We start from the raw sequence: 72,089 nt of genomic DNA on the forward strand, positions 1-72,089 counted from the left end.
AGATAGATAGTTAACACTCAGATAGTTAACACTCAGATAGATAGTTAACACTCAGATAAATAGTTAACACTCAGATAGATAGTTAACACCCAGATAGATAGTTAACACTCAGATAAATAGTTAACACTCAGATAGATAGTTAACACTCAGATAGATAGTTAACACTCAGATAGATAGTTAACACTCAGATAAATAGTTAACACTCAGATAGATAGTTAACACCCAGATAGATAGTTAACACTCAGATAAATAGTTAACACTCAGATAGATAGTTAACACTCAGATAGATAGTTAACACTCAGATAGATAGTTAACACCCACATAGATAGTTAACACTCAGATAGATAGTTAACACTCAGATAGATAGGTAACATTCAGACAGATAGTTAAGTCAGATAGATAGTTAACACTCAGACAGATAGTTAACACTCAGATAGATAGTTAACACTCAGATAAATAGTTAACACTCATATAGATAGTTAACACTCAGATAGTTAACACTCACATAGATAGTTAACACTCAGATGGATAGTTAACACTCAGATAGATAGTTAACACTCAGAAAGATAGTTAACACTCAGATTGATAGTTAACATTCAGATAGATAGTTAACACTCAGATAGATAGTTAACACTCAGATAGTTAACACTCACATAGATAGTTAACACTCAGATGGATAGTTAACACTCAGATAGATAGTTAACACTCAGATAGATAGTTAACACTCAGATAGTTAACACTCAGATAGATAGTTAACACTCAGATAGATAGTTAACACTCAGATAGATAGTTAACACTCCGATAGATAGTTAACACTCAGGTAGATAGTTAACACTCACATAGATAGTTAACACTCAGATGGATAGTTAACACTCAGATAGATAGTTAACACTCAGATAGATAGTTAACACTCAGATGGATAGTTAACATTCAGATAGATAGTTAACACTCAGATAGATAGTTAACACTCAGATAGATAGTTAACACTCAGATAGATAGTTAACACTCACATAGATAGTTAACACTCAGAAGGATAGTTAACACTCAGATAGTTAACATTCAGACAGATAGTTAACTCAGATAGATAGTTAACACTCAGACAGATAGTTAACACTCAGATGGATAGTTAACACTCAGATAGATAGTTAACACTCAATGGATAGTTAACACTCAGATAGATAGTTAACACTCAGATAGTTAACACTCAGACAGATAGTTAACACTCAGATAGATAGTTAACACTCAGATAGATAGTTAACACTCAGATAGATAGTTAACACTCAGATAGTTAACACTCAGATAGATAGTTAACACTCAGATAGATAGTTAACACTCAGACAGATAGTTAACACTCAGATAGATAGTTAACACTCAGATAGTTAACACTCAGATAGATAGTTAACACTCCGATAGATAGTTAACACTCAGACAGATAGTTAACACTCAGACAGATAGTTAACACTCAGATAGATAGTTAACACTCAGACAGATAGTTAACACTCAGATAGTTAACATTCAGACAGATAGTTAAGTAAGATAGATAGTTAACACTCAGACAGATAGTTAACACTCAGATAGATAGTTAACACTCAGAAAGATAGTTAACACTCAGATGGATAGTTAACATTCAGATAGTTAACACTCAGATAGTTAACACTCAGACAGATAGTTAACACTCAGATAGATAGTTATCACTCAGATATATAGTTAACACTCAGATAGATAGTTAACACTCAGATAGATAGTTAACACTCAGATAGTTAACACTCAGATAGATAGTTAACACTCAGATAGATAGTTAACACTCAGATAGTTAACACTCAGATAGATAGTTAACACTCAGATAAATAGTTAACACTCAGATAGATAGTTAACACTCAGATAGATAGTTAACACTCAGATAGATAGTTAACACTCAGATAGATAGTTAACACTCAGATAGATAGTTAACACCCAGATAGATAGTTAACACTCAGATAAATAGTTAACACTCAGATAGATAGTTAACACTCAGATAGATAGTTAACACTCAGATAGATAGTTAACACCCACATAGATAGTTAACACTCAGATAGATAGTTAACACTCAGATAGATAGGTAACATTCAGACAGATAGTTAAGTCAGATAGATAGTTAACACTCAGACAGATAGTTAACACTCAGATAGATAGTTAACACTCAGATAGATAGTTAACACTCATATAGATAGTTAACACTCAGATAGTTAACACTCACATAGATAGTTAACACTCAGATGGATAGTTAACACTCAGATAGATAGTTAACACTCAGATAGATAGTTAACACTCAGATAGATAGTTAACATTCAGACAGATAGTTAACACTCAGATAGATAGTTAACACTCAGATAGTTAACACTCACTAGATAGTTAACACTCAGATAGATAGTTAACACTCAGATAGATAGTTAACACTCAGATAGATAGTTAACACTCAGATAGTTAACACTCAGATAGATAGTTAACACTCAGATAGATAGTTAACACTCAGATAGATAGTTAACACTCAGATAGATAGTTAACACTCAGATAGATAGTTAACACTCAGATAGATAGTTAACACTCAGATAGATAGTTAACACTCAGATAGATAGTTAACACTCAGATAGATAGTTAACACTCAGATAGATAGTTAACACTCAGATAGATAGTTAACACTCAGATAGATAGTTAACACTCAGATAGTTAACACTCAGACAGATAGTAAACACTCAGATAGATAGTTAACACTCAGATAGTTAACACTCAGATAGTTAACACTCAGATAGATAGTTAACACTCAGATAGATAGTTAACACTCAGATAGTTAACACTCAGATAGATAGTTAACACTCAGATAGATAGTTAACACTCAGATAGTTAACACTCAGATAGTTAACACTCACATAGATAGTTAACACTCAGATAGATAGTTAACACTCACATAGATAGTTAACACTCAGATGGATAGTTAACACTCAGATAGATAGTTAACACTCAGATAGTTAACAGTCAGATAGATAGTTAACACTCAGATAGTTAACATTCAGACAGATAGTTAACACTCAGATAGATAGTTAACACTCAGATAGTTAACACTCAGATAGATAGTTAACACTCAGATAGATAGTTAACACTCAGATAGATAGTTAACACTCAGTAGATAGTTAACACTCAGTAGATAGTTAACACTCAGATAGATAGTTAACACTCAGATAGATAGTTAACACTCAGATAGATAGTTAACACTCAGATAGTTAACACTCAGATAGATAGTTAACACTCAGATAGATAGTTAACACTCAGATAGATAGTTAACACTCAGATAGTTAACACTCAGATAGATAGTTAACACTCAGATAGATAGTTAACACTCAGATAGATAGTTAACACCCAGATAGATAGTTAACACTCAGATAGAATAGTTAACACTCAGATAGATAGTTAACACTCAGATAGATAGTTAACACTCAGATAGATAGTTAACACTCAGATAGATAGTTAACACTCAGATAAATAGTTAACACTCAGATAGATAGTTAACACCCAGATAGATAGTTAACACCCACATAGATAGTTAACACTCAGATAGATAGTTAACACTCAGATAGATAGGTAACATTCAGACAGATAGTTAAGTCAGATAGATAGTTAACACTCAGACAGATAGTTAACACTCAGATAGATAGTTAACACTCAGATAAATAGTTAACACTCATATAGATAGTTAACACTCAGATAGTTAACACTCACATAGATAGTTAACACTCAGATGGATAGTTAACACTCAGATAGATAGTTAACACTCAGATAGATAGTTAACACTCAGATAGTTAACACTCAGATAGATAGTTAACACTCAGATAGTTAACACTCAGATAGATAGTTAACACTCAGATAGATAGTTAACACTCAGATAGATAGTTAACACTCAGATAGATAGTTAACACTCAGATAGATAGTTAACACTCAGATAGATAGTTAACACTCAGATAGATAGTTAACACTCAGATAGATAGTTAACACTCAGATAGATAGTTAACACTCAGATAGATAGTTAACACTCAGATAGTTAACACTCAGATAGATAGTTAACACTCAGATAGATAGTTAACACTCAGATAGATAGTTAACACTCAGATAGATAGTTAACACTCAGATAAATAGTTAACACTCAGATAGATAGTTAACACCCAGATAGATAGTTAAAACTCAGATAAATAGTTAACACTCAGATAGATAGTTAACACTCAGATAGATAGTTAACACTCAGATAGATAGTTAACACTCAGATAAATAGTTAACACTCAGATAGATAGTTAACACCCAGATAGATAGTTAACACTCAGATAAATAGTTAACACTCAGATAGATAGTTAACACTCAGATAGATAGTTAACACTCAGATAGATAGTTAACACTCAGATAGATAGTTAACACTCAGATAGTTAACACTCAGATAGATAGTTAACACTCAGATAGTTAACACTCAGATAGATAGTTAACACTCAGATAGATAGTTAACACTCAGATAGATAGTTAACACTCAGATAGATAGTTAACACCCAGATAGATAGTTAACACTCAGATAGATAGTTAACACTCAGATAGATAGTTAACACTCAGATAGATAGTTAACACTCAGATAGATAGTTAACACTCAGATAGATAGTTAACACTCAGATAGATAGTTAACACTCAGATAGATAGTTAACACTCAGATAGATAGTTAACACTCAGATAGATAGTTAACACTCAGATAGATAGTTAACACTCAGATAGATAGTTAACACTCAGATAGATAGTTAACACTCAGATAGATAGTTAACACTCACATAGATAGTTAACACTCAGATAGATAGTTAACACTCAGATAGTTAACACTCACATAGATAGTTAACACTCGGATAGTTAACACTCACATAGATAGGTTACACTCAGATAGATAGTTAACACTCAGATAGATAGTTAACACTCAGATAGATAGTTAACACTCAGATAGATAGTTAACACTGAGATAGATAGTTAACACTCAGATAGTTAAAACTCAGATAGATAGTTAACACTCAGATAGATAGTTAACACTCAGATAGTTAACACTCAGATAGATAGTTAACACTCAGATAGATAGTTAACACTCAGATAGTTAACACTCAGATAGATAGTTAACACTCAGATAGTTAACACTCAGATAGATAGTTAACACTCAGATAGTTAACACTCACATAGATAGTTAACACTCAGATGGATAGTTAACACTCAGATAGATAGTTAACACTCAGATAGTTAACACTCAGATAGATAGTTAACACTCAGATAGTTAACATTCAGACAGATAGTTAAGTCAGAAAGATAGTTAACACTCAGATGGATAGTTAACATTCAGATAGTTAACACTCAGATAGTTAACACTCAGACAGATAGTTAACACTCAGATAGATAGTTAACACTCAGATATATAGTTAACACTCAGATAGATAGTTAACACTCAGATAGATAGTTAACACTCAGATAGTTAACACTCAGATAGATAGTTAACACTCAGATAGATAGTTAACACTCAGATAGATAGTTAACACTCAGATTGTTAACACTCAGATAGATAGTTAACACTCAGATAAATAGTTAACACTCAGATAGATAGTTAACACTCAGATAGATAGTTAACACTCAGATAGATAGTTAACACTCAGATAAATAGTTAACACTCAGATAGATAGTTAACACCCAGATAGATAGTTAACACTCAGATAAATAGTTAACACTCAGATAGATAGTTAACACTCAGATAGATAGTTAACACTCAGATAGATAGTTAACACCCACATAGATAGTTAACACTCAGATAGATAGTTAACACTCAGATAGATAGGTAACATTCAGACAGATAGTTAAGTCAGATAGATAGTTAACACTCAGATAGATAGTTAACACTCAGATAGATAGTTAACACCCACATAGATAGTTAACACTCAGATAGATAGTTAACATTCAGACAGATAGTTAAGTCAGATAGATAGTTAACACTCAGACAGATAGTTAACACTCAGATAGATAGTTAACACTCAGATAAATAGTTAACACTCATATAGATAGTTAACACTCAGATAGTTAACACTCACATAGATAGTTAACACTCAGATGGATAGTTAACACTCAGATAGATAGTTAACACTCAGAAAGATAGTTAACACTCAGATGGATAGTTAACATTCAGATAAATAGTTAACACTCAGATAGATAGTTAACACTCACATAGATAGTTAACACTCATATGGATAGTTAACACTCAGATAGATAGTTAACACTCAGATAGATAGTTAAGACTCAGATAGTTAACACTCAGATAGATAGTTAACACTCAGATAAATAGTTAACACTCAGATAGATAGTTAACACCCAGATAGATAGTTAACACTCAGATAAATAGTTAACACTCAGATAGATAGTTAACACTCAGATAGATAGTTAACACTCAGCTAGATAGTTAACACTCAGCTAGATAGTTAACACTCAGATAAATAGTTAACACTCAGATAGATAGTTAACACCCAGATAGATAGTTAACACTCAGATAGATAGTTAACACTCAGATAGATAGTTAACACTCAGATAGATAGTTAACACTCAGATAGATAGTTAACACCCGCATAGATAGTTAACACTCAGATAGATAGTTAACACTCACATAGATAGGTAACATTCAGACAGATAGTTAAGTCAGATAGATAGTTAACACTCAGACAGATAGTTAACACTCAGATAGATAGTTAACACTCAGATAAATAGTTAACAGTCATATAGATAGTTAACACTCAGATAGTTAACACTCACATAGATAGTTAACACTCAGATGGATAGTTAACACTCAGATAGATAGTTAACACTCAGAAAGATAGTTAACACTCAGAAAGATAGTTAACACTCAGATGGATAGTTAACATTCAGATAGATAGTTAACACTCAGATAGATAGTTAACACTCAGATAGTTAAAACTCGTAGATAGTTAACACTCAGATAGATAGTTAACACTCAGATAGATAGTTAACACTCAGATAGTTAACACTCAGATAGATAGTTAACACTCAGATAGATAGTTAACACTCAGATAGATAGTTAACACTCAGATAGATAGTTAACACTCAGATAGTTAACACTCAGATAGATAGTTAACACTCAGATAGTTAACACTCACATAGATAGTTAACACTCAGATAGATAGTTAACACTCACATAGATAGTTAACACTCAGATGGATAGTTAACACTCAGATAGATAGTTAACACTCAGATAGTTAACACTCAGATAGATAGTTAACACTCAGATAGTTAACATTCAGACAGATAGTTAAGTCAGATAGATAGTTAACACTCAGATAGATAGTTAACACTCAGATAGATAGTTAACACTCAGATAGTTAAGACTCAGATAGATAGTTAACACTCAGATAGTTAACACTCAGACAGATAGTTAACACTCAGATAGATAGTTAACACTCAGATAGTTAACACTCAGATAGATAGTTAACACTCCGATAGATAGTTAACACTCAGACAGATAGTTAACACTCAGATAGATAGTTAACACTCAGATAGATAGTTAACACTCAGACAGATAGTTAACACTCAGATAGTTAACATTCAGACAGATAGTTAAGTAAGATAGATAGTTAACACTCAGACAGATAGTTAACACTCAGATAGATAGTTAACACTCAGAAAGATAGTTAACACTCAGATGGATAGTTAACACTCAGATAGTTAACACTCAGACAGATAGTTAACACTCAGATAGATAGTTAACACTCAGATAGATAGTTAACACTCAGATATATAGTTAACACTCAGATAGATAGTTAACACTCAGATAGATAGTTAACACTCAGATAGTTAACACTCAGATAGATAGTTAACACTCAGATAGATAGTTAACACTCAGATAGTTAACACTCAGATAGATAGTTAACACTCAGATAAATAGTTAACACTCAGATAGATAGTTAACACCCAGATAGATAGTTAACACTCAGATAAATAGTTAACACTCAGATAGATAGTTAACACTCAGATAGATAGTTAACACCCAGATAGATAGTTAACACTCAGATAAATAGTTAACACTCAGATAGATAGTTAACACTCAGATAGATAGTTAACACTCAGATAGATAGTTAACACCCACATAGATAGTTAACACTCAGATAGATAGTTAACACTCAGATAGATCGTTAACACTCAGATAGTTAACACTCACATAGATAGTTAACACTCAGATGGATAGTTAACACTCAGATAGATAGTTAACACTCAGATAGATAGTTAACACTCAGATAGTTAACACTCAGATAGATAGTTAACACTCAGATAGATAGTTAACACTCAGATAGATAGTTAACACTCCGATAGATAGTTAACACTCAGGTAGATAGTTAACACTCACATAGATAGTTAACACTCAGATGGATAGTTAACACTCAGATAGATAGTTAACACTCAGAAAGATAGTTAACACTCAGATGGATAGTTAACATTCAGATAGATAGTTAACACTCAGATAGATAGTTAACACTCAGATAGATAGTTAACACTCAGATAGTTAACACTCAGACAGATAGTAAACACTCAGATAGATAGTTAACACTCAGATAGTTAACACTCAGATAGATAGTTAACACTCAGATAGATAGTTAACACTCAGATAGTTAACACTCAGATAGATAGTTAACACTCAGATAGATAGTTAACACTCGTAGATAGTTAACACTCAGAGATAGTTAACACTCAGATAGATAGTTAACACTCAGATAGATAGTTAACACTCAGATAGATAGTTAACACTCAGATGGATAGTTAACACTCAGATAGATAGTTAACACTCAGATAGTTAACAGTCAGATAGATAGTTAACACTCAGATAGTTAACATTCAGACAGATAGTTAACACTCAGATAGATAGTTAACACTCAGATAGTTAACACTCAGATAGATAGTTAACACTCAGATAGATAGTTAACACTCAGATAGATAGTTAACACTCAGATAGTTAACACTCAGATAGATAGTTAACACTCAGATAGATAGTTAACACTCAGATAGATAGTTAACACTCAGATAGTTAACACTCAGATAGATAGTTAACACTCAGATAAATAGTTAACACTCAGATAGATAGTTAACACCCAGATAGATAGTTAACACTCAGATAAATAGTTAACACTCAGATAGATAGTTAACACTCAGATAGATAGTTAACACTCAGATAGATAGTTAACACTCAGATAAATAGTTAACACTCAGATAGATAGTTAACACCCAGATAGATAGTTAACACCCACATAGATAGTTAACACTCAGATAGATAGTTAACACTCAGATAGATAGGTAACATTCAGACAGATAGTTAAGTCAGATAGATAGTTAACACTCAGACAGATAGTTAACACTCAGATAGATAGTTAACACTCAGATAAATAGTTAACACTCATATAGATAGTTAACACTCAGATAGTTAACACTCACATAGATAGTTAACACTCAGATGGATAGTTAACACTCAGATAGATAGTTAACACTCAGAAAAATAGTTAACACTCAGATTGATAGTTAACATTCAGATAGATAGTTAACACTAAGATAGATAGTTAACACTCAGATAGTTAACACTCACATAGATAGTTAACACTCAGATGGATAGTTAACACTCAGATAGATAGTTAACACTCAGATAGATAGTTAACACTCAGATAGTTAACACTCAGATAGATAGTTAACACTCAGATAGATAGTTAACACTCAGATAGTTAACACTCAGATAGATAGTTAACACCCACATAGATAGTTAACACTCAGATAGTTAACACTCACATAGATAGTTAACACTCGGATAGTTAACACTCACATAGATAGGTTACACTCAGATAGATAGTTAACACTCAGATAGATAGTTAACACTCAGATAGATAGTTAACACTCAGATAGATAGTTAACACTCCGATAGATAGTTAACACTCAGGTAGATAGTTAACACTCACATAGATAGTTAACACTCAGATGGATAGTTAACACTCAGATAGATAGTTAACACTCAGAAAGATAGTTAACACTCAGATGGATAGTTAACATTCAGATAGATAGTTAACACTCAGATAGATAGTTAACACTCAGATAGTTAACACTCAGATAGTTAACACTCAGACAGATAGTTAACACTCAGATAGATAGTTAACACTCAGATAGTTAACACTCAGATAGTTAACACTCAGATAGATAGTTAACACTCAGATAGATAGTTAACACTCAGATAGTTAACACTCAGATAGATAGTTAACACTCAGATAGATAGTTAACACTCAGATAGTTAACACTCAGATAGTTAACACTCAGATAGATAGTTAACACTCAGATAGATAGTTAACACTCAGACAGATAGTTAACACTCAGATAGTTAACATTCAGACAGATAGTTAAGTCAGATAGATAGTTAACACTCAGACAGATAGTTAACACTCAGATAGATAGTTAACACTCAGATAGATAGTTAACACTCAGATAGTTAACACTCAGATAGATAGTTAACACTCAGACAGATAGTTAACACTCAGATAGATAGTTAACACTCAGATAGATAGTTAACACTCAGACAGATAGTTAACACAGACACATAGTTAAGTCAGATAGATAGTTAACATAGTAAAGTCAGATGGATAGTTAACACTCAGATAGATAGTTAACAAAAGGAAGAGCCCGTCCACGCCCTTAGTACATTGAACAAACTCTCTCTCCTGATACAGACTACCTGCCAGATAACACATGTACAACATTTGACATTGTATAAGAGGACATAGTGCTGCACGGCCACACACACACAATGGGAATTTGTGTGAGAGGTCATGAACTCCTGCCATAAACAGGTGTCACTGTGTGTGTGTGTGTGTGTGTGTGTGTGTGTGTGTGTGTGTGTGTGTGTGTGTGTGTGTGTGTGTGTGTGTGTGTGTGTGTGTGCGTGCGTGCGTGCGTGCGTGCGTGCGTGCGTGTGTGTGTGTGTGTTATTATGTTCCAAAATCAAGTTGATAAAGACTTTATTTCTAGAGTTACCGTAGCTCTGGTCCAGGGCGTTAGGTCTTGTACGCGTGTAGTGGAGAAACAGCCTTTACGTCTTGTTACGAAACCCCAAATGGGATTATTCATTTTCTCATTTTACGACCAGCCAGACGTGGGTGCGTGTGCCCCTCCGGTCATAAACAGACAATCATACTGGCGTTCCAAGTGGCCTACGTCGGTCCTGGTCAAAAGTAAAGCCCTGGGGAATAGGGCGCCATTTGGGACGTAGATTTTTATCCGTCCACTGATCAACATGCTGTTCTCCCGTTACATAGACTTTTCTTCTTATCGAACTCAATTCATTTCAATTCAAAAGGGCTTTATTGGCATGGGAAACATGTTTGAAATTGCCAAAGCAAGTGACATAGACAATAAATTAGAAGGAAATGAACAGTAAACATCACATTCACAAAAGTTTTAAAATAATATAGATATATTTCAAATGGTATATTATTGGCTGTGTACGGTGTTGTAAGGATGTGCAAATAGTTGAAGTATGAAAGTGAAAATAAATAAACATAAATATGGGTTGTATTTACAATGGTGTTTGTTCTTCACTGGTTGCCCTTTTCTTGTGGCAACAGGTCACACATATTGCTGCTGTGACGGCACACTGTGGTATTTCACCCAGTAGATATGGGAGTTTATCAAATTTGGGTTTGTTTTAAAATTCTTTGTTGATCTGTGTAATCTGAGGGAAATATATGTCTCTAATATGGTCATACATTTGGCAGGAGGTTAGGAAGTGCAGCTCAGTTTCCACCTCATTTTGTGGGCAGTGTTGCACATAGCCTGCCTTCTCTTGAGAGCCCGTTCTGCCTTCGAAGCCTTTCTCAATAGCAAGGCTATGATCACTGAGTCTGTACATAGTCAAAGATTTCCTTAAGTTTGGGTCAGTCACAGTGGTCAGGTATTCTGCCACTGTGTAATCTCTGTTTAGGGCCAAATAGCATTCTAGTTTGCTCTGTTTATTTGTTGATTCTTTCCAATGTGTCAAGTAATTATCTTTTTGTTTTCTCATGATTTGGTTGGGTCTAACTGTGTTGCTGTCCTGGGTTCTCTGTGGGGTCTGTTTGTGTTTGTGAACAGAGCCCCAGGACCAGCTTGCTTAGGAGACTCTTCTCCAGGTTCATCTCTCTGTAGGTGAAGGATTTGTTACGTAAGGTTTGAGAATCGCTTCCCTTATTGTGGTTGTAGAATTTAACAGGTATTTTCTGCATTTTGATAATTAGCGTGAATCTTCCTAATTCTGCTCTGCGTGCATTATTTTGTGTTTTACGTTGTAAACTCTCTCACAGCACGGCAGGGCTGTAAAACTATAAATCTGCTGAAGACACGCCAACACATTCATTTATATAGCTCTCAAACTTGGTTACACAACACAGCTTTAGTTAGAGCTTACAAGAAAAAGGCATTTCGCTGTACTTTGTGCACGTGACATTAAAACCTGACATTTGAAACAATCCACAACACATTCCACTGCAAGGAGAATTAGGATTACATTGGTCGACACGGTAGTTTAGCGTTCAACTCTCCGTTTCCAGTCGCAGGGTAAGTGACACAAATGTGTTGCCTGTAATACTTGATAGACAAATTTTTGACGACTGACTGTTTATTTTAATTTTCTTTAACGATAATTAATGAATGTGAATAGATGTTACAGTTGTTTAACTTTCAGATGGGAACGTTAGAGAGCAATAGGCAATGTTTACATTATATCACTTTACTGTTGCAGAAAGAAACCAGCCAAATGCACCCGTCATAATTATTCCCACAGGCTACCTCGCTGTCTCATTTCAAACAGACATGTCCTCTATAATTATTCCCACAGGCTACCTCGCTGTCTCATTTCAAACAGACATGTCCTCTATAATTATTCCCACAGGCTACCTCGCTGTCTAATTTCTGACAGACATGTCCCTGTTACCACAGGCTACCTCGCTGTCTCATTTCAGACAGACATGTCCTCTATAATTATTCCCACAGGCTACCTCGCTGTCCCATTTCTAACAGACATATCCCTGTTACCACAGGCTACCTCGCTGTCTAATTTCTGACAGACATGTCTCTGTTACCACAGGCTACCTCGCTGTCTCATTTCTGACAGACATATCCCTGTTACCACAGGCTACCTCGCTGTCTCATTTCAAACAGACATGTCCCTGTTACCACAGGCTACCTCGCTGTCTCATTTCTGACAGACATATCCCTGTTACCACAGGCTACCTCGCTGTCTAATTTCTGACAGACATGTCCCTGTTACCACAGGCTACCTCGCTGTCTCATTTCTGACAGACATGTCCCTGTTACCACAGGCTACCTCGCTGTCTAATTTCTGACAGACATGTCCCTGTTACCACAGGCTACCTCGCTGTCTAATTTCTGACAGACATGTCCCTGTTACCACAGGCTACCTCGCTGTCTAATTTCTGACAGACATGTCCCTGTTACCACAGGCTACCTCGCTGTCTCATTTCTGACAGACATGTCCCTGTTACCACAGGCTACCTCGCTGTCTAATTTCTGACAGACATGTCCCTGTTACCACAGGCTACCTCGCTGTCTCATTTCTGACAGACATGTCCCTGTTACCACAGGCTACCTCGCTGTCTCATTTCTGACAGACATGTCCCTGTTACCACAGGCTACCTCGCTGTCTCATTTCAGACAGACATGTCCTCTATAATTATTCCCACAGGCTACCTCGCTGTCCCATTTCTAACAGACATATCCCTGTTACCACAGGCTACCTCGCTGTCTCATTTCTGACAGACATGTCCCTGTTACCACAGGCTACCTCGCTGTCTCATTTCTGACAGACATGTCCTCTATAATTATTCCCACAGGCTACCTCGCTGTCTCATTTCAAACAGACATGTCCTCTATAATTATTCCCACAGGCTACCTCGCTGTCCCATTTCAAACAGACATGTCCTCTATAATTATTCCCACAGGCTACCTCGCTGTCTCATTTCTAACAGACATGTCCTCTATAATTATTCCCACAGGCTACCTCGCTGTCTCATTTCTAACAGACATGTCCTCTATAATTATTCCCACAGGCTACCTCGCTGTCTCATTTCTGACAGGACCTTCAGAATGTCAAAGAAGTACAACAGCCACATCCTGGTGATGGAGGACAGAGGAACTAACGGGTCTCCTGAGTCTACCGGTACCACCGAGTCCCTTCAAGGTTCAACCGTTAGTTTCCATAACATCCACTATAAAGTGACGCAGAGGAGCGGCTGTCTGTGTATGAAGAGGAAGACCACCACCAAAGACATTCTCGTAGATCTGAAGTAAGTCGACTCGACGCTGTTGTTGAGATTTAATCAGGCCTTGTCACGCCCTGACCAGTAAAAGGGGTTATTTATTATTGTAGTTTGGTCAGGGCGTGGCAGGGGGTGTTTTGTTTTGTGTGTTTCGGGGTTTTTGGGTAATGTTCTACGTTGTCTATTTCTATGTTTGAATGTCTATTTAGTCTATTTCTATGTTCAGGTTTAGTTTGGCCTTCAATTGGAAGCAATTGGAGGCCATATTTAAGTAGGGGGTTTTTGTCACTGTGTTTGTGGGTAGTTGTTTTTCGCATAGTCCTTGTGTCCTTACGGAACTGTTGGTTTACGTCTATTTATTTTGTTTAAAGTGTTCACTTATATAAATAAAAGAAGGTGAGCATGATACCCGCTGCGCCTTGGTCCACTTTTTACAACGCACCTGACAGAACTACCCACCAAACGAAGACCAAGCAGTGGTGGGTAGTTCTGTCAGGTGCGTGAACACTTAACAAAAATAACAAACAACGACGAAAAACAGTCCTGTAAGGCTACACAGCTATACATAGAACATTACCCAAAAACCCAAGACACATAAATCAAACACACCCCTGCCACGTCCTGACCATACTATAATAACAAAATGACCCTTTACAGGACGTGACAGGCCCATACAGATGTCGGATCTTAATACGACCCATTGCGTCGCAGGTTAGAAAATAATCCCGACAGAAGGATTAAAATGGGATTTGTTTATATTTAGAATCCGCCACCGGGGGGCAGCTGGAAGCGGTGTTTGTAGTGACAGACAGCGGGTCCAATGTGTTTCAGTTGAAGTAACCTATGTAGACGGATAAATGGACAATACCTATAAGTGGTAGATGTATGTTTGTTATGGAAAATCTTCTCTTTTTTGTTGTTGTTGGATCAATTGTTTTATTATATGTTGAAGGCAAACAATAATCAGAATAAATTCACAATAGGTTTAGTGCCTGTGTGGCCCAGCGGTTACAGCCGTTTTATCCCGCATATACCAGAGTCGGCTCAAATCTGACCGACTTCTGCCCCTCTGAATTTTTGGACGAACTAGCAGTTACTCTCTGTGGGCTGTACTCTTACTCAAGTAATTTCTGAAGGAAGTAACTTATTACTCTGTTACATTTTACCAAATCACTTCAATTACAGTCGGATGAAAACCTCAACTCCAAAGGTGTGTTATTTAAAAAAAAAAAAATGTATGACATGAATCGATACTATTGGTTTCCCTTTATTCTGCGTTCAAGACAACTGGGAACTCAAACAAAAAAAACACGCTCCGATTGTGAAAAATTGTTTTGAACTGTCTTCTATTGAACCTTGTTTGGGTAGGTATTTGCCTGTCAAAAAGATACACATCAAATAACACTAATTGATGCATAAAATAATTTCACATGTCAAATAAGCTTTTTAACCAATCAGGACCTGAATATTAAGGTTGAATATTTTCCGGTAGGGTAACACGGTATTTCCCACCAAAACAGGAAGTGCTATTCAAAAGCATATAAAGCATATTAATGGGCCTATATCTGGATTTGATTAGAGCTTTGATCAAAAAAATTCAAGCCTGATGAGCCCAACATTAAAGACAGTTAATGAGCCATACATTAAAGACATTTAATGAGCCATACATTAAAGACATTTAATGAGCCATACATTAAAGACATTTAATGAGCCATACATTAAAGACATTTAATGAGCCATACATTAAAGACATTTAATGAGCCATACATTAAAGACATTTAATGAGCCATACATTAAAGACATATAATGAGCCATACATTAAAGACATTTAATGAGCCATACATTAAAGACATTTAATGAGCCATACATTAAAGACATTTAATGAGCCATACATTAAAGACATTTAATGAGCCATACATTAAAGACATTTAATGAGCCATACATTAAAGACATTTAATGAGCCATACATTAAAGACATTTAATGAGCCCTACATTAAAGACATTTAATGAGCCATACATTTAAGACATTTAATGAGCCATACATTAAAGACATTTAATGAGCCATACATTAAAGACATTTAATGAGCCATACATTAAAGACATTTAATGAGCCATACATTAAAGACATTTAATGAGCCGTACATTAAAGACATATAATGAGCCATACATTTAAAAACATATAATGAGCCATACATTAAAGACATATAATGAGCCAAAGCCCAAAGAAGCTGAAATGTTTGTATCGTTATCAAATACATACAGTATATGATGAAGGCTACTGCACATTACTCACGACAGGAAAACATTAAATCCCATAGATATAGCTAGCTATATGCTCTCTTGGGTAAATCAATGAAACTAGCTCCAGTAGGCTAATCTTTTTGAGTGTGAACTATAGTACTGTACTGTATTGTATTATACTGTATTATGTGGACTGGAATTTACGCACCTCGTTCAAACCAGGAAGCTGGGAGAGAACATGTGATGCTGATACAGGATGTTTGGCTTACAAAGTTACAAGTATAGGCTAGTATAGGCTAGTATAGGCAAATTTGATTTTAATTTTGAAATATAATAGGGCCCGATTTGTATAATTAGTAGGCTGACGCAAATATACCTTTCATAATATTTCCCCTAATGTTATTAGCCTACCTCCTCTTTCTCTCTCTATTGTTGCTTCATTCCTTCCTCGCTTTCAACAGTTAAATGAAATACATTTTGTTGTCCAGATCTAACGACATCCTTGAATAATCTAGGACTTGAATTAGATGCAGAAGACTTTCACTTCTCTTCACAAAGATTGACTGGTTATGGGTCTGAATAAATAACTACTATTATCAGGTATGAAGGTAAGACCCAGATGCAGACAAGTTGAATTAACAATGGTTTAATAATCCAACAGGGGCAATAGACAGGTCAAGGCAGGCAGGGGTCAGTAAAGGCAGGCTCCGGGTCAGGGAAGGCAGAGAGGTCAGGCAGGTGGGCTCAGAGTCAGGACAGGAAAGGGTCAAAACCAGGAGGGTGAGAAAAAGAGAGACTGAGAAAAAAGGAAAAAAAAGCTGGTTGACCTGGCAACAGACAAACAGAGAACACAGGTATAAATACACAGGGGAAGATGGGCGACACCTGGAGGGTTGTGGAAACAATCACAAAGACAGGTGAAGCAGATCAGGGTGTAACAGCTATAACCTACCTTCATCACACGCTCACTCTTCTTTCAAACTACCCGTGAGTTCTACTGCTGCTGTATTTAACATTCAGCAAACAAGAGCTTGCATCCCTCTTCGAATAGTCTATCGGTATAAGGACTGAAAAAAAATATTTAAAAAAAGTCCAGCAAGCTATTCTAGTCTAGCTATTCCTGCATGGGACTCCAAGAGCTAAGGAGCGTTGTTTAAGGAGAGAGACCAGCGGAGCACAGGTGCCTGCATAATGCGCATGAGACGGAGGCTATAAATTAGAAGCTTATTATGCATAACCCATCATTAATTATCTCCATATAAGGTTTTTTATTTATTTATTTCACCTTTATTTAACCAGGTAGGCAAGTTGAGAACAAGTTCTCATTTACAATTGCGACCTGGCCAAGATAAAGCAAAGCAGTCCGACAACATACAAAAACACAGAGTTACACATGGAGTAAAACAACATACAATCAATGATGCAGTAGAAAAAAAATTAAAATAAAAATAAGATTATATACAATGTGAGCAAATGATGTGAGATAAGGGAGGTAAAGGCAAAAAAATGCCATGGTGGCAAAGTAAATAAAGTATAGCAAGAAAAACACTGGAATGGTAGATTTGTAGTTTGAAGAAAGTTCAGAGATAAAATAGAAATAATATGGTGCAAAGGAGCAAAATAAATCAAATAAATAAATACAGTAGGGGAAGAGGTAGTAGTTTGGGCTAAATTATAGATGGGCTATGTACAGGTGCAGTGATCTGTGAGCTGCTCTGACAGCTGGTGCTTAAAGCTAGTGAGGGAGATAAGTGTTTCCAGTTTCAGAGATTTTTGTAGTTCGTTCCAGTCATTGGCAGCAGAGAACTGGAAGGAGAGACGACCAAAGGAGGAGTTGGCTTTAGGGGTGACCAGAGAGATATACCTGCTGGAGCGCGTGCTACAGGTGGGTGCTGCTATGGTGACCAGTGAGCGGAGATAAGGGGGGACTTTACCTAGCAGGGTCTTGTAGATGACCTGGAGCCAATGTCTTTGGCGACGATTATGAAGCGAAGGCCAGCCAACGAGAGCGTACAGGTCGCAGTGGTGGGTAGTATATGGGGCTTTGGTGACAAAACGGATGGCACTGGGATAGACTGCATCCAGCTTGTTGAGTAGGGTATTGGAAGCTATTTTGTAAATGACATCGCCGAAGTCGAGGATTGGTAGGATGGTCAGTTTTACGAGGGTATGTTTGGCAGCATGAGTGAAGGATGCTTTGTTGCGAAATAGGAAGCCAATTCGAGATTTCACTTTGGATTGGAGATGATTGATGTGAGTCTGGAAGGAGAGTTTACAGTCTAACCAGACACCTAGGTATTTGTAGTTGTCCACAAATTCTAAGTTAGAACCGTCCAGAGAAGTGATGCTGGACAGGCGGGCAGGTGCAGGCAGCGATCGGTTGAAGAGCATGCATTTAGTTTTACTTGTGTTTAGGAGCAGTTGGAGACCACGGAAGGAGAGTTGAATGGCATTGAAGCTCGTCTGGAGGGTTGTTAACACAGTGTCCAAAGAAGGGCCAGAAGTGTACAGAATGGTGTCGTCTGCGTAGAGGTGGATCAGAGTTAATACTGCATTGAATGTATTACCTGCAATAGGTAGGCTGGAACATCTATATACTGTATATATAGCAATCTTGAACAGGTTTATCTATTTTGGATGCAATTTGAATGGAATTGATGGAGAGAGAGACTGCTTGCACGTACTCTGACTAAAAGCAAACTATATTTGAGTGATAGGCTGTTTTAAAACTCTGTAGCTACAATAAAAAAAATATATATATATATATAAATATATATATATACCTTACAATAGAAAATACGGTGACCCCCGAAAGCCAGATGGAGATGTATAAATTAGACACGCATATTTGGTCCTTTACTGTAGCATTGTCACGTTCGTCATAAGGATGGGACCAAGGCGCAGTGGGAATGTGTATACTCATCTTCTTTTATTATGAAGAAAAACCAAAATACACACTTAATACAAAACAACGACGAGAAACAGTCCTGTAAGGAACACAGCTTACACACGGAACAACTACCCACAAAAACCCATGGAAAAACACCCCTACTAAATAGGACCTTCAATTAGAGGCAACGCGGAACAGCTGCCTCCAATTGAAGGTCAACCCAATAAACTAAACATATCATTTAACAGGTCCATTTCACCATCATGCTGTTGATATAAATAATGCATAATAATTTCCTCACAGTTATTTATCCTGGGAAAGGGGAGTGGTTTTGAGCGGGAAATCTTGGTAACCAGGTTCCCGCCATTCAACTCTACTAAATATGACTCACGTAATAATTTAACACCTTAATTTTTTATATAGTTATTACACATTGATTACACTATCACTACTATTTCATATGTCATAGCGATTCACCAATATGTATGTTGTGATGCTGGAAAAGTTGTCTCGCTCACATGCCACTGTCGATTTCAATAGGCTGGCTGGCTGACTAGCTAATACTTAGTCACATGGAGTCCTAAATAGTTTCTAAGAATATTGAATATTGATTGAAGTTTCTGGTCATTGTTTTTAGGCAGGTTGTATTGGTGCTAGCTAGTTACCAAGCTAGAGCTAGCTAGCAACCCCAGAAGTTTCTATAAAAACATCTGTATCAAAAATATTTGATATTTGAGTGTCTGTCATACTGCAAACCCGAAGTCAATGTACATAGTAGAGAGATAGCCGACCTCCAAAATTCAAACTGTCATCAATGTTGCCAGAATGCTTCATTATTATTATTAGTATGTATTTTGACTAGCTAGGATGAATCAGGTGCCACTGCTTGGGAAGTTGGGACGTAGCTAGCTGGCAAGCAGAAGCAGTAGGATCACCATTGGTTCTCCCCTGCCTCTGGGGACGTTTGCATGTCAGGGAGAATGTTGGACCTCCTGGCTAACATTTTTGATACTACTCTTTTGATCCTGATCTTATTTCAAATACTCACATAGACGTTTTCCCATTCGATAGAACAAATAATGGCTTATTACCAACGCGGTATTGTAAAAATATTGTGGCCATGTGTGCTTGTTTGCAGACAGTGCTACTGACCGTAGTGGTGGCACTTGACTTTTCTAAAATGTTATTTTATTTAACTAGGCACATCAGCTAAGAACAGATTCTTATTTACAATGACGGCCTAGGAACAGTGGCAGAAACGACAGTTTTTTTTACCTTGTCATCTCAGGGATTTGATCTAGCAACCTTTCGGTTACTGGCCCAACGCTCTAACCACTAGGACACCTGCCACCCCAAATGGGTACCTGCCGCACGTGCAAATTCAGCACACACAACATTCTAAAATATAATTTTGTTATTTGACCCTTCAAATTAAAAGCTTATTTGACGCGTCAAATAGTGTTATTTGACGTGCATCTTTTTTGACACAAACGTTGTTCCATAGTCTTCCAACTTGGAATTCCATTTTTCTAGAGTTCCGACTTTCCAGCATGAAGATCACGACATCAATGTTTGACCTTGTTTATTTTCTCCAAGTTCCCATTTGTCTTGAAAGCAGCATTACGTCTGTATGAATGTTTCACGACCCCTTGACCAATGAAAATGTGTTAAAAAATCTTAAGTCCACTGGCTCTCAAAGTTGTCCGTCAAAATCCCGTGTCTCCACCATGTGTCTTGAAGTGAAGTGCATGTCTTCACTCCTGAAGATATTTTTGTTATTAGGTTCTTAGACAGACACGATCAGAGGTAAGTTACACTTTAATTACCTTCTGCATTTGTAATATTATATATTTCTGGAGTAAGTTAAGGATTTCTAAGATATAATTCTGCTGATGAAATTGTGTTTTGAGGGCAGGTGCAAATCAAATGGCTAGGTTGCTAACTAGCTAGCTTTCGCTAACCCAGAATCTGACAGACAAAGTTTAATCTCCTGTTTTTAGCTCTCCATGATGATCTCTCTTTTCATTGGCATAAAGACTGAACAGGTTAATCAGATGTGTGTGGCAACAATAGCTAACTAGATATCACATTAGGTTGCAACTAGATAGTTGTCTAAGCTAGCTCGTTGCCGTGTCAACCATGTAGCTAGCTAATGTTAGCTAGATCAAAGGGTCAGTCCACCACAGCATCCTCCCACGCATTGCTCTCTTTTACTCAGTGTGTGTGTGTGTGTGTGTGTGTGTGTGTGTGTGTGTGTGTGTGTGTGTGTGTGTGTGTGTGTGTGTGTGTGTGTGTGTGTGTGTGTGTGTGTGTGTGTGTGTGTCTAAATGTCACTCTGTTTTAATGACGGACCTCTGGCAGTCTCTATGGGGGTGCCACAGGGCTCAATTCTCGGGCCGACTCTTTTCTCTGTATACATCAATGATGTCGCTCTTGCTGCTTGTGATTCTCTGATCCACCTCCACGCAGACGACACCATTCTGTATACATCTGGCCCTTCTTTGGACACTGTTAAACCTCCAAACGAGCTTCAACGCCATACAACACTCCTTCCGTGGCCTCCAACTGCTTTTAAATGCTCGTAAAACTAAGTGCATGCTTTTCATCTGATTGCTGCCCGCACCCTCCCGCCCAACTAGCATCACTACTCTGGACGGTTCTGACCTAAAATATGTAGACAACTACAAATACCTAGGTGTCTGGTTAGACTGTAAACTCTCCTTCCAGACTCACATTAAGTATCACAAATCCAAAAATGAAATCTAGAATCGGCTTCCTATTTCGCAACAAAGCTTCCTTCACTCATGCCGCCAAACATACCCTTGTAAAACTGACTATCCTAAAGATCCTTGACTTCGGCGATATCATTTACAAAATAGTCCCCAACAGTCTACTCAGCAAACTGGATGTAGTCTATCACAGTGCCATTCGTTTTGTCAGCAAAGCCCCATATACTACCCACCACTGCAACCTGTATGCTCTCGTTGGCTGGCCCTCACTACATATCCGCCAAACTCACTGGCTCCAGGTCATCTATAAGTCTTTGCTAGGTAAAGCCCTGCCTTATCTCAGCTCACTGGTCACCATAGCAACACCCACCCGTAGCACACGCTCCAGCAGGTATATTTCACTGGTCATCCCCAAAGCAAACACTTCCTTTGGCCACCTTTCCTTCCAGTTCTCTGCTGCCAATGACCTCTCTAACTTTAAGCATCAGCTGTCAGAGCAGCTTACCAATCACTGTACCTGTACACAGTCAATCTGTAAATAGCCCACCCAACTACCTCATCCCCATATTATTACTTACCCTCTTGCTCTTTTGCACCCCAGTATCTCTACTTGCACATCATCATCTGCACATCTATCACTCTAGTATTAATGCTAAATTGTATTTATTTTAGCCTCTATAGCCTATTTATTGCCTTACCTCCTTACTCTTCTACATTTGCACACACCGTACATAGATTTTTCTATTTTTTATTTTCTATTGTGTTATTGACTGTACATTTGTTCAAGTGTAACTCTGTGTTGTTGTTTTTGTGTCGCGCTGCTTTGCTTTATTCTTGGCCAGGTCTCAGTTGTAACTGAGAACTTGTTCTCAACTGGCCTACCTGGTTAAATAAAGGTGAAATATATATATGTATTTTTAAATCATACAGTCAGTGTATCATCTCAGTAAGCTTTTTGTATCAAATCTCTCTGTTTCTATGTGTCTTTTTAATTACAGTTTGTAATGGGCACAACCGAGGTGGAGGAGAATGAGACAGCCAAGAAAAGACCCTTCCAAGTGGAAAGGTTCAGAAGAGGATGAGGATGTAAGGGGAAATCCAGTCTCGTCTAGAAGGGATACAGCATTTGTCAAACATTTACTTTTCGTAGCAGGTTAGGAGGAGTTGGTTAAGGTTAGGAAAAGGGTTAGGGTTAGGGTTAGCTAAAATACAGGGTTAGGGTTAGCTAAAATACAGGGTTAGCTAAAATACAGGGTTAGTGTTAGCTAAAATACAGGGTTAGCTCAAATACAGGGTTAGGGTTAGCTAAAATACAGGGTTAGGGTTAGCTAAAATACAGGGTTAGGGTTAGCTAAAATACAGGGTTAGGGTTAGCTAAAATACAGGGTTAGGGTTAGCTAAAATACAGGGTTAGGGTTAGCTAAAATACAGGGTTAGGGTTAACTAAAATTTAGGGTTAGCTAAAATACAGGGTTACGGTTAGCTAAAATACATGGCTAGGGTTAGCTAAAATTTAGGGTTAGCTAAAATACAAAAAAAATCTACTTTCGATGCCAATTTAACAAAAGCTGCATCCCTTCTAGACATGACCGATAAATCCTTCCTCGGCAGGAAAAAGATGATTGAGTTGGCTATGGCAATTGATATCTGCACTGTTTGACTATTTATTACTTACATGATTCTTACCTGAATAACCTACCTTGATATTTAATTCCATGCTGAAATCTGTCTGATTTGCATACTAGTAACATGATTGATAGTGAAATGTAGATATTGATAGTTGTTTGACTGATCCACTTACCTGATCGTTCTCGATATTTCAGTGTGAGTGAAAAATAAAACCTTACACTTGGTGTAAATATTTTTGGTACATATTCACCATCACATGTACTGAAAATGATATTGTGAAATAAAATGTCATTAATGCCATTGAAATTGTAAAATTATTCCAATTTCACAAGTACCAGGTAACCTAGTGGTTAGAGCAGATAGCTTAGTGATTAGAGCGTTGGGCCTGTAACCAAAAGGTTGCTAGATCGAACCCCTGAGCTGACCAGGTAAAAATCTGTCGTTCTTCCCCTGAACAAAGCAGTTAACCCACTGTTCCCTGGTAGGCCGTCATTATAAATAAGAATTTGTTCTTAACTGACTTGCCTAGTTAAATGAAGGTAAAAAATTAAATACCTTTTAATGAAATTGAGCACATTGATACCGTAATTAAAACTGTACAGTCTACGGACTTTATTTGATGTCAGTCTTCGCTGTAGACTTCCTGTCCTGGAGGACGTCAGGAAGATGGCGCTGGCGGGCTTTAATAAATAATAAATTCATGTCAAATCAATAGCGAATGTGCATAAAGATAGCGGCCCCCCCCCATGTACTTACCATAAATGCCTCGTTTGCTAAGTTCGCCGTATTGTACATTGCTCTTCATTACTCTTTGTATCGGCATTAGCGCAGAATACATGATCCAAAATGTAGCTCCAAGACGGAAGCAATTTGAAACAACGGAAAAAGTAGATTGTGCTGATGTAATGGCACATTGAACCATGTGGCGCACCGTAGTTTAAGAACTCTGTGGGTAGTGCTAAAACCATGATGTACATTTCTGAATTCCTCCATCTTTATGCACCTTTGTCATTAAGTTGTTGTCCTTTTTTGTTTTCTGTCACAGTTTACCACAAGGTGTAAAAAAATTACCAAACTACATTTGTAACTAGTACTTACTGTGGTTAGTTTTCTGACCGGATACAATTTTATTCTTACTTGAGTAGTTTCTAGAGAGGGCTACTTTTACTTTTGTTTGACTAAATTACAATCTAACTAACAATACTTTCACTTAAGTACAACTTTTCAGAACTCTATGTCACGTTTGTGTGTAGAGAAGGACCAAGGCGCGGCGTGAGTATCGTTCCACATCTTTATTAATATGTGAAACTTAACCAAAATACAAAACAATAAAGAATAAACAAAACGTGACTGAAGCGATGCTACATGCACTAACTCAAAATAATATCCCACAAACACAGGTGGGAAAAACAACTACTTAAATATGATCCCCAATTAGAGACAACGATGACCTCTAATTGGGAATCATACAAAAACCCCAACATAGAAAAAAGAAACTAGAACCCAACATAGAAAAAAGAAACTAGATAACCCCCCCCCCCAGTCACGCCCTGACCTACTCTAACATAGAAAATAAGAGCTTTCTATGGTCAGGACGTGACACTCTACCCACCTCTGCAAATTATGTATAGCCTAACTATTGTATAAAACGAGCATCCATACTGGAGGAAAGTTTATCGTTCTACGGTAGGCCTGTCAATCAATGAGAAATAAAGTAGATTTTGATTGCATATGGCCTCGACACCACTGGTTATTTCAAATCAAATCAAATTTAATGGTCACATGCACGTGGTTAGCAGATGTTATTGCGAGTGTAGGGAAATGCTTGTGCTTCTAGCTCCGACAGTGCAGCAATATCTACCAAGTAATCTAACAATTATAACAAGTTATTTAACAATTAGCTCCTACTCTGGATTACTGACCCCTGCCTGCCTTGACCTGTCGTTTGCCTGCCCCTGTTGTTACAATAAACTTTATTACTTCACACAGTCTGCACTTGGGTCTTACCTTGATACCTGATAATCTCAGTTGCTGGAGAGGAAGGAAACCGCTCAGGGATTTCACCATGAGGCCAACGGTGACTTTAAAACAGTTACAGAGTTTAATAGCTTTGATTGAAGAAAACTGAGGATGGATCAACAACATTGTAGTTACTCCACAATACTAACCTAAAGGACAGAGTGAAAAGAATGAAGCCTGTACAGAATAAAAAATATTCCAAAACATGCCTCCTGTTTGCAATAAGGAAGTAAAGTAATACGGCAAAAAAATGTGGTAAAGAAATTAACTTTATGTCCTGAATACGAAGCGCCATGTTTGGGGCAAATCCAACACAACACATTACTGAGTACCACTCTCCATATTTTTAGGTTACGTTCAGTATGCTGCTCCTTTTCTGTATTATCTAACCGTCAGTATCCTCAGTCATCAGGCAGTATTGGTTTAGGTTACGTTCAGTATGCTGCTCCAGTTTTGTAATTTTTTTCAGGTTTATTATTAGTAAACTGACCTTCTGCTCCTGCATCCTGACTCCCTGTCATCAGATTAACAACCAATTTGACAAATCTTGAAGAATTTTTTAAAAATAATAATGGGCAAATGTTGCACAATTCAGGTGTGGAAAGCTCTTAGAGACTTACCCAGAATGACTCACAGCTCTTAGAGACTTACCCAGAATGACTCACAGCTCTTAGAGACTTACCCAGAATGACTCACAGCTCTTAGAGACTTACCCAGAAAGACTCCCAGCTCTTAGAGACTTACCCAGAATGACTCACAGCTCTTAGAGACTTACCCAGAATGACTCACAGCTCTTAGAGACTTACCCAGAATGACTCACAGTTGTTAATCACTGCCGAAGGTGCTTTTACCAAGCATTGACTTATGGGGTGTGAATACTTATGTAAATGTGACATTTCTGTATTTAATTTTCAATACGTTTGCAAACATTTCTAAAAACATTTGTCATTATGGGGTATTGTGTGTAGATGGGTGAGAAAACAAATCAATATAATCCATTTTGAATTCAGGCTGTAACACCACAAAATGTGGAATAAGTCAAGGGTCATTCAGGGTGTAACACCACAAAATGTGGAATAAGTCAAGGGGCGTTCAGGCTGTAACACCACAAAATGTAGAATAAGTCAAGGGGCATTCAGGCTGTAACACCACAAAATGTAGAATAAGTCAAGGGGCATTCAGGCTGTAACACCACAAAATGTGGAATAAGTCAAGGGGGCATTCAGGCTGTAACACCACAAAATGTAGAATAAGTCAAGGGGCGTTCAGGCTGTAACACCACAAAATGTGGAATAAGTCAAGGGGCATTCAGGCTGTAACACCACAAAATGTAGAATAAGTCAAGGGGCATTCAGGCTGTAACACCACAAAATGTGGAATAAGTCAAGGGGCATTCAGGCTGTAACACCACAAAATGTAGAATAAGTCAAGGGGCGTTCAGGCTGTAACACCACAAAATGTGGAATAAGTCAAGGGGCATTCAGGCTGTAACACCACAAAATGTGGAATAAGTCAAGGGGCATTCAGGCTGTAACACCACAAAATGTGGAATAAGTCAAGGGGCATTCAGGCTGTAACACCACAAAATGTAGAATAAGTCAAGGGGCATTCAGGCTGTAACACCACAAAATGTAGAATACGTCAAGGGGCATTCAGGCTGTAACACCACAAAATGTAGAATAAGTCAAGGGGCATTCAGGCTGTAACACCACAAAATGTGGAATAAGTCAAGGGGCATTCAGGGTGTAACACCACAAAATGTAGAATAAGTCAAGGGTCATTCAGGGTGTAACACCACAAAATGTGGAATAAGTCAAGGGTCATTCAAGGTGTAACACCACAAAATGTGGAATAAGTCAAGGGTCATTCAGGGTGTAACACCACAAAATGTGGAATAAGTCAAGGGTCATTCAGGGTGTAACACCACAAAATGTGGAATAAGTCAAGGGTCATTCAGGGTGTAACACCACAAAATGTGGAATAAGTCAAGGGTCATTCAGGGTGTAACACCACAAAATGTGGAATAAGTCAAGGGTCATTCAGGGTGTAACACCACAAAATGTGGAATAAGTCAAGGGGCATTCAGGCTGTAACACCACAAAATGTGGAATAAGTCAAGGGGCGTTCAGGCTGTAACACCGCAAAATGTGGAATAAGTCAAGGGGCATTCAGGCTGTAACACCACAAAATGTGGAATAAGTCAAGGGGCATTCAGGCTGTAACACCGCAAAATGTGGAATAAGTCAAGGGGCATTCAGGCTGTAACACCACAAAATGTGGAATAAGTCAAGGGGCATTCAGGCTGTAACACCGCAAAATGTGGAATAAGTCAAGGGGCATTCAGGCTGTAACACCACAAAATGTGGAATAAGTCAAGGGGCGTTCAGGCTGTAACACAACAACATGTAGAATAAGTCAAGGGGCGTTCAGCTTGTAACAACATGTGGAATAAGTCAAGGGGCATTCAGGCTGTAACACCACAAAATGTGGAATAAGTCAAGGGGCGTTCAGGCTGTAACACAACAACATGTAGAATAAGTCAAGGGGCATTCAGGGTGTAACACCACAAAATGTGGAATAAGTCAAGGGTCATTCAGCTTGTAACAACATGTAGAATAAGTCAAGGGGCGTTCAGCTTGTAACAACATGTGGAATAAGTCAAGGGGCGTTCAGGCTGTAACAACATGTGGAATAGATCATAAGTTGACTTTGGACTCAGATCTAGTAGGTACATTTGTATGGTCCAGATCAGGGGTGGGTCCTTTTGAAGGCCCTCGGATCAATAAGAAAAAAGAAAATCAGTTCCTAAGTAGAATAGTAGAACACACTAGGTGCAATTTCCAAATGTGGTTGTGCATCAGCAGCATTTCTCTTGTTATGTCAGTCACTGACAGTCACTCAATTAGCCCATATCAGCTACATGTTTTAAGATTGGTTAATTAACCAATCTGCCAGCTATCTAAACTGGTAGGAATCATGGTGTAATTATGTTAATTAGTCTATATGCCAGCTATCTAAACTGGTAGGAATCATGGTGTAATTATGTTAATTAGTCTAGCAAGCTATCTAAACTAGTAGGAATCATGGTGTAATTATGTTAATTAGTCTACCTGCCAGCTATCTAAACTGGTAGGAATCATGGTGTAATTATGTTAATTAGTCTAGCCAGCTATCTAAACTGGTAGGAATCATGGTGTAATTATGTTAATTAGTCTAGCCAGCTATCTAAACTGGTAGGAATCATGGTCTAATTATGTTAATTAGTCTATCTGCCAGCTATCTAAACTAGTAGGAATCATGGTGTAATTATGTTAATTAGTCTTTCTGCCAGCTATCTAAACTGGTAGGAATCATGGTGTAATTATGTTAATTAGTCTAGCCAGCTATCTAAACTGGTAGGAATCATGGTGTAATTATGTTAATTAGTCTAGCCAGCTATCTAAACTGGTAGGAATCATGGTCTAATTATGTTAATTAGTCTATCTGCCAGCTATCTAAACTAGTAGGAATCATGGTGTAATTATGTTAATTAGTCTATCTGCCAGCTATCTAAACTAGTAGGAATCATGGTGTAATTATGTTAATTAGTCTTTCTGCCAGCTATCTAAACTGGTAGGAATCATGGTGTAATTATGTTAATTAGTCTAGCCAGCTATCTAAACTGGTAGGAATCATGGTCTAATTATGTTAATTAGTCTATCTGCCAGCTATCTAAACTAGTAGGAATCATGGTGTAATTATGTTAATTAGTCTATCTGCCAGCTATCTAAACTGGTAGGAATCATGGTGTAATTATGTTAATGAGTCTATCTGCCAGCTATCTAAACTGGTAGGAATCATGGTGTAATTATGTTAATTAGTCTAGCCAGCTATCGAAACTGGTAGGAATCATGGTGTAATTATGTTAATTAGTCTAGCTGCCAGCTATCTAAACTGGTAGGAATTATGGTCTAATTATGTTAATTAGTCTAGCAAGCTATCTAAACTGGTAGGAATCATGGTCTAATTATGTTAATTAGTCTAGCCAGCAATCTAAACTGGTAGGAATCATGGTGTAATTATGTTAATTAGTCTAGCCAGCTATCTAAACTGGTAGGAATCATGGTGTAATTATGTTAATTAGTCTATCTGCCAGCTATCTAAACTTAGTGATCATGGTTGAACTACCAGCACGGGGTCCCCCGTTGATTTTGTTAGTCACTCTTACTCATATCATATTAAAAACTGCAGACGGTTCTCTCCGCCCTATGACAAAATGTGTAGAATTACATGAAATTAGTTATGAAATTGCTCAATCTTATCTCGCCCCATGGCAAAATGTGTAGAATTTCATGAAATGAAATCTAAAACGTAAATAATTGATCTCCGCAGTCAAGAGCGAGCGAGGGGGGGCACATTTTTTTCTCTCACACGTGGGTACGCAGGCCTGCCTCTTATGATGACATCAGAATTTTTTGTCGCCCCACCCTCCATCAATGTTGCCCCTCCCTGCAATTACATTACTTCATAGATCCAAAACTGGTGGAGAAATGCCGTGTAGTATAAATGCTGACGGTTGATCTATGCATTCTATTTCTATGTATCAGAGTCCAATGATACAGTAGGCTAAACAGAGATCACAGTAGCCTTTATGCTGTAGCCTTTACAGAGGAAACATACCAGTCTACTATAGACTATAGCCTTTACAGAGGAAACATACCAGTCTACTATAGACTATAGCCTTTACAGAGGAAACATACCAGTCTACTATAGACTATAGCCTTTACAGAGGAAACATACCAGTCTACTATAGACTATAGCCTTTACAGAGGAAACATACCAGTCTACTATAGACTATAGCCTTTACAGAGGAAACCATACCAGTCTACTATAGACTATAGCCTTTACAGAGGAAACCATACCAGTCTACTATAGACTATAGCCTTTACAGAAGAACCATACCAGTCTACTATAGACTATAGCCTTTACAGAGGAAACCATACCAGTCTACTATAGACTATAGCCTTTACAGAGGAAACCATACCAGTCTACTATAGACTATAGCCTTTACAGAGGAAACATACCAGTCTACTATAGACTATAGCATTTACAGAGGAAACATACCAGTCTACTATAGACTATAGCCTTTACAGAGGAAACCATACCAGTCTACTATAGACTATAGCCTTTACAGAGGAAACCATACCAGTCTACTATAGACTATAGCCTTTACAGAGGAAACATACCAGTCTACTATAGACTATAGCCTTTACAGAGGAAACCATATCAATCTGAGAGAATGCTTTCTTATCCTATTATAATGATCCTATTATAATGGGGAGACTAGAATTCTATGGTTGAATTCTAAATGAACTGGAAGTGGCTTATAGAATTCTATGGTTGAATTCTAAATGAACTGGAAGTGGCTTATAGAATTCTATGGTTGAATTCTAAATGAACTGGAAGTGGCTCTAGATAAGAGCGTCTGTTAAATGACTCAACGTGTGTGTTGTGCTACTGTGTGTGTGAAGCGAATTCACCTGGGGAGGAAGGGGGATGTACATGATTGTCACGTCCTGACCAGTATAAGGGGTTATTTGTTATTGTAGTTTGGTCAGGACGTGGCAGAGGGTATTTGGTTTATGTGGTTTGGGGTGGTGATTTATTTAGTAGGGTGTTGGTTTAGTTAGTTCCGGGGTTTTTGGGGGTTATGTTCTAGGTTTGTATTTCTATGTGGTCTCTAGTCTTTTGTATTTCTATGTCTAGTTTATTGGGGTTGGACTCTCAATTGGAGGCAGGTGTTTTCTAGTTGCCTCTGATTGAGAGTCCTATATATGGGTATGTGTTTGGTTAAGTGTTTGTGGGAGATTGTTTCTTGTTTTGCCTGTGTGAGCCTGACAAGACTGTTTGGTTGTTCGTGAGTTCTTCATTTTTGTTATTTTGGTGTTGTCTTTATTTAAAAATAAATACAAGATGAGCATCCACATTCCTGCTGCGTTTTGGTCCTCTATTCCCGACGACACCCGTTACAATGATAACATGAAAGACCACTCAGATCAAACACATGACTCTAAACTTTACCTTTTGTATCAGAGGAAGGAAGCAGGTTCAGGAGACCAGCAGGAGGAGACACACACACACACACAGACACACACACACACACACACACACACACACACACACACACACACACACACACACACACACACACACACACACACACACACACACACACACACACACACACACACACACACACACACACACACACACACACACACACACACACACACACACACACACACACACACACACACACACACACACACACACACACACACACACACACACACACACACACACACACTACCCTAAATAATATTAAACCCAGATATTTCCTAAATAATACCTATTGAATCAGAGGAAGGAAAGGGACTGGTTCTGAGGCTCAGCAGGAGAACACACACACACACACACACACACACACACACACTTAAACACATAAACACACTTAAACACAAACAACACACACGTACACACGCACACGCACACACACACACACACACACACACACACACTGGGACTGGGGTCATGTGTCAGTACATGGACCCTGCTTTCATAAGTCCATTGTCTAACATAGGGAAACGATGACTCTCAACATGTAACAACAAACATTCTCCCATGGCTTCAACTACACTGAACAGAATATAAAGGCAACATGTAAAAGTGTTTGTTTCCGTGAGCTGAAATGAAATATCCCCAACATTTTCCATACACACAACAAACCAAAAAATATTTCTCAAAATGTTTATGCAAAAAAATATGTTCTACATCCCTGTTAGTGACCAATTCTCCTTTGCCAAGATTATCCATCCACCTGACAGGTGTGGGATATCAAGAAGCTGATTAAACAGCATGGTCATTACACAGGTGCACCTTGTGCTGGGGGACAATAAAAGGCCACTCTAAAATGTGCAGTTTTGTCACACAACACAATGCCACAAGTTTTGAGGGAGTGTGCAATTGGCATGCTGACTGCAGGAATGTTCACCTGAGCTTTTGCCAGAGAATTTAATGCTAATTTCTCTACCATAAGCCACCTCCAACATTGTTTTAGAGAATTTGGCAGTGCATCCAACCGGCCTCACAACCGCAGACCACGTGTATGGCGTCGTGTGGGCAAGCGGTTTGCTTATGTCAACGTTGTGAACAGAGTGCCCCATAGTGACGGTAGGGTTATGGTATGGGCAGGCATAAGCTACAGACAATGTACACAATTGCATTTTATCGATGGCAATTTAAATGTACAAAAATACTGTGACGAGATCCTGAGGCCCATTGTGAGGCTAATTTATTTTAAAGGTTATCTGTGACCAACAGATGAATATCTGTATTCCCAGTCATGTAAAATCCATAGACTAGGACCTAATGAATTTATTTCAAATTTTACTGATTTGTTCAAATGAAATGTAGCGCAGTATAATATGTGTTCAGTATGCCTACTATCTATGGATTCAATCCCATCAGCTGTGGATGCACCTTACCTTGACATTTTAAAGGTAAATTCTGATTGAGTTGACATGTTTACTGGAAATGCGGTCTCTGCGAACATGAAATCATTGCCTTTAAAAGGTGTAACTAACAGTTAGTAAATGTACACTAGGTTTACTAACAGTTAGTAAATATACACTAGATTTACTAACAGTTACTAAATATACACTAGATTTACTAACAGTTACTAAATATACACTAGATTTACTAACAGTTACTAAATATACACTAGATTTACTAACAGTTACTAAATATACACTAGATTTACTAACAGTTACTAAATATACACTAGATTTACTAACAGTTACTAAATATACACTAGTTTAGTAACAGTTACTAAATGCAGAGAAGAATGGGAGAAACTCCCCAAATACAGGTGTGCCAAGCTTGTAGCGTCATACCCAAGAAGACTCAAGGCCGAAATCGCTGCTAAATGTACATCAACAAAGTACTGAGTAAAGGGTCTGAATACTTATGTAAATGTGATATTTCGGGGGGGTTTCAAAAAATGTGCAAACATTTCCAAAAAACAGTTTTTTTTGTGCTGTCATTATGGGGTATTGTATGTAGATTTCAGAATAAGACTGTAACGTAAAACAAAATGTGGAAAAAGTGAATTGGTCTGAATTCTTTCCAAATGCACTGTAATATCCAGGAACCTAGACTTAAGCTCATCAGAAATTCCACATTGTGTCTGAAAGATCATTCAACAACACCTGTGAGAATGAAGAGGTGTGTTCTCTTTAGTATTTATATAAATAATACCCTCTCCCCTCTCTCTCCCCTCTCTCTCCCCTTTCTCTTTCTCCACCCTTTCTCTTTCTCTCCCCCTCTCTCTCTCTCCTCTCTCCCCTCTCTCTCCTCTCTCTCAATCTCCACCCTTTCTCTCTCTCCCCCTCTCTTCCCCCTCTCTCTCCTCTCTCCCCTCTCTCTCTCTCCCCTCTCTCTCCCCTTTCTCTTTCTCCACCCTTTCTCTTTCTCTCCCCTCTTTCTTCCCTCTCTGTCCCCTTTCCATCGCTCTCCCCTCTCTGTCCCCTCTCTTCCCTCTCTTCCCTCTCTGCCCTTTCTCCCCTCTCTCTCACCTCTCTCTCCCCTCTCTCTCCCCTTTCTCTTTCCCCACCCTTTCTCTTTCTCTCCCCTCTTTCTTCCCTCTCTCTCCCCTTTCCATCACTCTCCTCTCTTTCCTCTCTCTCACCTCTCTCCCCCCTCTCTCACCTCTCTCCCCCCTCTCTCCCCTCTCTCCCCTCTCTCTTCCTCCTCTCTCTCCTTTCTCTTCCCTCTCTCTCTTTGTCTCCTCTCTCCCCTTTCTCTTTATCTCCCCGCTATCTGTTAAAATGCGTAATATTTATATGTATGCAGATGATCCTGGTATGTATGCCGTTGCCCCAACTGTAGACCGGGTGATGTTAGAGCTGCAATCTGACTTTGTTACCTTATAAAAAGCCCTGGTTTGTTTTAAACTGCTACTTAATATGGGCAAGACTACATTTATGTTGTTCTCGAAATTCTTGCAATAATGTTTCAGATGGCCTACATTATTAGTTAATTTAATGGTTCTCTCATCAATTGGGTTCCTGCCTATAAATATCTGGGCGTTTGGATTGTCAAGGATTTAATGTTTAAATAACGTACTGATGAGCTAGTTAAAAAGCTAAGATTTAAAGTGGGCTTTTTTTTATTTTATTCGAAATAGAACTTGCCTCTCCCTAAACAGCAGGAAGCAGATTGTACAGTCAACTTTCCTGACAGTTCTTGACTGCTCACACCATATAGCAGAATTCAGCTGCCACTACTCTTAAACCATTGGATGCTGTTTACCATAGTAGGGCCCTTCACTTTATCACAGGTGACAGTTTGAATACTCATCACTACATCCTGTATTAAAGGTTGGCTGGTCCTCAGTTTGAATACTCATCACTACATCCTGTATTAAAGGTTGGCTGGTCCTCAGTTTAATACTCATCACTACATCCTGTATTAAAGGTTGGCTGGTCCTCAGTTTAATACTCATCACTGCATCCTGTATTAAAGGTTGGCCGGTCCTCAGTTTAATACTCATCACTACATCCTGTATTAAAGGTTGGCTGGTCCTCAGTTTGAATACTCATCACTGCATCCTGTATTAAAGGTTGGCTGGTCCTCAGTTTAATACTCATCACTACATCCTGTATTAAAGGTTGGCCGGTCCTCAGTTTAATACTCATCACTACATCCTGTATTAAAGGTTGGCTGGTCCTCAGTTTAATACTCATCACTACATCCTGTATTAAAGGTTGGCTGGTCCTCATTAAAGTCCCCTAGATCACTTCCCTATTCTCTTTTTGTTTAGAGAGCTCTACTACACAAGCTTCTGATTTACCTGACTATGTTGTTGAACTATAAAAACATCAGTTACCACCACATTCACAGAGTTGGTTAAATCTTGAGGTTCCTTGGGTCTGCGCCAAATTAGGTAAATCCGCTTTTGGTTTTAACGCGCCTCACTGCTGGAACACTTTGCAGAACTCATTACGATTGGATGTTCTGGTGCTGCTCAGGCAGCTTAATGTGTTAATTAAGGATCTAGTAGCTGAGGAATGTTTTTCTGTTTTTCTGTTGTGTTTTGTATTGATTCATGTTTTATCTTACATTGTAATTGGTGTTGAATTGCTGTCATCAGGGCACCTGTCAGAAAGAGATCCTGGTCTCAATGGGTTTTAAACTGCATAAATAGAGAATGAAACAGAATAAGAAATTCCCTATGTAGTGCACTACTTTGACCAGGGCCCATTGGCATTATATCCCCTATGTAGTGCACTACTTTGACCAGGGCCCATTGGCATTATACTCCCTATATAGTGCACTACTTTAGGTGTTGTACTGTAGGTGTTATATTGTAGGTGTTATATTGTGGGTGTTATATTGTAGGTATTATATTGTAGGTGTTATATTGTGGGTGTTATATTGTAGGTGTTATACTGTAGGTGTTATATTGTAGGTGTTATATTGTAGGTGTTGTACTGTAAGTGTTATACTGTGGCTTCACAGCATTTTTAGATTGGAAGAAAATGGTGGAAAATATGCAGCTGGGGGCCTGACGAGAGAGCGGATATCAACACATTGCTTTAACTAATTATGACAAATCTTAAGAAATGTGATAAAGTACTGACTTTTCAACTAAGTTACATTACTTCGGATGACAATTAGTCTTACAAACCGCAGAGCATATCATTACAACAGTTGCTTGTATGTTCCATTTTTACCTTTATTTATCTGGGCAAGTCTTAAGAACAAATTCTTATTTTCAAGGATGGTCTAGGAACAGTGGGTTAACTGCCTTGTTCAGGGGCAGAACGACAGATTTGTACCTTGTCAGCTCAGGGATTCAAACTTGCAACCTTTCAGTTACTAGTCCAATGCTCTAACCACTAGGCTACGCTGCCGCCCCCATTAACTTTAGTTGGCTACTAATACTTTGAACTTGCCAGTATGTTACCTATATTCTATCTAACTTACTACCCAATGTTTATTGACTTCCTTCTTAGCTTAGCTAAGTGTTGACGTAGTCTTAACTTAGCTAAGTGTTGTAGTCGTTGTGCGTTCTCAACGGACATGGTTAGTGAAGTCGTAAGATGTCAAGCTAGTCATTTGTTATGCTAACAAGCTATCATGAAGTCGTAAAATGTCTAGCTAGTCATTTGTTATGCTAACAAGCTAGCATGATGTCGTAAGATGTCTAGCTAGTCATTTGTTATGCTAACAAGCTAGCAAAAAGTTGCATGGCAACTGCATCAACTTCCGGCAGACAGGTGAAGCTCAACTGAATGGATACCGTTCGTTTACAGTATACTCAAATAAATTAATAGTATATAGTATGTAGTATATACTCATTAAGTACGTAGTGTATAGTATGTCAGTGTGGGTATTGGAACACAAGTTTGTGTGAGAGGTGAACATCACCTGATATACCTCATTATACACTCCCTACCTACAGCAACATCACCTGATATACCTCATTGTATACTCCCTACCTACAACATCACCTGATATACCTCATTATATACTCCCTACCTACAGCATCACCTGATATACCCCATTATATACTCCCTACCTACAGCAACATCACCTGATATACCCCATTATATACTCCCTACCTACAACATCACCTGATATACCTCATTATATACTCCCTACCTACAGCAACATCACCTGATATACCCCATTATATACTTCCTACCTACAACAACATCACCTGATATTCCCCATTATATACTCCCTACCTACAGCATCACCTGATATACCTCATTATATACTCCCTACCTACAACAACATCACCTGATATACCCCATTATACACTCCCTACCTACAGCAACACCACCTGATATACCTCATTATATACTCCCTACCTTCAACATCACCTGATATACCCCATTATATACTCCCTACCTACATCAACACCACCTGATATACCTCATTATACACTCCCTACCTACAGCAACATCACCTGATATACCCCATTATATACTCCCTACCTACAACATCACCTGATATACCACATTATATACTCCCTACCTACAGCAATATCACCTGATATACCTCATTATATCTCCCAACCTACAACATCACCTGATATACCCCATTATATACTCCCTACCTACATCAACACCACCTGATATACCTCATTATACACTCCCTACCTACAGCAACATCACCTGATATACCCCATTATATACTCCCTACCTACAGCAACACCACCTGATATACCTCATTATACACTCCCTACCTACAGCAACATCACCTGATATACCCCATTATATACTCCCAACCTAGAACATCACCTGATATACCCCATTATATACTCCCAACCTACAACAACACCTGATATACCTCATTATATACTCCCTACCTACAGCAACATCACCTGATTTACCCCCATTATATACTCCCTACCTACAGCAACATCACCTGATATACCTCATTATATACTCCCTACCTACAGCAACATCACCTGATTTACCCCCATTATATACTCCCTACCTACAACAACATCACCTGAAATAACTCATTATATACTCCCTACCTACAGCAACATCCCCTGATTTACCCCCATTATATACTCCCTACCTACAACAACATCACCTGATATATCCCATTATATACTCCCTACCTACAGCATCACCTGATGTACCTCATTATATACTCCCTACCTACAGCAACATCACCTGATATACCCCATTATACACTCCCTACCTACAACAACACCTGATATACCCCATTATACACTCCCTACCTACAACATCACCTGATATACCCCATTATATACTCCCAACCTACAGCAACATCACCTGATATACCTCATTATATACTCCCTACCTACATTAACAATACCTGATATACCTCATTATATACTCCCTACCTACAACAACATCACCTGATATACCCCATTATATACTCCCTACCTACAACATCACCTGATATACCCCATTATATACTCCCTACCTACAGAAACATCACAACAATACCTGATATACCTCATTATTGCTATGAAATAATATATTACTTAGTTTTTATTGGATGACTTTGTCACGTCCTGACCAGTGAAAAGGCTCATTTTGCCATAGTAGAATGGTCAGGGCGTGGCAGGGGGCGTGGCAGGGGGCGTGGCAGGGGGCGTGGCAGGGGGTTGTTTTGTGTGTTTTGGGGTTAGTTGGTTTCTAGGGGAATTTGTTCTAGTTTTCATTTTCTATGTTTCGTTTTCTATGTTTTGGCCGAGTATGGTTTCCAATCAGAGGCAGGTGTCTTTCGTTGTCTCTGATTGGAAGCCATACTTAGGCAGCCTGTTTTCCTTTGGGTTTTGTGGGTGGTTGTTTTCCGTATAGTCTGTGTACCTTACGGAACTGTTCCCTGTCGTTTGTTTTTTCTTGTGATAGTGTTACTCATTAAAAAGTAAAGAATGAGCACTCAACACGCTGCGCCTTGGTCTTATCCTTTCGACGCTTGTGACAGACTTTGTTATTTTTAATTCCTTAAAGTCATCGGTCAGCCAGACCTTCTAACGTTATGTGTTGCCATACTGTCTGTAGTCATTCTGTTCAGCTGCCCAGTCTAATTATGCTGCAGAGCTGTCTGTAGTACTCACCCTGTAGCCCTCTCTCTTGTTGTTATATGGTATATCTGGTCTGTGTGTATCTAACATAACAGGGTTAAAGTGGATCCCTCTCTCTTGTTGTTATATGGTATATCTGGTCTGTGTGTATCTAACATAACAGGGTTAAAGTGGATCCCTCTATCTTGTTGTTATATGGTATATCTGGTCTGTGTGTATCTAACATAACAGGGTTAAAGTGGATCCCTCTCTCTTGTTGTTATATGGTATATCTGGTCTGTGTGTATCTAACATAACAGGGTTAAAGTGGATCCCTCTCTCTTGTTGTTATATGGTATATCTGGTCTGTGTGTATCTAACATAACAGGGTTAAAGTGGATCCATCCAGAGATCTGTATATAATGACAAGATGCTCATGTCTCCCCCCCTAACAGTGGGAGCCCAAAATCAGCCCATAGAAACGCATTGGGCTGATTTTGGACAGATTTTGGAGAGAGTGAAACCTCTCAATTTGCATCTTCCTCTCTGATCTATCTGAGCCCCCCCCAAAATGTACGCAATGGATTATGGTCATTGTAGTTCATTAACACGTTTCGGCGGCAGTTAATCACTCGGCACTAGAAAGCATATCCAACAGAACAACCTAGTGATGCTTATGTCATGTTATAGATGTGTTATAAACACTTATGTCGCTAGAGATAAACCATTAAAAATATTATTTGAGAGCAAACATAAAATGTACATATATTTTATTATAATCGAATTATTATCATATAGAGGTTTGAAAAAAAAAAAAAAACTGTTTTACCAACTGCCAACCGTAGTCTTGGAGAGCATCTGCTGAGGCATCCGATTGGTTGTCCAGCTCAGCACTAACAGATGTTGGTTTCCTGTCTCTTCAGCGGTCTGATGAAACCAGGGCTGAACGCTATCATGGGGGCCACAGGAAGCGGGAAGTCATCGTAAGTGACATTTCAGCTGATTCAGACAAAACCTTGTGATTCTCATTGAACTTTGTGAACTAACATTATGATGAATGGTTGTGATGTGGTTGTTTAAAAAAAGTTTGTATTATAGTTGTGTAAAGGTTGGGGTCGTGTTGTATTATAGTTGTGTAAAGGTTGGGGTCGTGTTGTATTATAGTTGTGTAAAGGTTGGGGTTGTATTATAGTTGTGTAATGGTTGGGGTTGTGTAAAGGTTGTATTGTATTATAGTTGTGTAAAGGTTGGTGTTGTATTATAGTTGTGTAAAGGTTGGGGTTGTATTATAGTTGTGTAAAGGTTGGGGTTGTGTTGTATTATAGTTGTGTAAAGGTTGGGGTTGTGTAAAGGTTGTGGTTGTGTTGTATTATGGTTGTGTAAAGGTTGGGGTTGTATTATAGTTGTGTAATGGTTGGGGTTGTGTTGTATTATAGTTGTGTAAAGGTTGGGGTTGTATTATAGTTGTGTAATGGTTGGGGTTGTGTAAAGGTTGTGGTTGTGTTGTATTATGGTTGTGTAAAGGTTGTGGTTGTATTATAGTTGTGTAAAGGTTGTGGTTGGGGTTGTATTATAGTTGTGTAAAGGTTGGGGTTGTATTATAGTTGTGTAAAGGTTGGGGTTGTATTATAGTTGTGTAAAGGTTGGGGTTGTATTATAGTTGTGTAAAGGTTGGTGTTGTATTATAGTTGTGTAAAGGTTGGGGTTGTATTATAGTTGTGTAAAGGTTGTGTTTGTGTTGTGTGAAGGTTTCTGGATGTGCTGGCAGCCAGGAAGGACCCAGCAGGTCTAGCAGGAGAGGTTTTGATAGACGGAGCTCCTCAACCTCCCAACTTCAAATGTCTCTCAGGATATGTGGTCCAGGTAGGGACCCACTCACACACAGATACACACACACACACACACACACACACACACACACACACACACACACACACACACACACACTGACACACACACACACACACCAGTGACCAGACTATAGTTACGAGTGTCTGGTCTTCTCTCTCTCTCTCTCCCTCTCTCTCTCCCCCCACCCTCTCTCTCTCGCTCTTTCTTTCTCTCTCTCTCTCTCCCTCTCTCTCTCTCTCTCGCTCTCTCCCTCTCTCTCTCCCCCCTCCCTCTCTCTCTTGCTCTTTCTTTCTCTCTCTCTCTCCCTCCCTCTCTCTCTCGCTCTTTCCCCCCCACCAACCGTCAGGATGATGTGGTGATGGGGACTCTGACTGTGAGGGAGAACTTCCGTTTCTCTGCAGCGTTGCGTCTCCCGTCCTCCGTCAGCCAGAAGGAGAAAGAGGACAAAGTCAACAGACTCATCAAAGAACTGGGCCTCACTAAAGTAGCAGACTCACGGGTCAGTGTTCACGGGTGTATGTGGGGGGATGGAGGGGAGAGGACAGAGAGTATGTGTGTGTGTGTGTGTGTGTGTGTGTGTGTGTGTGTGTGTGTGTGTGTGTGTGTGTGTGTGTGTGTGTGTGTGTGTGTGTGTGTGTGTGTGTGTGTGTGTGTGTGTGTGTGTGTGTGTGTGTGTGTGTGACTATGAATGTGTGTATTCTGTCTCCAGGTTGGTACCCAGTTGATCAGGGGTATATCAGGAGGGGAAAGGAAGAGGACAAACATCGGTATGGAACTGATCATCGACCCTCCTGTTCTCTTTCTGGATGAACCCACCACCGGCCTGGACGCTAGCACAGCTAACTCTGTACTACTACTGCTCAAGAGGTAGGACCTGGGTATTGTAGTTCTAATATTGTAGGGTTAGTCTGGGTATTGTAGGTCTAATATTGTAGGGTTAGTCTGGGTATTGTAGTTCTCTTTCTGGATGAACCCACCACCGGCCTGGACGCTAACACAGCTAACTCTGTACTACTACTGCTCAAGAGGTATTGTAGTCTGGATATTGTAGTGCTAATACTGTGGGGTTAGTCTGGGTATTGTAGTGCTAATACTGTGGGGTTAGTCTGGGTATTATAGTTCTAATACTGTGGGGTTAGTCTGGGTATTATAGTTCTAATACTGTGGGGTTAGTCTGGGTATTATAGTTCTAATACTGTGGGTTTATTCTGGGTATTATAGTTCTAATACTGTGGGGTTAGTCTGGGTATTATAGTTCTAATACTGTGGGGTTAGTCTGGGTATTATAGTTCTAATACTGTGGGGTTAGTCTGGGTATTATAGTTCTAATACTGTGGGGTTAGTCTGGGTATTATAGTGCAAGTCTGGGTGGGTGTTGTAGTCTGGGTATTGTAGTCTGGGTGGGTATTGTAGCCTGGGTGGGTGTTGTAGTCTGGGTGTTGTAGTCTGGGTGTTGTAGTCTGGGTGTTGTAGTCTGGGTGTTGTAGTCTGGGTGTTGTAGTCTGGGTATTGTAGTCTGAGTGTGTGTTGTAGTCTGGGTATTGTAGTCTGATTGTGTGTTGTAGTCTGGGTATTGTAGTCTGGGTGGGTGTTGTAGTCTGGGTATTGTAGTCTGGGTACTGTAGTCTGGGTATTGTAGTCTGGGTGGGTGTTGTAGTCTGGCTACTGTAGTCTGGGTACTGTAGTCTGGATGGGTATTGTAGTCTGGGTATTGTAGTCTCGGTATTGTAGTCTGGGTACTGTAGTCTGGGTGGGTGTTGTAGTCTGGGTACTGTAGTCTGGGTACTGTAGTCTGGGTACTGTAGTCTGGGTATTGTAGTCTGGGTATTGTAGTCTGGGTACTGTGGTCTGGGTATTGTAGTCTGGGTACTGTAGTCTGGGTATTGTAGTCTGGCTGGGTACTGTAATCTGGGTACTGTAGTCTGGGTACTGTAGTCTGGGTGGGTGTTGTAGTCTGGGTACTGTAATCTGGGTACTGTAGTCTGGGTACTGTAGTCTGGGTACTGTAGTCTGGGTGTTGTAGTCTGGCTACTGTAGTCTGGGTATTGTAGTCTGGTTATTGTAGTCTGGATGGGTATTGTAGTCTGGGTATTGTAGTCTGGGTACTGTAGTCTGGGTGGGTGTTGTAGTCTGGGTACTGTAATCTGGGTACTGTAGTCTGGGTACTGTAGTCTGGGTACTGTAGTCTGGGTGTTGTAGTCTGGCTACTGTAGTCTGGGTGTTGTAGTCTGGTTATTGTAGTCTGGATGGGTATTGTAGTCTGGGTATTGTAGTCTGGGTACTGTAGTCTGGGTGTTGTAGTCTGGCTACTGTAGTCTGGGTATTGTAGTCTGGTTATTGTAGTCTGGATGGGTATTGTAGTCTGGGTATTGTAGTCTGGGTACTGTAGTCTGGGTGGGTGTTGTAGTCTGGGTACTGTAGTCTGGGTATTGTAGTCTGGGTACTGTAATCGGGGTATTGTAGTCTGGGTATTGTAGTCTGGGTATTGTAGTCTGGGTACTGTAGTCTGGGTACTGTAGTCTGGGTACTGTAGTCTGGGAATTGTAGTCTGGGTACTGTAGTCTGGGTACTGTAGTCTGGGTGTTGTAGTCTGGCTAATGTAGTCTGGGTATTGTAGTCTGGATGGGTATTGTAGTCTGGGTATTGTAGTCTGGGTACTGTAGTCTGGGTGGGTGTTGTAGTCTGGGTACTGTAGTCTGGGTACTGTAATCTGGGTATTGTAGTCTGGGTATTGTAGTCTGAGTGTGTGTTGTAGTCTGGTATTGTAGTCTGAGTGTGTGTTGTAGTCTGGGTATTGTAGTCTGAGTGTGTGTTGTAGTCTGGGTATTGTAGTCTGGGTGGGTGTTGTAGTCTGGGTATTGTAGTCTGGGTATTGTAGTCTGGGTATTGTAGTCTGGATATTGTAGTCTGGGTATTGTAGTCTGGCTACTGTAGTCTGGGTATTGTAGTCTGGTTATTGTAGTCTGGATGGGTATTGTAGTCTGGGTACTGTAATCTGGGTACTGTAGTCTGGGTGGGTGTTGTAGTCTGGGTACTGTAGTCTGGGTACTGTAGTCTGGGTACTGTAATCTGGGTACTGTAGTCTGGGTGTTGTAGTCTGGCTACTGTAGTCTGGGTATTGTAGTCTGGTTATTGTATTCTGGATGGGTATTGTAGTCTGGATGGGTATTGTAGTCTGGATGGGTATTGTCGTCTGGGTGGGTGTTGTAGTCTGGGTGTTGTAGTCTGGGTACTGTAGTCTGGGTACTGTAATCTGGGTACTGTAGTCTGGGTACTGTAGTCTGGGTACTGTAGTCTGGGTACTGTAGTCTGGGTACTGCAGTCTGGGTACTGTAGTCTGGGTACTGTAGTCTGGGTATTGTAACACTAACCCTCCTCCTCCTCTCTCTCTATCAGGATGTCTAGTCATGGCCGTACCATCATCCTTTCCATCCACCAGCCTCGTTACTCCATCTACCGTCTGTTTGACAGTCTGACTCTACTGGTTAGCGGTAAACAGGTTTACCACGGCCCCGCTCAGAGCGCTCTGGACTACTTCTCTAACATTGGTGAGACTAAATCATTACAAATGTCATGTTTCTAGTGATTCTAAATCACACTCCTCCTGCTAACCACAGTGTAGCCTCAGCTCTCTGCTGGCAAACCAAGTTATGAAATGTCAGAAGTTACTTAACAGTTATTATATCCATCATTCTATTGTCTGTCTTTAGAGGTTACTAAGATGAGATACACTGAATGTATCTCAAATGCATCAATGTTTCAACCTTTCCTGTATCCAAACCTTATCTGTATCTATAAACAATGTAATTACAACTATGATGTCATCATTACCCAGGGTACACTTGTGAACCCCACAACAACCCGGCTGACTTCTTTCTGGACGTGATCAACGGAGATTCTACCGCCATCGCCTTCGACAGGATAAAAGATGCAGACGGTGAGTTCTGATTGGCTAAGGAGCCGGGTCAGTGGGCGGGATCAGTCAGGTCATCCAATGGGAGACATATGTTTTCTCTTCATATCCTCCCCTCCCTAACTTTGTTTACCCTGCATTTACCTCTGTTCTGGCCCCTCTATCCCTTCCCCTCCCGTTTTCTCCAACCCCCCTCCCCCAGACTCTGACCCAGACAGGGTAACCAGTTCCAGGCAGAACATCGAGGACCATCTGGTCCAGGAGTACCGGGGGAGCCAGTACTATGGAGAGTCCAAGGCCCAGTTAGAACGCATCACCATGAACAGGGAGTACAGGTACCAACACACACTCTCTGTCTCTCTCTCTCTCTCTGTCTCTATGGTATCTGTCTCTCTCTGTTTCTGTCTCTCTATGGTCTCTCTCTCTGTCTCTGTCTCTCTCTCTCTCTGTCTGTCTCTGTCTCTCTCTCTCTCTCTCTCTGTCTCTCTCTCTCTCTGTCTCTATGGTATCTGTCTTTCTCTGTCTCTGTCTCTCTATGGTCTCTCTCTCGCTGTCTCTCTATGGTCTCTCTCAATGGTCTCTCTCTCTGTCTCTGTCTCTCTCTCTCTCTGTCTCTATGGTATCTGTCTCTCTCTGTCTCTGTCTCTCTATGGTCTCTCTCTGTCTCTGTCTCTCTATGGTCTCTCTCTGTCTCTGTCTCTGTCTCTCTCTCTGTCTGTCTCTGTCTCTCTCTCTCTCTCTCTCTCTGTCTCTCTCTCTCTGTCTCTGTCTAATTCTCTCTCTGTCTATGGTCTCTCTCTATGGTGTCTGTCTGTCTGTCTGTCTGTCTGTCTGTCTGTCTGTCTGTCTGTCTGTCTGTCTGTCTGTCTGTCTGTCTGTCTGTCTGTCTGTCTGTCTGTCTGTCTGTCTGTCTGTCTGTCTGTCTGTCTGTCTGTCTGTCTGTCTGTCTGTCTGTCTGTTCTCTGCAAGTTAATGGACAATCTTCTTGTTGTTCTCTTCAGTGTGAAGACTCCCTCTCGGACCATCACGTACAACACCTCCTTCTCTACTCAGTTCAGATGGGTCCTGAAGAGAACCTTCACTAACCTCATCCTCAACCCTCAGACATCCTTCGCTCAGGTGTGTGTGTGTTACACTCACAGAAGTTCCAAAATAATGAAGACATTTCAAATGTCATATTATGTCTATATGCAGTGTTGTAATGATGTGCAAATAGATAAAGTACAAAAGGGAAAATAAATATGGGTTGTATTTACAATGGTGTTTGTTCTTCACTGGTTGCCCTTTTCTTGTGGCAACAGGTCACACATATTGCTGCTGTGATGGCACACTGTGGTATTTCACCCAGTAGATATGGGAGTTCATCAAAATTGGGTTTGTTTTCAAATTCTTTGTGGGTCTGTGGTATCTATCTATCTAATCTATCTATCTCATCCAGATTGGAGTGACTGTATTCCTGGCCGTCATCGTTGGAGCTATATTCTTTGGAGTGAAGAATGACCAGAGTGGCTTGCAGAACAGGTGTGTGTGTATGAGTTTAACGTGTGTGTGTGTGTGTTTAATATAATATATTACCGTTTTTTTTTCAATTGCTGACATGCATTGGTCAAAACTGAAGTCGCATCGTAAAAACTCTTCACACGGTCAGTGAAACAGAAGTGTATGTGGACCAAACTGTGAATAATTTTTCATTGCTTTCACACAGAATGCATTCAATGACCACATTCTTCTCAAAATCCATGAACTCTTTCCTCATTCATACTCCACCACCTTCAAAACTATATATTTGCAGCACATTTTCAAATGTTAACACATTGTTTCCAAAACTGTTAGAATGTAACGGCCGTCGTGAAAATGAGACCAAGGTGCAGCGGAGGATGTGTTCATCGTGATTTTAATGGACCGAATGAACACAATACAAAAATAAACCAAAAAAACGACCAGCAACAGTTCTGTCAGGTTAACAAAACTAAACAGGAAAATATTCACCCACAAAACCCAAAGGCAAAACAGGCTGCCTAAGTATGACTCCCAATCAGCAACAACGATGTACAGCTGTCCCTGATTGGGAGCCATACCAGGCCGAAACAAAGCAATCCCAAACATAGAAAAACAGACATAGAATGCCCACCCAAATCACACCCTGACCAAACCTAAATAGAGACATAAAAAGGATCTCTCAGGTCAGGGCGTGACAACGTAACACATTCAAAACAGAACGATGGCAAATGGCATTTCTGCAGTAACCAGATTGAAAATGTAGAACATTTCAGAAGAATATTTAATCATTCCAAACAAGCAATTTCATCTGAAAGCCTACTCAAGTTTTTTTGATTTACATTTTGTTTTTATTTCACAGTTATTTAACCAGGTAGGGCAGTTGAGAACAAGTTCTCAGTTACAACTGCGACCTGGCCAAGATAAAGCAAAGCAGTTTGTCACGTCCTGACCAGCAGAGGGAGTAATTGTATTAGTTTTGGTCAGGATGTGGCAGAGGGTTTGTGTTGGGTGTAGGTTCTAGGTAGGTTTTCTATGTGTAGGTTGGGTGCTGGACTCTCAATTGGAGGCAGGTGTTTCTAGTTGCCTCTGATTGGGAGTCCTATAAACAGGTGTGTGTTTTTCTTTGTGGTTGTGGGTAGTTGTTTGTGAGCACTGCTTTGTTTATCCTGCCACACTGTTCGTGGCGTGAGTATTGTTTTTTTCCTGTGGATGCTTTACTCGTGTTTTATTAAAAAGATGAGTATCCACATTCCCGCTGCGTATTGGTCCTCCCTTCAACACAACGACATTATTTGTGACACAGTTCGACACAAACAACAACACAGAGTTACACATGGAATAAACAAAACATACAGTCAATAATACAATAGAAAAAATCTTATACAGTGTGTGCAAATGAGGTAAGATAAGGGAGGTAAGGCAATAAATAGGCCATTGTGGCGAAGTAAATACATTATAGCAATTAAACACTGGAATGGTAGATGTGCAGAAGATGAATGTTCAAGTAGAGATACTGGGGTGCAAAGGAGCAAGATAAATAAATAAATACAGTATGGGGATGAGGTAGTTTGGTGGGCTGTTTACAGATGGGCTATGTACAGGTGCAGTGATCTGTGAGCTGCTCTGACAGCTAGTGGCGAAGTGTCCTGTTTTTAGTCTCGTTACCAAACAGACAAAAGAGGACGACTTCGAAATGATTTAGTTTTGGAAACAAGGAAGACAGGTTGGTGGGGAAAGAAGAGTGGCAGGGTTGGATTAGACATTCCAGGAGATACTTTACAAGATGCATCGCCAGAGAAGACATAAGATGTGATGTTGATGAGAACTTGTGGCCAAATGCAGGAGAGATGGAGAACTAGAACCCTCACAGTACTGTACAGTATGAGTGATTATACTAGACATGTTATATACTACACACTATACTATACAACGCTCTAACCACTAGGCTACCTGCCGTCCTAATCGTGTGTGTGTGTGTGTGTGTGTGTGTGTGTGTGTGTGTGTGTGTGTGTGTGTGTGTGTGTGTGTGTGTGTGTGTGTGTGTGTGTGTTGTCTCTACCAGGATGGGTGCTCTTTTCTTCATCACCACCAATCAGTGTTTCAGTTCCGTGTCTTCTGCTGAGCTCTTCATCACCGAGAGAAAATTGTTCATGTGAGTAACACACACACACACACACACACACACACACACACACACACACACACACACACACACACACACACACACACACACACACACACACAGGGGTGAGAGAGAAAGAGAAAGAAGGGAGAGAGAGCAGGACAGGAAGAGAGAGAGACAGAGCCCATCTCCAGTCATAAATACATTAGTGGTTACTACAGAGTATCAGTCTAACCCCCCCTCTCTCTCTCTCTCTCTCTCTCTCCCCAGTCATGAGTACATCAGCGGATACTACAGAGTATCAGTCTACTTCCTGTGTAAGTTACTCAGTGACATCATCACCTTAAGGACACTCCCTGCCATCTTCTTCAGCTGTGTGGCTTACTTCATGATCGGTGGGTAGACCCTTCACCCACGTAGACACAGTGAACACTAACCCTAACCCTTGATCGGTGGGTAAACCCTTCACCCACATATCGCTGGGTAGACCCTTCATACACACACAAACAAGCCAATAAATGAACACACACACGCACACATCATTAGTCAGTTTCATGTCACATCTTTTCTAGTATAATATACTGCTCAAAAAAATAAAGGGAACACTTAAACAACACAATGTAACTCCAAGTCAATCACACTTCTGTGAAATCAAACTGTCCACTTAGGAAGCAACACTGATTGACAATACATTTCACATGCTGTTGTGCAAATGGAATAGACAACAGGTGGAAATTATAGGCAATTAGCAAGACACCCCCAATAAAGGAGTGGTTCTGCAGGTGGGGACCACAGACCACTTCTCAGTTCCTATGCTTCCTGGCTGATGTTTTGGTCACTTTTGAATGCTGGCGGTGCTTTCACTCTAGTGGTAGCATGAGACGGAGTCTACAACCCACACAAGTGGCTCAGGTAGTGCAGCTCATCCAGGATGGCACATCAATGCGAGCTGTGGCAAGAAGGTTTGCTGTGTCTGTCAGCGTATTGTCCAGAGCATGGAGGCGCTACCAGGAGACAGGCCAGTATATATGGAGACGTGGAGGAGGCCGTAAGAGGGCAACAACCCAGCAGCAGGACCGCTACCTCCACCTTTGTGCAAGGAGGAGCAGGAGGAGCACTGCCAGAGCCCTGCAAAATGACCTCCAGCAGGCCACAAATGTGCATGTGTCTGCTCAAACGGTCAGAAACAGACTCCATGAGGGTGGTATGAGGGCCCGACGTCCACAGGTGGGGGTTGTGCTTACAGCCCAACACCGTGCAGGACGTTTGGCATTTGCCAGAGAACACCAAGATTGGCAAATTCGCCACTGGCGCCCTGTGCTCTTCACAGATGAAAGCAGGTTCACACAGAGCACATGTGACAGATGTGACAGTCTGGAGACGCCGTGGAGAACGTTCTGCTGCCTGCAATATCCTCCAGCATGACCGGTTTGGTGGTGGGTCAGTCATGGTGTGGGGTGGCATTTCTTTGGGGGGCCGCACAGCCCTCCATGTGCTCGCCAGAGTTAGCCTGACTGCCATTAGGTACCGAGATGAGATCCTCAGACCCCTTGTGAGACCATATGCTGGTGCGGTTGGCCCTGGGTTCCTCCAAATGCAAGACAATGCTAGACCTGATGTGGCTGGAGTGTGTCAGCAGTTCCTGCAAGAGGAAGGCATTGATGCTATGGACTGGCCCGCCCGTTCCCCAGACCTGAATCCAATTGAGCACATCTGGGACATCATGTCTCGCTCCATCCACCAACCCCATGTTGCACCACAGACTGTCCAGGAGTTGGCGGATGCTTTAGTCCAGGTCTGGGAGGAGATCCCTCAGGAGACCATCCGCCACCTCATCAGGAGCATGCCCAGGCGTTGTAGGGAGGTCATACAGGCACGTGGAGGCCACACACACGACTGAGCCTCATTTTGACTTGTTCTAAGGACATTACATCAAAGTTGGATCAGCCTGTAGTGTGGTTTTCCACTTTAATTTTGAGTGTGACTCCAAATCCAGACCTCCATGGGTTGATAAATTGGATTTCCATTGATTATTTTTGTGTGATTTTGTTGTCAGCACATTCAACTATGTAAAGAAAAAAGTATTTAATAAGATTACTTCATTCATTCAGATCTAGGATGTGTTATTTTAGTGTTCCCTTTATTTTTTTGAGCAGTGTATTTCTATGTTCTATGTCCCTTCAGGTTTTAAGCTACAACAGTTCATGATCTAGTATTATATTTCTATGTTCTGATCTAGTATTATATTTCTCTGTTGTGATCTAGTATTATATTTCTATGTTGTAATCTAGTATTCTATTTCCATGTTCTAATCTACCGTTATATTTCAGTTCTCATATAGTATTGTATTTCTATGTTCTGATGTAGTATTGTATTTCTATGTTCTAATCTAGTATTATATTTCTCTATTATATTTATATTTTCCGATCTAGTATTATGTTTCTCTGTTCTGATCATTTATTATATTTATCTGATCTGATCTAGTATTATTTTTCAGTTCTCATCTAGTGTTATATTTCTATGTTCTGCTCTAGTATTATATTTCTATGTTGTAATCTAGTATTATACTTATCTTTTCTGATCTAGAATTGTATTTTTGGTCTGATCTAGTATAATATTTATATGGTCTGATCTACTGTATTCCTGTTCTAATCTTGTCACGTCCTGGCCAGTATAAGGGTTAATTGTTATTGTAGTTATTGTTAGTCGTGGCAGAGGGTATTTGTTTTATGTGGTTCGGGGTGGTGTTTTGGAAAAAGGGCGTTTGATTTAGTATTTCCGGGTTTTTGGTTTATGATCTATGTTTATGTAATTCTATGTTTAGTCTAGGTAGTCTGTTTCTATGTAGAGTTAATTGGGGTGGACTTCCAATTGAAGGCAGCTGTGTGGTGTTGCCTTTGATTGGAAGTCCTATATTAGTTGGGTGTGTTTGTCTGTGTGTTTGTGGGAGATTGTTTCTTGTTTTGCTGAGTGAGCCTTTCAAGACTGTTTCGTTGTTCGTAAGTTCGTTTTGGTGTTCACTTAGTTTGTAAATAAATACACAAGATGAGCATCAACATTCCTGCTGCATTTTGGTCCTCCATAACCAACGACAACCGTGACAGAATCTCCCACCAAACCAGGACCAAGCAGCAGAGGAAGGAGCAGAGGAATTTCGAATTGGACAAACGAGAGAGATGGACTTGGGAGGAGATCTTGGGGGGAGAAGGCTCCTACACTTGGGAAGAGATCCAAGCAGGAAAAGATCGCCTTCCATGGGGACAGGTGGTAAGCGAGAGAGAGGAATGGCGAAAGGCTGGTATGGACCGGGAACGTTTCCGAGGATCACGACTGGCGTTGAAGCACGAGAGGCACCCCCAAGAAATATTTTTTTGGGGGCACACGGGTAGTTTGGCTAGGCCTAGGAAGAGCCGGAGGCCAGCTACCCGTGGTTTTATGGAGGAGCGTATTAGGTGGAGAGCGCCATGTTTCACTGAGGAGCGCACTATCTCACCCATACGCACACACAGTCCGGTGCGCGTTATTCCAGCCCCTCGCAGGTGCCGTGCTAGAGCGGGCATCCAGCCTGGTAGGAGGATGCCTGCGCAACGCATCTGGTCGCCGGTACGCCTCCGAGGACCAGGCTACCATCAGGCCCCTGCACAGCCCAGTCCGCCCTGTACAAGCACCCCGCTTGTGCAGGGCTACTAGTTCCATCCAGCCAGGACGGGTTGTGCAGGAGGTAAGATCAAGACCGCCTGTGCGCCTCCATAGCCCTGGGTTTCCAGCTCCTGTCTCTCGTGCGGACCCGGAAGTGCGTCAGCCCAATCCGACTCGTCCTGTTCCCGCTCCCCGCACTAGCCTGGAGGTGCGTGTTCCCAATCTGGTACGTCCAGTACCAGCACCACGCACCAGGCTTCAAGTGCTTCATCCCAGTCCGACGTCGCTAGAGCTGCCCGTCAGTCAAGAGTCGCCCGAGCTGCCCGTCAGTCAAGAGTCGCCCGAGCTGCCCGTTAGTCAAGAGTCGCCCGAGCTGCCCGTCAGTCAAGAGTCGCCCGAGCTGCCCGTCAGTCAAGAGTCGCCCGAGCTGCCCGTCAGTCAAGAGTCGCCCGAGCTGCCCGTCAGTCAAGAGTCGCCCGAGCTGCCCGTCAGTCAAGAGTCGCCCGAGCTGCCCGTCAGTCAAGAGTCGCCCGAGCTGCCCGTCAGTCAAGAGTCGCCCGAGCTGCCCGTCAGTCAAGAGTCGCCCGAGCTGCCCGTCAGTCAAGAGTCGCCCGAGCTGCCCGTCAGTCAAGAGTCGCCCGAGCTGCCCGTCAGTCAAGAGTCGCCCGAGCTGCCCGTCAGTCAAGAGTCGCCCGAGCTGCCCGTCAGTCAGGAGTCGCCCGAGCCGCCCGTCAGTCAGGAGTCGCCCGAGCCGCCCGTCAGTCAGGAGTCGCCCGAGCCGCCCGTCAGTCAGGAGTCGCCCGAGCCGCCCACTAGTCAGGAGCCGCCCGAGCCGCCCACTAGTCAGGAGCCGCCAGAGCCGCCCACTAGTCAGGAGCCGCCCGAGCCGCCCACTAGTCAGGAGCCGCCCGAGCCGCCCACTAGTCAGGAGCCGCCCGAGCCGCCCACTAGTCAGGAGCCGCCCGAGCCGCCCGCTAGTCAGGAGCCGCCCGAGCCGCCCACTAGTCAGGAGCCGCCCGATGCCAGAGCCGGCCAGACTGCCCGGAGATGCCAGAGCCGGCCAGACTGCCCGGAGATGCCAGAGCCGGCCAGAATGCCCGGAGTCGCCAGACTGCCCCGAGCCGCCAGACTGGCCCGACTGCCTGGAACGGCCAGAACCGGAGCCACCTCCAGATATAGGTGGGTTGGGGAGGGGGGGTGTAGCACAGTGCCGTCATTGACGGCAGCCACCCTCCCTTCCCTCCCTTTAGTAGGGGGGAATTATGGTTTTGTTGTTTGGGGTTGTTGTTTTTTTAGTTTTTTTAAGGTGCTTCCGGGGTTAGCACCTTTAAGGGGGGGTACTGTCACGTCCTGGCCAGTATAAGGGTTAATTGTTATTGTAGTTTGGTCAGGACGTGGCAGAGGGTATTTGTTTTATGTGGTTCGGGGTGGTGTTTTGGTAAAAGGGTGTTTGATTTAGTATTTCCGGGTTTTTGGTTTATGATCTATGTTTATGTAATTCTACGTTTAGTCTGTTTCTATGTAGAGTTAATTGGGGTGGACTTCCAATTGAAGGCAGCTGTGTGGTGTTGCCTTTGATTGGAAGTCCTATATTAGTTGGGTGTGTTTGTCTGTGTGTTTGTGGGAGATTGTTTCTTGTTTTGCTGAGTGAGCCTTTCAAGACTGTTTCGTTGTTCGTAAGTTCGTTTTGGTGTTCACTTAGTTTGTAAATAAATACACAAGATGAGCATCAACATTCCTGCTGCGTTTTGGTCCTCCATAACCAACGACAACCGTGACAAATCTGGTATTATATTACTCTGTTCTGATCTAGTATTATATTTCTATGGTCTGGTCTAGTATTATATTTCTGTTCTGGTATTATATCACTCTGTTCTGACCTAGTATTATATTTATATGGTCTGATCTAGTATTATATTTATATGTTCTGATCTAGTATTATATTTCTATGGTCTGGTCTAGTATTATATTTCTATGGTCTGGTCTAGTATTATATTTCTATGGTCTAGTATTATTCTATGGTCTGGTCTAGTATTATATTTCTGTTCTAGTATTATATTACTCTGTTCTGATCTAGTATTATGTTTCTATGTTCTCCAGGGTTTAAAGCTACAGTGGAGGCCTTCTTCCTGTTCATGTTGACCGTAGCTCTGGTAGCCTATACAGCTACTGCCATGACCATGGCTATTTCAGCTGACCAGAGTGTTGTGGCGATCGCCAACATCTTCATGACCATAGCCTTTGTCTTCATGATGGTGAGAGACAGAGAGAGAAAGAGAGACATTTGTGATTGTTTCCTTATCTTGTTTTGGCAATGTTAGCAGATGTTTCCCATGCCAATGAAGCCCCTTTAAATTGACACACACACACACACACACACACACACACACACACACACACACACACACACACACACACACACAATATAAGATGATTATAAACATGAAAAATGATGTTGCTCTCCTCTTCCACCTCTCCTCCTCTCCCCTCCTCACCTCTCTCCTCCCCCCACTGCCCTTCCCTCCTCTCCTCCCTTCTCTCCCATCCCCTCCCCTTCCCTCACCTCCCCTCCTCTTCTCTCCTCACCCCTCATATTCCCATCCCCTCCGCTCCTCACCCCCCCTTCTAAAATCTCCTCTTCGCTCCCTTCCTCTCCTCTCCTCACCCCTCCTCTCCTAAAATCTCCTCTTCTTCATTTCCCTCCCTCCCTCCCTCCCCTCCCCTCCCCTCCTCTATCAGATCTTCTCAGGCCTGTTGGTGAACCTGCCCAGTATTGTTGAGTGGCTAGCTTGGTTCCAGTACCTCAGCATCCCTCGGTACGGACTAACAGCTCTCCAGATTAATGAGTTTGTAGGTCTGCAGCTCTGTGGAGACATTCCCCTCAACGGCACCTTGCCCCCTGGTATGACGTAAGTGATAATGTCTCACGATACCTTTTTAAATTATCCATTGATGTCAGGAGAGATATTTTACAAGGGAGATTTATCTCTCAGTGAGATTCTCCATAATTGTAGTGTTTGTTTCTGAGGTAGGAACCTTTCTATCCTGTGTCCAGATGCACGGGGGAAGACTTTCTGAAGAACCAGGGGATCGACTACACCGCGTGGGGGCTGTGGCAGAATCACGTTGCCCTGGCGATCATGACCGTAATCTTCCTGGCGATCGCGTACTTCAAACTACTCTTCACCAAGAAGTTCACATAGAGGTTAGGGGTCATGGGCTAAGCCTATTGTACACCTTCCCGTTCCTTTCCGTCCCCTTGGTCCGCTCAAACGAAATGCTGCAATATCCAACTTCAACTTCTCTCAGCATGGGACTCTGAAATGTCAGCATGGGACTCTGAAATATCAGCATGGGACTCTGAAATATCAGCGTCCAAAGTACACTTTTCAAGTGAGGTGCGCAGATGCGGACGGGAGCGGATGTTAGATTGAAGCGGAAGTTGAAATGAGGTATTTAGAGGTCAGGGGCGGTGTTCCATTTAATTGTTTTGGGTACTGAGCACATTTCAGGTCTAGTGAACGGAAACTTGAAAGTTGTGAGAATTCTGTGCAACTTCCGGGGCGCACGTTTTCAGTGAACAGTGAGGTTGTACCCTTTACAGTTTTAGACAGTAGCTAACAGGCTATTGTGGCTATTGGAGCATAATGTAGGCCCCACCAACAACAACCAATGGAGCAAATCACATAACAGCTTTTGATTTTGCGCATGGATATGCACTTTGATCTGAAAAGCGCCTTGACTCGAGGGTGATTGAAAGACCAGTTGTGAGCTCCATGTCACAATTGAATTCTATTCCGTTGCGCTCTGCCTCTGGCTACAACAAAATCACAGACTCAATCAAAGTTAGATTTGTTCTGGTTGGTGGGTTTTTTTTGCATTAAAAAGGGGCTGATATAATGTTGATTAGATTACAGAATAAAACATTGATCTATGTAGTGCAAACTAAATGGGGTGAACTCAGTGAATTTCAATCTCTTACGTTTCTGCTCGTCCTGGTATTTCTTCTGCGTGGCAGTCCTGGTATTTCTTCTGCGTGGCAGTCCTGGTGGGGTCAGGGGTTAGGGAAATTATCATCATCACCACCACCATCAATCATTGTTCCCAACCAATACTTTCAATGATTTGTCTACCAATGTGTCTTATCTACAGACGTTTAAAATCATGCCTCAAGATGCCTATGTGATTGTTTTGAGCCATTCGTGTTTTATGACGTGCAATTTGTTCCAACGTTTTATCGATGCAACACAATTAACGTGTAATGATACCAAATATATTGATGATTTGGTGCTCTGTAAGCACAGATAATAAATACTTATGCATTAGTCCTATGTTACTCCCAAACAGCACCCTGTCCCCTACTGTTGAACAGGGCCCCTAGGACTCTGGACACAAGTAGTTCCCTACAAAGGGACTAGGGTGCTGTTTAGGACACAGTCCTAGACATTGTTTATATTTACGTTTTGTACACTATCGACAGCACAGGAGGCTGGTGAGGGAAGGATGGTGCATAATAATGGCTGGAATGGAATCAGTCACATAGAAACCACGTGTTTGCTGTGTTAGATACCAATCCCTTAACTCCGTTCCTGCCATAACTATGAGCCCTACCTCCACAATTATGGTACCACCAGCTAGCTACCTGTGATGAACAGTATAAAAACGTGAATTATGCAAATAAAACACGATTACAACTTTGTACTTGTTCTATTTCCACTCCTGTGTATCAACCCTCTCTCTCTCTCTCTCTCACTCACTCACACACACACACACACACACACACACACACACACACACACACACACACACACACACACACACACACAGGTCCCGCAGATGACAGAACATACAGGAGGGAGATGTAGACAGACCTGAGGGAGAGGTAGACAGAGGTAGACTGACCCATCCTCGCTCTCTCCCAGTCTCAATCCCCCAGATAGTCCCTCTCCACTCTCATCAATATCCACCATTGGATCTCAACTATAATGACAACCAAGGAATAATAATGACTCAACATCGTCTCCTAATCTGCCCAGAACTCTTATTCATTTTACAGCAGGTTTGCAAGTCACACAAATACATAAAATGACATGGTAGTATAGTTAAATCCTTCCTTCTCACTCTCCCAAGCAAAACCCATCCCTCTCCACCTCCCCTCCTTGTTTTCTCCCCCCCTTCACCTCATCCAAGCTTGTCCCAAGCTCCCATCCTTGCCCACTCTTACTCACCCAAGCCAAGCTTGTCCCAACTTCCCATCTTTTCCCACCCTCCCTACCTCTCAGACACACTTACAACCATCCACCCATCGTCCTTCATTCCCACCCTCCCTACCTCTCAGACACACTTACAACCATCCACCCATCGTCCTTCATTCCCACCCGACATATATCCTATGTCCCCGCCCACCCAGTCTCTCCCACACTCCTAGACATATTCACCATCCTTCACTCTACCCTCCCACCCTCCCATTCTCACACACACACACACACACACACACACACACACACACACACACACACACACACACACACACACACACACACACACACACACACACACACACTTCCGTATAACTGTTATTGACATACATGCTATTTACCCCTAACCCGTTTCAGGAAGCTAGGCATTATGTACAACTTCACAGGAGAGGCATTTGAATGCAAACTTATTTTTCCTTTTAATCAAAATGCGTTTTTTTTTTTGTGGGCAGAAATGCCTTCTGGAACATGTGAACTTTCATGTACCTTAATAACAAACTTGTATGCCATCTGGAAATACAAATAAAATTGTTAAATTACGAGCCTAGTTGCTTTAGCCACGGAAAAAGGCAGGAACCTTTCTCGCTAGTCAAGATTGGTTGATATAACGGATTGGCTGGACATGCCGAGAGATGAGTTCTGATTGGTCTGCCATGTAACATGCTTCTGTCTATAACATAAGCTACTCAGTATGTGTAGATAATCCGTGCTACCGTGGCTTTTTTTTAAGTTATCATGGAGAAACTGCAAAAGTGTTACTACTGCTCTCAACAACATCACTGCCCTGAATATAGCAGGCGCTATCGACAAAGATCAGTGGGAAAACGTTGTGATGTCCTACTTTCTGGAGGACGATCGGGCCATGCTGACTCTCTCTGACTTTGAAAATGAGTCAGATGATGAGGAAATCCCTGATTTAAAGTTAAAACATTTTTAATTGAACCAGACGTTGTAGTGTTCTGATGAGAGTGATGGTGATGTCACGGAAGACCGAGTTTTGTAATCAATAAAATGGCCGGTGGAAGCAGAACATGATAGCTAAGGAGATGGAAGAAATTCAGGCATTTGAATGGAGGAAGTCGAAAAGAGAACACAGAAGGCTGTTTTTATAAAACACCTGTCTCCGGATTACATCTTCAAACTAAGGGCAACCATGGCATCCGTGAAAGAGAGGGAGAAGCGTTCATCCATGTATACAGGTAAGAGCCTAGCTAGCTACATTTTCAGATATTATACTGTCATGACATTGGCCTGTTGGGGGAGGTTTTTGAACCCAAAAATTACCTTTCTCCTTTTCTCTCTCTCTACCTCATAGAGTTGACTCTTAGAAAGCCTTTGTTAACATAGAGTCTGGGAACATCAAACAAGTGGGGGGAAAGGAACCATATTTCGGTAATAGAACCAGTTGAAAATATGCTTTGGAACTTAATGAATAGGATGTCTGTTCGGTTGTCATCTGAGACATTATGACTGATGACAGGACGACATAAACTGTATCTTGGAAAGTCTACACATTCTAGTTATCAGATTCACATGGAATTGCAGTGCAATTTAAATGTTTAAATATGAAACTATTTGTGAAAAGATTAAATGTAATTTTAGCTTCTTAATACGGTTTGTACGGTTTGTCATAGAGTAAACTCTGTTCACTCAGAGGCCCCGCCCAAGTGAACAGACATTGGTTGTAAACTATGAAACACGCCCTTCTCTTCACCACGATATAAACCCGTTGACGAAAATCCAACTTTGTCTTCCCAGGACGAGAGGACGACGGTCCCTACGTTGAAAGGGCTAAGATAAGAACCTAACGAAATTAGCATCGAATTTCAACGTGAAGATGACGATCGACACACTAAAAGGATGAATTTTGACTATACCAGCCAGAATATAGCATGAGCTTAAAAGTATGGCAACTTGGTATGAACTTTGAACTCTTATTCACTAAAGAAGTGATACCTCCTAGCCGATTGAGATAGCCGCAGCTCGGAGTACACATCCTGGTAATCCGTCTGGCCCAGTGGCCTAGTGAATGTTGACCTGTTTAAAGGTCTTACTCACATCGGCTGCAGAGAGCGTGATCACACAGTCATCCGGAACAGTTGATGCTCTCATGCATGCTTCAGAGTTACTTGCCTCGAAGCGAGCATAGAAGTTATTTAGCTCGTCTGGTAGGCTTGTGTCACTGGGCAGCTCTCGGCTGTGCTTCCCTTTGTTGTCTGTAATTGTTTGCAAGCCCTGCCACATCCGACGAGCGTCAGAGCCGGTGTAGTACGATTCGATCTTAGTTCTGTATTGACGCTTTGCCTGTTTGATGGTTTGTCGGAGGGCATAGCGGGATTTCTTATAAGCTTCCGGGTTAGAGTCCCGCTGCTTGAAAGCGGCAGCTCTACCCTTTAGCTCAGTGAGAATGTTGCTTGTAGTCCATGGCTTCTAATTGGGGTATGTACAGTTGAAGTCGGAAGTTTACATACACCTTAGCCAAATACATTTAAACTTTATTTTTCACAAATCCTGACATTTAATCCAAGTAAAAATTCCCTGTCTTAGGTCAGTTAGGATCACCACTTTATTTTAAGAATGTGAAATGTCACAATAATAGTAGAGAGAATGATTTATTTTAGGTTTTATTTCTTTCATCACATTCCCAGTGGGTCAGAAGTTTACATACACTCAATTAGTATTTGGTAGCATTGCCTTTAAATTGTTTAACTTGGGTCAAACGTTTCGGGTAGCCTTCCACAAGTTTCCCACAATAAGTTGGGTGAATTTTGGCCAATTTCTCCTTACAGAGCTGGTGTAACTGTGTCAGGTTTGTAGGCCTCCTTGCTCGCACACACTTTTTCAGTTCTGGCCAAAAATGTTCTATAGGATTGAGGTCAGGGCTTTGTGATGGCCACTCCAATACCTTGACTTTGTTGTCCTTAAGCCATTTTGCCACAACTTTGGAAGTATGCTTGGGGTCATTGTCCATTTGGAAGACCCATTTGCGACCAAGCTTTAACTTCCTGACTGATGACATGATGTTGTTGCTTCACTATATCCATATAATTTTCCTACCTCATGATGCCATCTATTTTGTGAAGTGCACCAGTCCCTCCTGCAGCAAAGCACCCCCACACCATGATGCCGCCACCCCCGTGCTTCACGGTTGGGATGGTGTTCTTCGGCTTGCAAGCTTCCCCCTTTTTCCTCCAAACGTAACGATGGTCATTATGGCCAAACAACATTCTTTTTTAATTTTAATTTTATTTCACATTTATTTAACCAGGTAAACAAGTTCTCATTTACAACTGCGACCTGGCCAAGATAAAGCAAAGCAGAGCGACACAAACAACAACACAGAGTTACACATGGAATAAACAAGCGTACACTCAATAACACAATAGAAAAAAAGAAAGTCTATATACAGTGTGTGCAGGTAAATAAATAGGCCATAGTAGCGAAGTAATTACAATTTAGCAGATTAAATGAGCAGATGACCATGTTGATGTGCAAGTAGATATACTGGTATGCAAAAGAGCAGAAAAGTAAATAAAAACAATATGGGGATGAGGTAGGTAGATTGGGTGGGCTATTTACAGATGGACTATGTATAGCTGCAGCGATCGGTTAGCTGCTCAGATAGCTGATGTTTAAAGTTAGTGAGGGAAATATAAGTCTCCAGCTTCAGCGAATTTTGCAATTCATTCCAATCACTGGCAGCAGAGAACTGGAAGGAATGGCTGTCAAAGGAGGTGTTGGCTTTGGGGATGACCAGTGAGATATACCTGCTGGAGCACATGCTATGGGTGGGTGTTGTTATCGTGACCAGTGAGTTGAGATAAGTCAGAGCTTTGCCTAGCATAGACTTATAGATGACCTGGAGCCAGTGGGTCTGGCGACGAATATGTAGTGAGGGCCAGCCGACTAGAGCATACAGGTAGCAGTGGTGGGTGGTATAAGGGGCTTTGGTAACAAAACGGATGGCACTGTGATTGACTGCATCCAGTTTGCTGAGTAGAGTATTGGAAGCTATTTTGTAGATGATATCGCCAAAGTCGAGGATCGGTCGGATAGTCAGTTTTACGAGGGTAAGTTTGTGAGTGAAGGAGGCTTTGTTGTGAAATAGAAAGCCAATTCTAGATTTGATTTTGGATTGGAGATGTTTAATATGAGTCTGGAAGGAGAGTTTACAGTCTAACCAGACACCTAGGTATTTGTAGTTGTCCACATATTCTAGGTCAGAACCGTCCAGGGTAGTAATGCTAGTCGGGCAGGGAAAGGTGCGGGCAGCGAATGGTTGAAAAGCATGCATTTGGTTTTACTAGCATTTAAAAGCAGTTGGAGGCCACAGAAGGAGTGTTGTATGGCATTGAAGCTCGTTTGGAGGTTAGTTAGCACAGTGTCCAAAGAAGGGCCAGATGTATACAGAATGGTGTCGTCTGCATAGAGGTGGATCAGGGAATCACCCGCAGCAAGAGCGACATCATTGATATATACAGAGAAAAGAGTCGGCCCGAGAATTTAACCCTGTGGCACCCCCATAGAGACTGCCAGAGGTCCGGACAACAGGCCATCCGATTTGACACACTGAACTCTGTCTGCGAAGTAGTTGGTGAACCAGGCAAGGCAATCATTTGAGAAACCAAGGCTATTGAGTCTGCCGATAAGAATACAGTGATTGACAGAGTCAAAAGCCTTGGCCAGGTCGATGAAGATGGCTGCACAGTACTGTCTTTTATCGATGGCGGTTATGATATCGTTTAGTACCTTGAGCGTGGCTGAGGTGCACCCGTGACTAGCTCGGAAACCGGATTGCATAGCGGAGAAGGTACGGTGGGATTCGAAATGATCAGTGATCTGTTTATTAACTTAGCTTTCGGAAGCGCAGGATGGATATAGGTCTATAACAGTTTGGGTCTAGAGTGTCACCTCTTTTGAAGAGGGGGATGATCGCCGCAGCTTTCCAATCTTTAGGGATCTCGGACGATACGAAAGAGAGGTTGAACAGACTGGTAATAGGGGTTGCAACAATGGTATAGGATAGTTTTAGAAAGAGAGTGTGCAGATTGTCTAGCCCAGCTGATTTGTACGGGTCCAGGTTTTGCAGCTCTTTCAGAACATCTGCAATCTGGATTTGGGTGAAGGAGAAGCTGGGGAGGCTTGGGCAAGTAGCTATGGGGGGGGGGAGCTGTTGGCTGGGGTAGCTAGGAGGAAAGCATGGCCAGCCGTAGAGAAATGCTTATTGAAATGTTCGATTATCATGGATTTATCTGTGTTTACCGTGTTACCTAGCCTCAGAGCAGTGGGCAGCTGGGAGGAGGTGCTCTTGTTCTCCATAGACTTTACAGTGTCCCAAAACGTTTTGCAGTTAGAGCTACAGGATGCAAATTTCTGTTTGAAAAAGCTTGCCTTTTCTTTCCTGACTGACTGCATGTATTGGTTCCTGACTTCCCTGAACAGTTGCATATTGTGGGGACTATTCGATGCTATTGCAGTCCGCCACAGTATGTTTTTGTGCTGTCAAGGGCAGTCAGGTCTGGAGTGAACCAAGGACTATGTCTATTCCTAGTTCAAAATGTTTTGAAAGGGGCATGCTTATTTAAGATGGTGAGGAAATTACTTTTAAAGAACGACCAGGCATCCTCGACTGACGGGATGAGGTCAATATCCTTCCAGGATACCTGGGCCAGGTCGTTTAGAAAGGCCTGCTCGCAGAAGTGTTTCAGGGAGCGTTTGACAGTGATGAGTGGAGGTCGTTTGACAGCGGACCCATAGCGGATGCAGGCAATGAGGCAGTGATCACTGAGATCCTGATTGAAAACAGCAGAGGTGTACTTGGAGGGCAAGTTGGTCAGGATAATATCTATGAGGGTGCCCATGTTTACGGATTTAGGGTTGTACCTGGTGGGTTCCTCGATGATTTGTGTGAGATGGAGGGCATCTAACTTAGATTGTAGGGCTGCCGGGGTGTTACGCATATCCCAGTATAGGGATATGATGCTGCCACCCCCGTGATGCTGCCACCCCCGTGCTTCACGGTTGGGATGGTGTTCTTCGGCTTGCAAGCCTCCCCCTTTTTCCTCCAAACATAACGATGGTCATTATGGCCAAACAGTTCTATTTTTATTTCATCAGACCAGAGGACATTTCTCAAAAAAGTACGATCTTTGTCCCCATGTGCAGTTGCAAACCATAGTCTGGCTTTTTTATGGCGGTTTTGGAGCGGTGGCTTCTTCCTTCCTGAGTGGCCTTTCAGGTTATGTTGATATAGGACTCGTTTTACTGTGGATATAGATACTTTGTACCTGTTTCCTCCAGCATCTTCACAAGGTCCTTTGCTGTTGTTCTGTGATTGATTTGCACTTTTCACACCAAAGCAGGCTCATCTCTAGGAGACAGAACATGTCTCCTTCCTGAGCGGTATGACGGCTGGGTGGTCCCATGGTGTTCACACTTGCGTACTATTGTTTGTACAGATGAACGTGGTACCTTCAGGCATTTGGAAATTGCTCCGAAGGATGAACCAGACTTGTGGAGGTCCACAATTTTTTTCTGAGTTCTTGGCTGACTTCTTTTTGATTTTCCCATGATGTCAAGCAAAGAGGCGCTGAGTTTGAAGGTAGGCCTTGAAATATACTGCTCCAAAAAATAAAGGGAACACTAAAATAACACATCCTAGATCTGAATGAATGAAATAATCTTATTAAATACTTTTTTCTTTACATAGTTGAATGTGCTGACAACAAAATCACACAAAAATAATCAATGGAAATCCAATTTATTAACCCATGGAGGTCTGGATTTGGAGTCACACTCAAAATTAAAGTGGAAAACCACACTACAGGCTGATCCAACTTTGATGTAATGTCCTTAAAACAAGTCAAAATGAGGCTCAGTAGTGTGTGTGGCCTCCACGTGCCTGTATGACCTCCCTACAACGCCTGGGCATGCTCCTGATGAGGTGGCGGATGGTCTCCTGAGGGATCTCCTCCCAGACCTGGACTAAAGCATCCGCCAACTCCTGGACAGTCTGTGGTGCAACGTGGCGTTGGTGGATGGAGCGAGACATGATGTCCCAGATGTGCTCAATTGGATTCAGGTCTGGGGAACGGGCGGGCCAGTCCATAGCATCAATGCCTTCCTCTTGCAGGAACTGCTGACACACTCCAGCCACATGAGGTCTAGCATTGTTTGCATTAGGAAGAACCCCAGGGCCAACCACACCAGCATATGGTCTCACAAGGAGTCTGAGGATCTCATCTTGGTACCTAATGGCAGTCAGGCTACCTCTGGCGAGCACATGGAGGGCTGTGCGGCCCCCCAAAGAAATGCCACCCCACACCATGACTGACCCACCGCCAAACCGGTCATGCTGGAGGATGTTGCAGGCAGCAGAACGTTCTCCACAGCATCTCCAGACTCTGTCACGTCTGTCACATGTGCTCAGTGTGAACCTGCTTCATCTGTGAAGAGCACAGGGCGCCAGTGGCGAATTTGCGTTCTCTGGCAAATGCCAAACGTCCTGCACGGTGTTGGGCTGTAAGCACAACCCCCACCTGTGGACGTCGGGCCCTCATACCACCCTCATGGAGTCTGTTTCTGACTGTTTGAGCAGACACATGCACATTTGTGGCCTGCTGGAGGTCATTTTGCAGGGCTCTGGCAGTGCTCCTCCTGCTCCTCCTTGCACAAAGGCGGAGGTAGCGGTCCTGCTGCTGGATTGTTGCCCTCCTACGGCCTCCTCCACGTCTCCTGATGTACTGTCCTGTCTCCTGGTAGCGCCTCCATGCTCTGGACAATACGCTGACAGACACAGCAAACCTTCTTGCCACAGCTCGCATTGATGTGCCATCCTGGATGAGCTGCACTACCTGAGCCACTTGTGTGGGTTGTAGACTCCGTCTCATGCTACCACTAGAGTGAAAGCACCGCCAGCATTCAAAAGTGACCAAAACATCAGCCAGGAAGCATAAGAACTGAGAAGTGGTCTGTGGTCACCACCTGCCGAACCACTCCTTTATTGGGGGTGTCTTGCTAATTGCCTATAATTTCCACCTGTTGTCTATTCCATTTGCACAACAGCATGTGAAATTTATTGTCAATCAGTGTTGCTTCCTAAGTGGACAGTTTGATTTCACAGAAGTGTGATTGACTTGGAGTTACATTGTGTTGTTTAAGTGTTCCCTTTATTTTTTTGAGCAGTGTACATCCACAGGTACACCTCCAATTGACTCAAATGATGTCAATTAGCCTATCAGAAGCTTCTAAAGCCATGTCTATCCTGATAAATAGGTGGAAGAGTCTCTATCCTGATAAATAGGTGGAGTGTCCTGATAAATAGGTGGAGGAGTGTCTGTCCTGATAAATAGGTGGAGGGGTGTCCTGATAAATAGGTGGAGGAGTGTCTGTCCTGATAAATAGGTGGAGGAGTGTCCTGATAAATAGGTGGAGGAGTGTCTGTCCTGATAAATAGGTGGAGGAGTGTCCTGATAAATAGGTGGAGGAGTGTCTGTCCTGATAAATAGGTGGAGGAGTGTCCTGATAAATAGGTGGAGGAGTGTCTTGATAAATAGGTGGAGGAGTGTCTGTCCTGATAAATAGGTGGAGGAGTGTCCTGATAAATAGGTGGAGGAGTGTCTGTCCTGATAAAAAGGTGGAGGAGTGTCCTGATCCCTGTGGAATGGGGGATTTCTAACTGTATAGCACAGGAGGTTAATTTTTATTTTTTATTTCACCTTTATTTAACCAGGTAGGCCAGTTGAGAACAAGTTGTCATTTACAACTGCGACCTGGCCAAGATAAAGCAAGTGTTTGATGCCATTCCATTTGCTCTGTTCCAGCCATTATTATGAGGGGAAAGGGGGATATCTAGTCAGTTGTACAACTGAATGTATTCAACTGAAATGTGTCTCCCGCATTTAAAACTTCTTCAGGATTGGTGGGTCCGCTGCGGGACGGTTGAGTTAACGTAGGCTAATGCGATTTGTATGAGGTTGTAAGTAACAAGAACATTTCCCAGGAAATAGACATATCTGATATTGGCAGAAAGTTCTTGTTTACCCAACCCCTCTGAATCAGAGGGCTGCCATAACCTCTATGGGCAAGGTGGTACTTCAATTTCTCAAACATATGACTATTTTACAGCTATTTAAAGACAAGACTCTCGTTAATCTAACCACACTGTCCGATTTCAAAAAGGCTTTACAACGAAAGCAAAACATTAGATTATGTCAGCAGAGTACCAAGCCAGAAATAATCAGACACCCATTTTTCAAGCCAGCATATAATGTCACCAAAACCCAGAAGACAGCTAAATGCAGCACTCACCTTTGATGATCTTCATCAGATGACAACCCTAGGACATTATGTTATACAATACATGCATGTTTTGTTCAATCAAGTTCATATTTATATCAAAAACCAGCTTTTTACATTAGCATGTGACGTTCAGAACTAGCATACTAGCAAACTTCCGGGGAATTCGCTAACATTTTACTAAATTTCTCACGGTAAACGTTCACAAAAAGCATAACAATTATTTTAAGAATTATAGATACATTACCCCTCTATGCACTCGATATGTCCGATTTTAAAATAGCTTTTTGGTGAAAGCACATTTTGCAATATTCTAAGTACATAGCCCAGGCATCACGGGCTCGCTATTTAGACACCCGGCAAGTTTAGCACTCACCATAATCATATTTACTATTATAAAAGTTTGATTACCTTTTGTTGTCTTCGTCAGAATGCACTCCCAGGACGTCTACTTCAATAACAAATGTTGGTTTGGTCCAAAATAATCCATCGTTATATCCGAATAGCGGCGTTTTGTTCGTGCGTTCCAGACACTATCCGAAATGGTAAAGAAGTGTCGCGCGCATGGCGCAATTCGTGACAATAAAATTCTAAATATTCCATTACCGTACTTCGAAGCATGTCAACCGCTGTTTAAAATCAATTTTTACGCCATTTTTCTCGTAGAAAAGCGATAATATTCCGACAGGGAATCTCCTTTTCGGCAAACAGAGGAAAAAATCACAAAGGCGGGGGCGGTCGGGGTCACGCGCATAAGCCCAGAGTCGCTTGATCGGCCACTTGAGAAAGGCGATAATGTCTTTCAGCCTGCGGCTGGAATGACGACATTCTGTTTTTTCCCGGGCTCTGAGCGCCTATGGACGACGTGGGAAGTGTCACGTTAGAGCAGAGATCCTTAGTAAAAGATAGAGATGGAAAAGAAGTTCAAGAAATGGTCAGACAGGCCACTTCCTGTAAAGGAATCTCTCAGGTTTTGACCTGCCATTTGAGTTCTGTTATACTCACAGACACCATTCAAACAGTTTTAGAAACTTGAGGGTGTTTTCTATCCATATGTAATAAGTATATGCATATTCTAGTTACTGGGTAGGAGTGGTAACCAGATTAAATCGGGTATGTTTTTTATCCAGCCGTGTCAATACTGCCCCCTAGCCCTAACAGGATAATCAACATCTTCAGCTCTCAGGGAACAGTGGGTTAATTGCCTTGTTCAGGGTGCAGAACGACAGATTTTTACCTTGTCAGGTCAGGGATTCGATCCAGCAACCTTTCGGTTTCTAGCCTAATGTGCTAACCACTAGGCTACATGTTGCCCCTCCCTATATGAGCTGTCCTCCCCTCAGCAGCCTCCACTGCTGTATAGTATCTGAGGAACTAAAGGCATCTGCATATATCATGACAACATTTTGTGTAATTTTTTTGGTACGTTTTGGTCTCTGACTAGGGTTTTTTCGGCTGTTCGTGCACACAGAACATTTTCTCAAGGCAAGCTGAAGTTCATGATCCGAAGTCAGTCATTGGTCAACAGTAGGGATTATTCAATGAAGTGTTTGTTGTCATTTCGACTATAGTTTTCATACAAATTTTGTTCACTAAAGAAATACTGCACCAAACATCTTTGTTAGATGTAAAATTCCGCGACTAAGATCTCCTCGGCAAAAATGTCAAAATCAATGACAGATTTCGTGAGTTATCTTGTGAGTTAAGCGTATACTGGCTACAGGGTCTCAAGATGGACAACCAATACTGTTGCCGCTTTATTCACATTTTTAAAGCAAAGGTCTTTCAAGGGCATATGCGAGCACACTCATTCGGTTTGCCTTGCCGTGTTCAGCTAAACCGAAGCATGCCTTTAGGAAGACTGTTACCCAGCAAACCGGAAACATTCCCGGAACATTAGCTACAATTCCCATTAAGTTCTAGTTAGGATTTTATCTAACATTAGGATGATAACAAACCCAAAAAACAATGTTTTTGGCCTACCTGGTTAAATAAAGGTGAAATAAAAAATAAAAATACATTTTAAAAAAACACCTGGAAACCATGTGTTAGGTGAATACCATTCCACTCCAACCTTTACCATGAGCCCGTCATCCCCAATTAAGGTGCCATCAACCTCCTGTGCTATACAGTCAAAATATTTTTATTGTTACATTTTATCCTTACATTAACAAAAATGTTGTGCAAAACATTTGTAACAATCCCGACAGAGCATTCCCCAAAAGTTCTCATTAGGTTTCCAGGTAAAAACACAATATACCAGAATTATTTTTCTCAGCAAACCAAAATTGGTTCCATGAAAGTTCTCAGAACGTTTGTTAGGTCACGGCAAATGTTCTCATAACACAACAAAAACTGTACAGTCTATGTTTAGTTCTTAGTTTTCTGGAACTGAGGAAGGAAGACTATGAATACGGCTGGAGCAGGACCAAGTTCATACCTGAGGAAGGGGGGTTGGGGACGGTATGTGTGCCAAGTATTTACTTAAAATGGGGTGTTGGGGAATGGGGGATGTTATGTTTGCTTGGTCTCTCTCCAACAAACACAGCAGTGGTTTCATAATGGGAAATAGTCTAGGTCTGGCTAATGCAAACTTTCTAAACCCAGGGGGGTGGGAGGACTAAGTCGGGGTCAATGTATAGTAACATTCAAAGATTTAACATTTAGAAAGATTATGATGTGACTAGAACTGGACCAAGTACATATGAGGACTATAATGTGACTAGAACTGGACCAAGTACATATGAGGACTATGATGTGACTAGAACTGGACCAAGTACATATGAGGACTATAATGTGACTAGAACTGGACCAAGTACATATGAAGACTATGATGTGACTAGAACTGGACCAAGTACATATGAGGACTATAATGTGACTAGAACTGGACCAAGTACATATGAAGACTATGATGTGACTAGAACTGGACCAAGTACATATGAAGACTATGATGTGACTAGAACTGGACCAAGTACATATGAGGACTATGATGTGACTAGAACTGGACCAAGTACATATGAGGACTATAATGTGACTAGAACTGGATCAAGTACATATGAGGACTATAATGTGACTAGAACTGGATCAAGTACATATGAAGACTATAATGTGACTAGAACTGGACCAAGTACATATGAGGACTATAATGAGACTAGAACTGGACCAAGTACATATGAGGACTATGATGAGACTAGAGCTGGACCAAGTTTTCTTGCCAGGGCTGTTAACTATGATTAATCTGGTTTTGTAACATCAATGTCACTCTGGTCTCTCTCTTCCCTTCCTTCTCTCTCTGACCCTCCATCTCTCTACCCCCCCTCTCTCTCTGATCCTCCATCTCTCTACCCCCCCTCTCTCTACCCCCCCATCTCTCTCATCCCTCTCTCTCTCATTTCAATGGGCGTTATTGCCATGGGAAACATGTTTACATTGCCAAAGCAACTGAAATAGATACTAAGCTAAAATGAAATAAACAATAACAAATGAACAGCAAACATTACACTCACAAAAGTTCCAAAGGAACATTTCAAATGTCATATTATGTCTATATACAGTGTTGTAACGATGTGCAAATAGTTAAAGTACAAAAGGGAAAATAAATCAACTTAAATATGGGTTGTATTTATAATTATCTTGAGGCAACAGTTCACAAATCTTGCTGCTGTTGTAACGTAATACACCGGGAGTCAAGCAGGTGCAGAAGGTGAGTTTAATAATGAAACGATACAGATGAACAAACATGAGAAACGTACTGAGCATGAGAGAAAACAATAATACCTAATGGGGCGGCAGGTAGCCTAGTGGTTAGAGCATTGGGCCAGTAACTGAAAGGTTGCTAGATCGAATCCCCTGAATTCTGCCCATGAACAAGGCAGTTAACCCACTGTTCCTAGGTCGTCATTGTAAATAAGAATTTAACTAGGCAAGAACTGACTTGCCTGGTTAAATAAATAAAACATAATGACTGATGTCAACTGAGGGCTAAATAAAGGGAGAGAAAATTATGACAAGGTGTGTGTAATGATAGGTGATGTCAAGTGCAGGAGTAGGTGTGACAGTAACCCCCCCCCCCACTGTCAATCCTGGATGATGTTGAGGTTCAGGATGTCTGCCACCTGGACTCAAGAGCACTCCTCAGGACCACACCCCTCCCAGTCCACCAAGTACTGGAGCTGATGTTGGGAGTCCAGGAGGGACCTAACAGCAGAGGGGGGGGGTCCCCTTGATGTCCAGGGGAAGTGGAGGGGTGTTGCAGGGGATGGCATCAGCCAGGGGACCAGGAACCAATGGCCTGAGGAGGGAAACATGAAAGGAGGGTGAGATCTGGTAGTTGGTGGGGAGTTTTAGATGACAGGTTACCTCATTGACCTTCCGGAGGACCTTGAATCGCCTCACAAACTGGGGGCTCAGCTTCCAGCAGAGCGGCAGGTTCCTGGTGGAGAGCCAGATGCAATCACCAGGATGGAACATGGAAGCCTCACTGTGGTGGCAGTCTGCTGCCTGACGGGAGTCAATGTACTGGAGCCTCACGTGTTCCTTGGTCTGGCTCGGGCCAGCTGATATCCCAGGACTCACTGGAAGGGAGACAGCCTGTGGAGGAGTGGCAAAGTGAGTTATCGGCGTATTCCAGCCAGGAAGGAACCGGATCCTGGCAGTGACTCCTTAGGAATTTTTTCAGCTCCTGGTTGGTCCTCTCCACCTGCCTGTCAGACTGAGGCCGGTACCCGGATGTGAGGCTGACCATGTCCCCCAGCTTCCATAAAGGCTTTCCAGACCTGCGACGTGAATTGGGGACCACGGTCGGAAACGATGTCCTCCGGAAGGCCATAGTGCTGGAATACTGCCTCAGCGACCTGGAGAGCGGTAGGTAGACCAGAGAGAGGGATAAAATGGCATTATGAGTTTCCCTTCTGGAGCGTGCTGGGAGGATTTGGTTTGGGCACATACTAAACAGGAGTTGACTTAGCAGGAAATGTCCTGCGCCAAGGTGGGGCACCAGTACTTATCGGAGAGGGATTGGATGGTGCGGGTGATA

The 72,089-nt window shown here is 41.3% G+C and overlaps 1 protein-coding gene and 1 long non-coding RNA gene across 2 annotated transcripts; both read left to right on the forward strand.

Moving 5' to 3' along the window:
• Positions 1-12,416: 12,416 nt before the first annotated feature.
• LOC106578186 (broad substrate specificity ATP-binding cassette transporter ABCG2-like) lies at positions 12,417-57,198 on the forward strand. The gene is made up of 16 exons (XM_045711410.1): positions 12,417-12,651; positions 14,163-14,399; positions 40,398-40,457; positions 41,223-41,337; positions 41,672-41,824; positions 42,035-42,192; positions 44,722-44,873; positions 45,161-45,262; positions 45,441-45,573; positions 46,240-46,357; positions 46,677-46,759; positions 48,801-48,890; positions 49,131-49,255; positions 54,600-54,754; positions 55,239-55,408; positions 55,555-57,198. The coding sequence occupies exons 2-16, from the start codon at positions 14,200-14,202 to the stop codon at positions 55,700-55,702; spliced, it is 1,962 nt and encodes a 653-aa protein (XP_045567366.1). The 5' UTR covers positions 12,417-12,651; positions 14,163-14,199; the 3' UTR covers positions 55,703-57,198.
• Positions 23,038-24,161, forward strand: LOC123731985 (uncharacterized). The gene is made up of 2 exons (XR_006762957.1): positions 23,038-23,128; positions 23,231-24,161. It is a non-coding gene; the product is annotated as an uncharacterized lncRNA (long non-coding RNA).
• Positions 57,199-72,089: the final 14,891 nt, after the last annotated feature.

This window comes from Salmo salar, unplaced genomic scaffold, assembly GCF_905237065.1.
Source record: "Salmo salar unplaced genomic scaffold, Ssal_v3.1, whole genome shotgun sequence".
NCBI classification, from domain to species: Eukaryota; Metazoa; Chordata; class Actinopteri; order Salmoniformes; family Salmonidae; genus Salmo; species Salmo salar.

What these genes read in the sequence shown, in the direction of transcription:
- LOC106578186 (XM_045711410.1), top strand. Translation starts at nt 14,200, where the DNA reads ATGTCAAAGAAGTACAACAGCCACATCCTGGTGATGGAGGACAGAGGA. An exon ending in CAGGATAAAAGATGCAGACG is followed by an intron (nt 45,263 to 45,440) that starts GTGAGTTCTGAT and finishes CCCCTCCCCCAG; the next exon opens with ACTCTGACCCAGACAGGGTA. An exon ending in ACCTTGCCCCCTGGTATGAC is followed by an intron (nt 55,409 to 55,554) that starts GTAAGTGATAAT and finishes TCCTGTGTCCAG; the next exon opens with ATGCACGGGGGAAGACTTTC.